The 60,948-nt window shown below is 41.4% G+C and overlaps 1 long non-coding RNA gene across 1 annotated transcript; it reads left to right on the plus strand.

Moving 5' to 3' along the window:
* The first annotated feature begins 35,786 nt into the window (after window positions 1-35,786).
* Window positions 35,787-59,622, plus strand: LOC140847593 (uncharacterized). Its single transcript, XR_012127637.1, has 4 exons — window positions 35,787-37,308; window positions 38,189-38,344; window positions 44,405-44,510; window positions 57,408-59,622. It is a non-coding gene; the product is annotated as an uncharacterized lncRNA (long non-coding RNA).
* The last annotated feature ends 1,326 nt before the right edge of the window (window positions 59,623-60,948 follow it).

The following is a 60,948-nucleotide window of genomic DNA, read 5'->3' on the forward strand; positions in this document are numbered from 1 at the left end:
TTCCTTTCCCCTTCTTTTATCCCTGGGAAGGCTGGGAATGGAAGGATAAGAGAAGGGGAAAGAAAGGGGGACATTTTTAGTGTGTATAATGTGGTGGGGGCGGGGGGGCACAGATTTCCCAGCCTTCCACCCCAGTCCCTTTCCATTTGTTTACTCTTAGTCCATTCTTGGGTACTGTGATCCTGCTGTGCCTATGCTCATTCAGTTTTTTCTTTGTTCTTGTAGTCCACAGGTGAGAGATATCATTTGATATATATATATATATATATGTGTGTGTGTCTATATGTATGTATATATACACATATATGTATATGTAGGCCACATCTACTAATGTTTGGTAAGGTGATACAGCTTGAACAGCTGTGCAGTGTCCGCCATCTGGGGCTGGACTTTACAAGAGCAGCACGGTTGCCTGGAGATACTGTGACATCACAGCAGTGGTGCCTCTCTCCTAGGGACAGAGTGTGTATGGTGATTGCAGCAGATTCCCACTTCGGAGCTTGGTGCCGTAGCCTTGGGTATGAGTTTGGTGAGGTGCGCGCTGACCACGTTGACAGAATCAGGAATATGGAAACCCTATCGAAGGTACTGTGTGTTTCTTTTAAGATGGTGTCAGTGCTAATCACTTACATCAAGAACATTATGGTTACTAGACACCCCCAGTATCAAGTCCCCACCACAGATCCCATGAGAGAGTCACTGTCTGTCAGCCCAGGAATATGCTGTAGAATCTCTACTGGTCTTTGTGTTTTTCTACCTTCCCCGTACTCCCCTGCCAGCCCACATTAGGGGCGCTACTCATCATGTCCAATTTTCCCCCTTTTCCTCCCTTCCCACCCATCCCCCACAGTCACTTTCCCTTTGGTGACGATCAGTCCATTCTTTGGTTTCGCAAGGGTGCTTCTGTCTTGTTCGTTCAGTTTTTTCTTTCTTCTAATACTTCACAGGAGAGGGAAATCATTTGATGCATTTCTCTCTCTGTCTGGGTAATCTCACTGAGCATAATATCCTCTAACTTCATCCATGTTGTTGTAAATGATAGCAGTTGTGTTCTTTTTTTTGGCTAAATAATGTTCCATTGCGTACATGTACTGCATCTTCTTTCTCCATTAGCTTAATTATGGGCACAATGGTTCTTTCCATTTCTTTTCTACTCTAAATAGTGCTGTGATAAACATAGGGGTGCATGTGTCTTTTTCTTACTTGTTTGTCGCCTTCTGTTTTTTTCTTATTCATTGATTGATTGATCGGTATATGAACGCACATACATATTTTTTCTTGGTGTCATTAATCTACTCTTACATGAGGAAATTTATGTTTACTAGACTCCCAGTCACCAAGCTTCCCCCAGTTACTCCATTGCAGTCATTGTCCATTAATGTTGTACCATGCTGTAGAATCACTACTTGTCTCCGTTGTGTTGTACAGCCCTCCCTGTCCCAAACCCACATTATACATTCTAATCATAATGCCTGCTTTCTCCATCTCCCTTTTCCCTGCATTTCAAACAGTCCACCCCAGTTCTTTTCAGTTTTGTAACTGCCAGCACATTCTTGTGTTCTGTGAGTCTGCTGACGTTTTTCTCCTTCAGGTTTTTCTCTCTTCTTATACTCCCCAGACAATTGAAATAATTTGATACTCATCTTTGTCTGTCTGGCTTATTTCACTGAGAATTATACCCTCTAGCCCCATGCATGTTGTTGAAAGCGGTAAAATTTTTCTTCTTCTTATGTCTGAGCAATGTTCTATTGTGTATATGTACCACATTTTGTTTAACTATTCATCTCCTGATGGACACGTAAGTTGGCTATTGCGAATAGTGCAGTGATAAACATAGGGGTGCATAGGTCTTTTCCAAACTAGGTTGCTGCATTCTTTTTTTTTTGTACTCCTTTATTCTTTATTATGGTATCATTAATTTTTTTCTATTTTTATTTTTTATGTATATTTTGTTATCATTAATCTACTATTCCACGGAGAACACCCCCCTTGACCACCCCCCTTGACCAACCTCCTCCCAGATACTCCATTGCACTCTCTGTCCATCAGCGTGTTAAGATACTGTGGAATGACCACTAGTCTTCTCTGTGCTATACAGCCTACCCTGTGCTCCCCCATATTACACATGCTAAACAATGTCCCCTTCCCTTATCCCTCCATTCCCACCCTTCCACCGCAGTCCCTTTTGCTTTGATTACTGTTAGTCCATTCTTGGATTCTGTGCGGCTGCAGCTCTTTTGCTCCTTCAGTTTTTCCTTTGTTGTTTCTGTCCCCAGGTGGGTGAAATCTTCCCTATATATATGTGTGTGTGTGTGTATATGTATATATATCTATACACACATATATATACCCATATATATATATATGTTGGCCAGAACCACTAATGTTTGCTTAGATGATGCAGCTTGCCATGGCTGGGCAGTCCCCACCATCTGTGAGTGGACTTTGCAATAGCCGCACTGTTGCCTGGAGATCCCATGACATCACAATGGTGCCTATTACCTAGGGACAGAGTATCAATGGTGATTGGAGCAGGTTCCCTCTTCAGAGCTTGGTGCCCTATCGTTGGGTATGATTTCAGTGAGGTGCGTGCCGGCCACCTTGACAGCATCAGGAATATGGAAACCATATCCAAGGTACTGTGTGTTTCTTTTAATTTTGGCATCAATACTAAACACTTACATGAGGAACATTATGGTTACTAGACTCTTCCCATTATCCAGTCCCCACCACATACCCTATGAGAGTCACTGTCTTTCATCCCAGTAATATGCTGTAGAATCACAACTGGTCTTTGTGTCATACTGCCTACTCCACACTCCCCTCCCCGCCCACATTTTGTGTGCTACTCCAATGCTCAGTTTTCCCTCCTACCCGTCCTTACCACCCATCCTCCACAGTCACTTTCCCTTTGGAAACTGTTACACCATTCTTAGGTTTGTCGAGACTGCTTCTGTCTTGTCCTTCAGTTTTTACTGTGTTTTAAGACCCCACAGGAGAGTGAAATCATTTCATGCATTTCTCTCTCTCTGTCTGCCTAATCTCACTGAGCATAATACGCTCTAGGTTCATCCGTGTTTTTGTAAATGGTAGCATTTGTTTTCTACTTGTGGCTTAGTAATATTCCATTGCATGGATGTACCACATCTTCTTTATCCATGAGTCTAATTCTGGACACATTGGTTCTTTCCATTTCTTTTCTACACTAAATAGTGCTGTGATAAATACAGGGGTGCGTATGTCTTTTTCAAACAGGGTTGCTGCATTGTTTATTTGTTTATTTAATTTGGTATCTTTGACCTACAAATGCTAGAGCAAATTATGTGTACTAGACTGCCCATCACCACGTTCACGCCACATACCCCATTGCCGTCAACGTTCATCAGCGTACTATGAAGCTGTTCTGTCAGTACTTGTCTTCTCTGTGTTGTACAACCATCACCATGCCGCCCAGCATTATACATGCTAATCATAATGCCCCCTGTCTTCCCTGCCCTTTGTCTCTCCATCCCCGCCATTACACCCCAGTCCCTTTCCCTTTTGTAACTATAAGTGCATTCTTGGGTTTTGTGAGTCTACTGCTGTTTTCCTTTTTCGGTTTATTCTCTGTTTTTATACTCCCCATATCAGTGAAATCATTTGGTACTCTTCTTCACTGCCTGGCTAATTTTACTGAGCATAATACTCTACCTCCTCCATCCATGTTGTTGGAAATGGTAGTGTTTACTTTGTCCTTATGGCTGAGTAATATTCTATTGTGTTTGTGTACCACATTTTATCTGTTCATCTCCTGATACGGGCACTTATGTTGGCTTTTGTGAATAGTGCTGTTAAAAACAAAGTGGTGCATAGGTCTCTTCCAAACTGGGTTGCTGCAGTTGTTTCTTTTTACTTATTTATTCTATATTTTGTTATCACTAATTTGTTTTCTATTTTCACTTGTTTATTCATTTTTTTTATTATTAATATATTCCACGAGGAACACCATGGTTACTACACTCTCCCCATCACCGTGTGTCCACCAGATTACTCTTTGCCCTCACAGTCCAACAGCGTGTTAAGATGCTGTGAATGACTACTAGTCTTCTCTGTGTTGAACAGCCTTCTCTGTGCCCCGCCGCCCACATTATACATGCTAAGCAATGCCCACAGTGTTTCACCTTCTCTAATCCCTCCATTCCCACCCGTCCACCCCAGTCCGTTACACTGTGGTTACTGTTAGTCCATTCTTGTGTTCTGTGAGGCTGCTGCTCTTTTGCTCCTTCAGTTTACTCTTTGTTGTTGTAGTCCCCAGATGAGAGAAATCTTTGATATGTGTATATCTATATGTATATGTATGTATATATGCACGTGTGTGTGTGTGTGTATATATATATATATATATATATATACACACACACATATGCATTCATATATGTAGGCTAGAACCACTACTGTTTGCTAAGATGATGCTTCTTGCCACGGCTGGGAAATGCCTACCATCTGGGGGTGGGCTTTGCAAGAGAAGCACTGTTGCCTGAAGATTCCATGACATCACGACATTCCATGCCATCACAGTGGTGCCTCTTTCCTAGGGACAGAGTGTCCATGGTGATTGGAGCAGGTTCCCTGTTCACAGCTTGGTGCCCTAGCCGGGGGTTTGATTTCAGTGAAGTCTGCGCCGACCGCCTTGACAGCATCAGGAACCTAGGAACGATATCCAAGATACTGTGTGTTTCCTTTAATTTTGGTGTCAGTACTAAACAGTTACATGAGGATCATTACGGTTACTAGACTCCCCCCATTATCAAGTCCCCACCACATACCCCATGAGAGTCACTGTCTTTCCTCCCAGTAATATGCTCTAGTGTCTCTAATGGTCTTTGTGTTTTACTGCCTTCCCTGTGCTCCCCTCCCAGCCCACATTATGTGTGCTACTTGTAATGCCCAGTTTTTCCGCCTTATCCCTCCCTTCCCAACCATCCTCCACAGTCACTTTCCCTTTAGTAACCGTTAGTCCATTCTTATTAGCTTTGGCAAGGCTGCTTCTGTCTTGTTCCTGCAGTTTTTTCTTTGTTGTGATACTCCACAGGAGAGTGAAATCATTTGGTGCATTTCTCTCACTGTCTGGCTAATGTCCCTGAGCATAATACCCCCTAGCTTCATCCATGTTGTTGTAAATTGCAGGATTTGTATTCTCCTGATGGCTTAATAATATTCCATTGTGTATATGTTCCACATCTTCTTTATCCCTGTGTCTAACTATGGACACATCGGTTCTTTCCATTTCTTTTCTTCTCTAAATAGTGCTGTGATAAACATAGGGGTGCATATGTCTTTTTCAACTGGGTTGCACTCTTTTTTTTCCTATTTATTCATTTATTATTTATTGGTATCTACATAGATACGTATATATATATATATATATATATATATATATATATATATATATATATATATATATATATATATACACATATATTTTTGGTATCTACTTTTCCACGATTAATATTATGGTTACTAAACTCCCCCCATAACCAAATTTTCCCCAGATACCCCATTGCCCTCACTGTCCATGAGCGTGGGAAGATGCTGTGTCATTACTACTAGTCTTCCTTGTGTTTTGCAGTCTTCCCGGTGCCGCATACACACTAAAAATTGCTCCCTTCCTTTCCCCTTCTTTTATCCCTGGGAAGGCTGGGAATGGAAGGATAAGAGAAGGGGAAAGAAAGGGGGACATTTTTAGTGTGTATAATGTGGTGGGGGCGGGGGGGGCACAGATTTCCCAGCCTTCCACCCCAGTCCCTTTCCATTTGTTTACTCTTAGTCCATTCTTGGGTACTGTGATCCTGCTGTGCCTATGCTCATTCAGTTTTTTCTTTGTTCTTGTAGTCCACAGGTGAGAGATATCATTTGATATATATATATATATATATGTGTGTGTGTGTCTATATGTATGTATATATACACATATATGTATATGTAGGCCACATCTACTAATGTTTGGTAAGGTGATACAGCTTGAACAGCTGTGCAGTGTCCGCCATCTGGGGCTGGACTTTACAAGAGCAGCACGGTTGCCTGGAGATACTGTGACATCACAGCAGTGGTGCCTCTCTCCTAGGGACAGAGTGTGTATGGTGATTGCAGCAGATTCCCACTTCGGAGCTTGGTGCCGTAGCCTTGGGTATGAGTTTGGTGAGGTGCGCGCTGACCACGTTGACAGAATCAGGAATATGGAAACCCTATCGAAGGTACTGTGTGTTTCTTTTAAGATGGTGTCAGTGCTAATCACTTACATCAAGAACATTATGGTTACTAGACACCCCCAGTATCAAGTCCCCACCACAGATCCCATGAGAGAGTCACTGTCTGTCAGCCCAGGAATATGCTGTAGAATCTCTACTGGTCTTTGTGTTTTTCTACCTTCCCCGTACTCCCCTGCCAGCCCACATTAGGGGCGCTACTCATCATGTCCAATTTTCCCCCTTTTCCTCCCTTCCCACCCATCCCCCACAGTCACTTTCCCTTTGGTGACGATCAGTCCATTCTTTGGTTTCGCAAGGGTGCTTCTGTCTTGTTCGTTCAGTTTTTTCTTTCTTCTAATACTTCACAGGAGAGGGAAATCATTTGATGCATTTCTCTCTCTGTCTGGGTAATCTCACTGAGCATAATATCCTCTAACTTCATCCATGTTGTTGTAAATGATAGCAGTTGTGTTCTTTTTTTTGGCTAAATAATGTTCCATTGCGTACATGTACTGCATCTTCTTTCTCCATTAGCTTAATTATGGGCACAATGGTTCTTTCCATTTCTTTTCTACTCTAAATAGTGCTGTGATAAACATAGGGGTGCATGTGTCTTTTTCTTACTTGTTTGTCGCCTTCTGTTTTTTTCTTATTCATTGATTGATTGATCGGTATATGAACACACATACATATTTTTTCTTGGTGTCATTAATCTACTCTTACATGAGGAAATTTATGTTTACTAGACTCCCAGTCACCAAGCTTCCCCCAGTTACTCCATTGCAGTCATTGTCCATTAATGTTGTACCATGCTGTAGAATCACTACTTGTCTCCGTTGTGTTGTACAGCCCTCCCTGTCCCAAACCCACATTATACATTCTAATCATAATGCCTGCTTTCTCCATCTCCCTTTTCCCTGCATTTCAAACAGTCCACCCCAGTTCTTTTCAGTTTTGTAACTGCCAGCACATTCTTGTGTTCTGTGAGTCTGCTGACGTTTTTCTCCTTCAGGTTTTTCTCTCTTCTTATACTCCCCAGACAATTGAAATAATTTGATACTCATCTTTGTCTGTCTGGCTTATTTCACTGAGAATTATACCCTCTAGCCCCATGCATGTTGTTGAAAGCGGTAAAATTTTTCTTCTTCTTATGTCTGAGCAATGTTCTATTGTGTATATGTACCACATTTTGTTTAACTATTCATCTCCTGATGGACACGTAAGTTGGCTATTGCGAATAGTGCAGTGATAAACATAGGGGTGCATAGGTCTTTTCCAAACTAGGTTGCTGCATTCTTTTTTTTTTGTACTCCTTTATTCTTTATTATGGTATCATTAATTTTTTTCTATTTTTATTTTTTATGTATATTTTGTTATCATTAATCTACTATTCCACGGAGAACATTATGGTTACTACACCCACCCCCCTTGACCAACCTCCTCCCAGATACTCCATTGCACTCTCTGTCCATCAGCGTGTTAAGATACTGTGGAATGACCACTAGTCTTCTCTGTGCTATACAGCCTACCCTGTGCTCCCCCATATTACACATGCTAAACAATGTCCCCTTCCCTTATCCCTCCATTCCCACCCTTCCACCGCAGTCCCTTTTGCTTTGATTACTGTTAGTCCATTCTTGGATTCTGTGCGGCTGCAGCTCTTTTGCTCCTTCAGTTTTTCCTTTGTTGTTTCTGTCCCCAGGTGGGTGAAATCTTCCCTATATATATGTGTGTGTGTGTGTATATGTATATATATCTATACACACATATATATACCCATATATATATATATGTTGGCCAGAACCACTAATGTTTGCTTAGATGATGCAGCTTGCCATGGCTGGGCAGTCCCCACCATCTGTGAGTGGACTTTGCAATAGCCGCACTGTTGCCTGGAGATCCCATGACATCACAATGGTGCCTATTACCTAGGGACAGAGTATCAATGGTGATTGGAGCAGGTTCCCTCTTCAGAGCTTGGTGCCCTATCGTTGGGTATGATTTCAGTGAGGTGCGTGCCGGCCACCTTGACAGCATCAGGAATATGGAAACCATATCCAAGGTACTGTGTGTTTCTTTTAATTTTGGCATCAATACTAAACACTTACATGAGGAACATTATGGTTACTAGACTCTTCCCATTATCCAGTCCCCACCACATACCCTATGAGAGTCACTGTCTTTCATCCCAGTAATATGCTGTAGAATCACAACTGGTCTTTGTGTCATACTGCCTACTCCACACTCCCCTCCCCGCCCACATTTTGTGTGCTACTCCAATGCTCAGTTTTCCCTCCTACCCGTCCTTACCACCCATCCTCCACAGTCACTTTCCCTTTGGAAACTGTTACACCATTCTTAGGTTTGTCGAGACTGCTTCTGTCTTGTCCTTCAGTTTTTACTGTGTTTTAAGACCCCACAGGAGAGTGAAATCATTTCATGCATTTCTCTCTCTCTGTCTGCCTAATCTCACTGAGCATAATACGCTCTAGGTTCATCCGTGTTTTTGTAAATGGTAGCATTTGTTTTCTACTTGTGGCTTAGTAATATTCCATTGCATGGATGTACCACATCTTCTTTATCCATGAGTCTAATTCTGGACACATTGGTTCTTTCCATTTCTTTTCTACACTAAATAGTGCTGTGATAAATACAGGGGTGCGTATGTCTTTTTCAAACAGGGTTGCTGCATTGTTTATTTGTTTATTTAATTTGGTATCTTTGAGCTACAAATGCAAGAGCAAATTATGTGTACTAGACTGCCCATCACCACGTTCACGCCACATACCCCATTGCCGTCAACGTTCATCAGCGTACTATGAAGCTGTTCTGTCAGTACTTGTCTTCTCTGTGTTGTACAACCATCACCATGCCGCCCAGCATTATACATGCTAATCATAATGCCCCCTGTCTTCCCTGCCCTTTGTCTCTCCATCCCCGCCATTACACCCCAGTCCCTTTCCCTTTTGTAACTATAAGTGCATTCTTGGGTTTTGTGAGTCTACTACTGTTTTCCTTTTTCGGTTTATTCTCTGTTTTTATACTCCCCATATCAGTGAAATCATTTGGTACTCTTCTTCACTGCCTGGCTAATTTTACTGAGCATAATACTCTACCTCCTCCATCCATGTTGTTGGAAATGGTAGTGTTTACTTTGTCCTTATGGCTGAGTAATATTCTATTGTGTTTGTGTACCACATTTTATCTGTTCATCTCCTGATACGGGCACTTATGTTGGCTTTTGTGAATAGTGCTGTTAAAAACAAAGTGGTGCATAGGTCTCTTCCAAACTGGGTTGCTGCAGTTGTTTCTTTTTACTTATTTATTCTATATTTTGTTATCACTAATTTGTTTTCTATTTTCACTTGTTTATTCATTTTTTTTATTATTAATATATTCCACGAGGAACACCATGGTTACTACACTCTCCCCATCACCGTGTGTCCACCAGATTACTCTTTGCCCTCACAGTCCAACAGCGTGTTAAGATGCTGTGAATGACTACTAGTCTTCTCTGTGTTGAACAGCCTTCTCTGTGCCCCGCCGCCCACATTATACATGCTAAGCAATGCCCACAGTGTTTCACCTTCTCTAATCCCTCCATTCCCACCCGTCCACCCCAGTCCGTTACACTGTGGTTACTGTTAGTCCATTCTTGTGTTCTGTGAGGCTGCTGCTCTTTTGCTCCTTCAGTTTACTCTTTGTTGTTGTAGTCCCCAGATGAGAGAAATCTTTGATATGTGTATATCTATATGTATATGTATGTATATATGCACGTGTGTGTGTGTGTGTGTATATATATATATATATATATATATATATATATACACACACACATATATGCATTCATATATGTAGGCTAGAACCACTACTGTTTGCTAAGATGATGCTTCTTGCCACGGCTGGGAAATGCCTACCATCTGGGGGTGGGCTTTGCAAGAGAAGCACTGTTGCCTGAAGATTCCATGACATCACGACATTCCATGCCATCACAGTGGTGCCTCTTTCCTAGGGACAGAGTGTCCATGGTGATTGGAGCAGGTTCCCTGTTCACAGCTTGGTGCCCTAGCCGGGGGTTTGATTTCAGTGAAGTCTGCGCCGACCGCCTTGACAGCATCAGGAACCTAGGAACGATATCCAAGATACTGTGTGTTTCCTTTAATTTTGGTGTCAGTACTAAACAGTTACATGAGGATCATTACGGTTACTAGACTCCCCCCATTATCAAGTCCCCACCACATACCCCATGAGAGTCACTGTCTTTCCTCCCAGTAATATGCTCTAGTGTCTCTAATGGTCTTTGTGTTTTACTGCCTTCCCTGTGCTCCCCTCCCAGCCCACATTATGTGTGCTACTTGTAATGCCCAGTTTTTCCGCCTTATCCCTCCCTTCCCAACCATCCTCCACAGTCACTTTCCCTTTAGTAACCGTTAGTCCATTCTTATTAGCTTTGGCAAGGCTGCTTCTGTCTTGTTCCTGCAGTTTTTTCTTTGTTGTGATACTCCACAGGAGAGTGAAATCATTTGGTGCATTTCTCTCACTGTCTGGCTAATGTCCCTGAGCATAATACCCCCTAGCTTCATCCATGTTGTTGTAAATTGCAGGATTTGTATTCTCCTGATGGCTTAATAATATTCCATTGTGTATATGTTCCACATCTTCTTTATCCCTGTGTCTAACTATGGACACATCGGTTCTTTCCATTTCTTTTCTTCTCTAAATAGTGCTGTGATAAACATAGGGGTGCATATGTCTTTTTCAACTGGGTTGCACTCTTTTTTTTCCTATTTATTCATTTATTATTTATTGGTATCTACATAGATATGTATATATATATATATATATATATATACACACATATATTTTTGGTATCTACTTTTCCACGATTAATATTATGGTTACTAAACTCCCCCCATAACCAAACTTCCCCCAGATACCCCATTGCCCTCACTGTCCATGAGCGTGGGAAGATGCTGTGTCATTACTACTAGTCTTCCTTGTGTTTTGCAGTCTTCCCGGTGCCGCATACACACTAAAAATTGCTCCCTTCCTTTCCCCTTCTTTTATCCCTGGGAAGGCTGGGAATGGAAGGATAAGAGAAGGGGAAAGAAAGGGGGACATTTTTAGTGTGTATAATGTGGTGGGGGCGGGGGGGCACAGATTTCCCAGCCTTCCACCCCAGTCCCTTTCCATTTGTTTACTCTTAGTCCATTCTTGGGTACTGTGATCCTGCTGTGCCTATGCTCATTCAGTTTTTTCTTTGTTCTTGTAGTCCACAGGTGAGAGATATCATTTGATATATATATATATATATATATGTGTGTGTGTGTCTATATGTATGTATATATACACATATATGTATATGTAGGCCACATCTACTAATGTTTGGTAAGGTGATACAGCTTGAACAGCTGTGCAGTGTCCGCCATCTGGGGCTGGACTTTACAAGAGCAGCACGGTTGCCTGGAGATACTGTGACATCACAGCAGTGGTGCCTCTCTCCTAGGGACAGAGTGTGTATGGTGATTGCAGCAGATTCCCACTTCGGAGCTTGGTGCCGTAGCCTTGGGTATGAGTTTGGTGAGGTGCGCGCTGACCACGTTGACAGAATCAGGAATATGGAAACCCTATCGAAGGTACTGTGTGTTTCTTTTAAGATGGTGTCAGTGCTAATCACTTACATCAAGAACATTATGGTTACTAGACACCCCCAGTATCAAGTCCCCACCACAGATCCCATGAGAGAGTCACTGTCTGTCAGCCCAGGAATATGCTGTAGAATCTCTACTGGTCTTTGTGTTTTTCTACCTTCCCCGTACTCCCCTGCCAGCCCACATTAGGGGCGCTACTCATCATGTCCAATTTTCCCCCTTTTCCTCCCTTCCCACCCATCCCCCACAGTCACTTTCCCTTTGGTGACGATCAGTCCATTCTTTGGTTTCGCAAGGGTGCTTCTGTCTTGTTCGTTCAGTTTTTTCTTTCTTCTAATACTTCACAGGAGAGGGAAATCATTTGATGCATTTCTCTCTCTGTCTGGGTAATCTCACTGAGCATAATATCCTCTAACTTCATCCATGTTGTTGTAAATGATAGCAGTTGTGTTCTTTTTTTTTGGCTAAATAATGTTCCATTGCGTACATGTACTGCATCTTCTTTCTCCATTAGCTTAATTATGGGCACAATGGTTCTTTCCATTTCTTTTCTACTCTAAATAGTGCTGTGATAAACATAGGGGTGCATGTGTCTTTTTCTTACTTGTTTGTCGCCTTCTGTTTTTTTCTTATTCATTGATTGATTGATCGGTATATGAACACACATACATATTTTTTCTTGGTGTCATTAATCTACTCTTACATGAGGAAATTTATGTTTACTAGACTCCCAGTCACCAAGCTTCCCCCAGTTACTCCATTGCAGTCATTGTCCATTAATGTTGTACGATGCTGTAGAATCACTACTTGTCTCCGTTGTGTTGTACAGCCCTCCCTGTCCCAAACCCACATTATACATTCTAATCATAATGCCTGCTTTCTCCATCTCCCTTTTCCCTGCATTTCAAACAGTCCACCCCAGTTCTTTTCAGTTTTGTAACTGCCAGCACATTCTTGTGTTCTGTGAGTCTGCTGACGTTTTTCTCCTTCAGGTTTTTCTCTCTTCTTATACTCCCCAGACAATTGAAATAATTTGATACTCATCTTTGTCTGTCTGGCTTATTTCACTGAGAATTATACCCTCTAGCCCCATGCATGTTGTTGAAAGCGGTAAAATTTTTCTTCTTCTTATGTCTGAGCAATGTTCTATTGTGTATATGTACCACATTTTGTTTAACTATTCATCTCCTGATGGACACGTAAGTTGGCTATTGCGAATAGTGCAGTGATAAACATAGGGGTGCATAGGTCTTTTCCAAACTAGGTTGCTGCATTCTTTTTTTTTTGTACTCCTTTATTCTTTATTATGGTATCATTAATTTTTTTCTATTTTTATTTTTTATGTATATTTTGTTATCATTAATCTACTATTCCACGGAGAACACCCCCCTTGACCACCCCCCTTGACCAACCTCCTCCCAGATACTCCATTGCACTCTCTGTCCATCAGCGTGTTAAGATACTGTGGAATGACCACTAGTCTTCTCTGTGCTATACAGCCTACCCTGTGCTCCCCCATATTACACATGCTAAACAATGTCCCCTTCCCTTATCCCTCCATTCCCACCCTTCCACCGCAGTCCCTTTTGCTTTGATTACTGTTAGTCCATTCTTGGATTCTGTGCGGCTGCAGCTCTTTTGCTCCTTCAGTTTTTCCTTTGTTGTTTCTGTCCCCAGGTGGGTGAAATCTTCCCTATATATATGTGTGTGTGTGTGTATATGTATATATATCTATACACACATATATATACCCATATATATATATATGTTGGCCAGAACCACTAATGTTTGCTTAGATGATGCAGCTTGCCATGGCTGGGCAGTCCCCACCATCTGTGAGTGGACTTTGCAATAGCCGCACTGTTGCCTGGAGATCCCATGACATCACAATGGTGCCTATTACCTAGGGACAGAGTATCAATGGTGATTGGAGCAGGTTCCCTCTTCAGAGCTTGGTGCCCTATCGTTGGGTATGATTTCAGTGAGGTGCGTGCCGGCCACCTTGACAGCATCAGGAATATGGAAACCATATCCAAGGTACTGTGTGTTTCTTTTAATTTTGGCATCAATACTAAACACTTACATGAGGAACATTATGGTTACTAGACTCTTCCCATTATCCAGTCCCCACCACATACCCTATGAGAGTCACTGTCTTTCATCCCAGTAATATGCTGTAGAATCACAACTGGTCTTTGTGTCATACTGCCTACTCCACACTCCCCTCCCCGCCCACATTTTGTGTGCTACTCCAATGCTCAGTTTTCCCTCCTACCCGTCCTTACCACCCATCCTCCACAGTCACTTTCCCTTTGGAAACTGTTACACCATTCTTAGGTTTGTCGAGACTGCTTCTGTCTTGTCCTTCAGTTTTTACTGTGTTTTAAGACCCCACAGGAGAGTGAAATCATTTCATGCATTTCTCTCTCTCTGTCTGCCTAATCTCACTGAGCATAATACGCTCTAGGTTCATCCGTGTTTTTGTAAATGGTAGCATTTGTTTTCTACTTGTGGCTTAGTAATATTCCATTGCATGGATGTACCACATCTTCTTTATCCATGAGTCTAATTCTGGACACATTGGTTCTTTCCATTTCTTTTCTACACTAAATAGTGCTGTGATAAATACAGGGGTGCGTATGTCTTTTTCAAACAGGGTTGCTGCATTGTTTATTTGTTTATTTAATTTGGTATCTTTGACCTACAAATGCTAGAGCAAATTATGTGTACTAGACTGCCCATCACCACGTTCACGCCACATACCCCATTGCCGTCAACGTTCATCAGCGTACTATGAAGCTGTTCTGTCAGTACTTGTCTTCTGTGTGTTGTACAACCATCACCATGCCGCCCAGCATTATACATGCTAATCATAATGCCCCCTGTCTTCCCTGCCCTTTGTCTCTCCATCCCCGCCATTACACCCCAGTCCCTTTCCCTTTTGTAACTATAAGTGCATTCTTGGGTTTTGTGAGTCTACTACTGTTTTCCTTTTTCGGTTTATTCTCTGTTTTTATACTCCCCATATCAGTGAAATCATTTGGTACTCTTCTTCACTGCCTGGCTAATTTTACTGAGCATAATACTCTACCTCCTCCATCCATGTTGTTGGAAATGGTAGTGTTTACTTTGTCCTTATGGCTGAGTAATATTCTATTGTGTTTGTGTACCACATTTTATCTGTTCATCTCCTGATACGGGCACTTATGTTGGCTTTTGTGAATAGTGCTGTTAAAAACAAAGTGGTGCATAGGTCTCTTCCAAACTGGGTTGCTGCAGTTGTTTCTTTTTACTTATTTATTCTATATTTTGTTATCACTAATTTGTTTTCTATTTTCACTTGTTTATTCATTTTTTTTATTATTAATATATTCCACGAGGAACACCATGGTTACTACACTCTCCCCATCACCGTGTGTCCACCAGATTACTCTTTGCCCTCACAGTCCAACAGCGTGTTAAGATGCTGTGAATGACTACTAGTCTTCTCTGTGTTGAACAGCCTTCTCTGTGCCCTGCCGCCCACATTATACATGCTAAGCAATGCCCACAGTGTTTCACCTTCTCTAATCCCTCCATTCCCACCCGTCCACCCCAGTCCGTTACACTGTGGTTACTGTTAGTCCATTCTTGTGTTCTGTGAGGCTGCTGCTCTTTTGCTCCTTCAGTTTACTCTTTGTTGTTGTAGTCCCCAGATGAGAGAAATCTTTGATATGTGTATATCTATATGTATATGTATGTATATATGCACGTGTGTGTGTGTGTGTATATATATATATATATATATATACACACACACATATGCATTCATATATGTAGGCTAGAACCACTACTGTTTGCTAAGATGATGCTTCTTGCCACGGCTGGGAAATGCCTACCATCTGGGGGTGGGCTTTGCAAGAGAAGCACTGTTGCCTGAAGATTCCATGACATCACGACATTCCATGCCATCACAGTGGTGCCTCTTTCCTAGGGACAGAGTGTCCATGGTGATTGGAGCAGGTTCCCTGTTCACAGCTTGGTGCCCTAGCCGGGGGTTTGATTTCAGTGAAGTCTGCGCCGACCGCCTTGACAGCATCAGGAACCTAGGAACGATATCCAAGATACTGTGTGTTTCCTTTAATTTTGGTGTCAGTACTAAACAGTTACATGAGGATCATTACGGTTACTAGACTCCCCCCATTATCAAGTCCCCACCACATACCCCATGAGAGTCACTGTCTTTCCTCCCAGTAATATGCTCTAGTGTCTCTAATGGTCTTTGTGTTTTACTGCCTTCCCTGTGCTCCCCTCCCAGCCCACATTATGTGTGCTACTTGTAATGCCCAGTTTTTCCGCCTTATCCCTCCCTTCCCAACCATCCTCCACAGTCACTTTCCCTTTAGTAACCGTTAGTCCATTCTTATTAGCTTTGGCAAGGCTGCTTCTGTCTTGTTCCTGCAGTTTTTTCTTTGTTGTGATACTCCACAGGAGAGTGAAATCATTTGGTGCATTTCTCTCACTGTCTGGCTAATGTCCCTGAGCATAATACCCCCGAGCTTCATCCATGTTGTTGTAAATTGCAGGATTTGTATTCTCCTGATGGCTTAATAATATTCCATTGTGTATATGTTCCACATCTTCTTTATCCCTGTGTCTAACTATGGACACATCGGTTCTTTCCATTTCTTTTCTTCTCTAAATAGTGCTGTGATAAACATAGGGGTGCATATGTCTTTTTCAACTGGGTTGCACTCTTTTTTTTCCTATTTATTCATTTATTATTTATTGGTATCTACATAGATATGTATATATATATATATATATATATACACACATATATTTTTGGTATCTACTTTTCCACGATTAATATTATGGTTACTAAACTCCCCCCATAACCAAATTTCCCCCAGATACCCCATTGCCCTCACTGTCCATGAGCGTGGGAAGATGCTGTGTCATTACTACTAGTCTTCCTTGTGTTTTGCAGTCTTCCCGGTGCCGCATACACACTAAAAATTGCTCCCTTCCTTTCCCCTTCTTTTATCCCTGGGAAGGCTGGGAATGGAAGGATAAGAGAAGGGGAAAGAAAGGGGGACATTTTTAGTATGTATAATGTGGTGGGGGCGGGGGGGCACAGATTTCCCAGCCTTCCACCCCAGTCCCTTTCCATTTGTTTACTCTTAGTCCATTCTTGGGTACTGTGATCCTGCTGTGCCTATGCTCATTCAGTTTTTTCTTTGTTCTTGTAGTCCACAGGTGAGAGATATCATTTGATATATATATATATATATATATATGTGTGTGTGTCTATATGTATGTATATATACACATATATGTATATGTAGGCCACATCTACTAATGTTTGGTAAGGTGATACAGCTTGAACAGCTGTGCAGTGTCCGCCATCTGGGGCTGGACTTTACAAGAGCAGCACGGTTGCCTGGAGATACTGTGACATCACAGCAGTGGTGCCTCTCTCCTAGGGACAGAGTGTGTATGGTGATTGCAGCAGATTCCCACTTCGGAGCTTGGTGCCGTAGCCTTGGGTATGAGTTTGGTGAGGTGCGCGCTGACCACGTTGACAGAATCAGGAATATGGAAACCCTATCGAAGGTACTGTGTGTTTCTTTTAAGATGGTGTCAGTGCTAATCACTTACATCAAGAACATTATGGTTACTAGACACCCCCAGTATCAAGTCCCCACCACAGATCCCATGAGAGAGTCACTGTCTGTCAGCCCAGGAATATGCTGTAGAATCTCTACTGGTCTTTGTGTTTTTCTACCTTCCCCGTACTCCCCTGCCAGCCCACATTAGGGGCGCTACTCATCATGTCCAATTTTCCCCCTTTTCCTCCCTTCCCACCCATCCCCCACAGTCACTTTCCCTTTGGTGACGATCAGTCCATTCTTTGGTTTCGCAAGGGTGCTTCTGTCTTGTTCGTTCAGTTTTTTCTTTCTTCTAATACTTCACAGGAGAGGGAAATCATTTGATGCATTTCTCTCTCTGTCTGGGTAATCTCACTGAGCATAATATCCTCTAACTTCATCCATGTTGTTGTAAATGATAGCAGTTGTGTTCTTTTTTTTGGCTAAATAATGTTCCATTGCGTACATGTACTGCATCTTCTTTCTCCATTAGCTTAATTATGGGCACAATGGTTCTTTCCATTTCTTTTCTACTCTAAATAGTGCTGTGATAAACATAGGGGTGCATGTGTCTTTTTCTTACTTGTTTGTCGCCTTCTGTTTTTTTCTTATTCATTGATTGATTGATCGGTATATGAACACACATACATATTTTTTCTTGGTGTCATTAATCTACTCTTACATGAGGAAATTTATGTTTACTAGACTCCCAGTCACCAAGCTTCCCCCAGTTACTCCATTGCAGTCATTGTCCATTAATGTTGTACGATGCTGTAGAATCACTACTTGTCTCCGTTGTGTTGTACAGCCCTCCCTGTCCCAAACCCACATTATACATTCTAATCATAATGCCTGCTTTCTCCATCTCCCTTTTCCCTGCATTTCAAACAGTCCACCCCAGTTCTTTTCAGTTTTGTAACTGCCAGCACATTCTTGTGTTCTGTGAGTCTGCTGACGTTTTTCTCCTTCAGGTTTTTCTCTCTTCTTATACTCCCCAGACAATTGAAATAATTTGATACTCATCTTTGTCTGTCTGGCTTATTTCACTGAGAATTATACCCTCTAGCCCCATGCATGTTGTTGAAAGCGGTAAAATTTTTCTTCTTCTTATGTCTGAGCAATGTTCTATTGTGTATATGTACCACATTTTGTTTAACTATTCATCTCCTGATGGACACGTAAGTTGGCTATTGCGAATAGTGCAGTGATAAACATAGGGGTGCATAGGTCTTTTCCAAACTAGGTTGCTGCATTCTTTTTTTTTTGTACTCCTTTATTCTTTATTATGGTATCATTAATTTTTTTCTATTTTTATTTTTTATGTATATTTTGTTATTATTAATCTACTATTCCACGGAGAACATTATGGTTACTACACCCACCCCCCTTGACCAACCTCCTCCCAGATACTCCATTGCACTCACTGTCCATCAGCGTGTTAAGATACTGTGGAATGACCACTAGTCTTCTCTGTGCTATACAGCCTACCCTGTGCTCCCCCATATTACACATGCTAAACAATGTCCCCTTCCCTTATCCCTCCATTCCCACCCTTCCACCGCAGTCCCTTTTGCTTTGATTACTGTTAGTCCATTCTTGGATTCTGTGCGGCTGCAGCTCTTTTGCTCCTTCAGTTTTTCCTTTGTTGTTTCTGTCCCCAGGTGGGTGAAATCTTCCCTATATATATGTGTGTGTGTGTGTATATGTATATATATCTATACACACATATATATACCCATATATATATATATGTTGGCCAGAACCACTAATGTTTGCTTAGATGATGCAGCTTGCCATGGCTGGGCAGTCCCCACCATCTGTGAGTGGACTTTGCAATAGCCGCACTGTTGCCTGGAGATCCCATGACATCACAATGGTGCCTCTTTCCTAGGGACAGAGTATCAATGGTGATTGGAGCAGGTTCCCTCTTCAGAGCTTGGTGCCCTATCGTTGGGTATGATTTCAGTGAGGTGCGTGCCGGCCACCTTGACAGCATCAGGAATATGGAAACCATATCCAAGGTACTGTGTGTTTCTTTTAATTTTGGCATCAATACTAAACACTTACATGAGGAACATTATGGTTACTAGACTCTTCCCATTATCCAGTCCCCACCACATACCCTATGAGAGTCACTGTCTTTCATCCCAGTAATATGCTGTAGAATCACAACTGGTCTTTGTGTCATACTGCCTACTCCACACTCCCCTCCCCGCCCACATTTTGTGTGCTACTCCAATGCTCAGTTTTCCCTCCTACCCGTCCTTACCACCCATCCTCCACAGTCACTTTCCCTTTGGAAACTGTTACACCATTCTTAGGTTTGTCGAGACTGCTTCTGTCTTGTCCTTCAGTTTTTACTGTGTTTTGAGACCCCACAGGAGAGTGAAATCATTTCATGCATTTCTCTCTCTCTGTCTGCCTAATCTCACTGAGCATAATACGCTCTAGGTTCATCCGTGTTTTTGTAAATGGTAGCATTTGTTTTCTACTTGTGGCTTAGTAATATTCCATTGCATGGATGTACCACATCTTCTTTATCCATGAGTCTAATTCTGGACACATTGGTTCTTTCCATTTCTTTTCTACACTAAATAGTGCTGTGATAAATACAGGGGTGCGTATGTCTTTTTCAAACAGGGTTGCTGCATTGTTTATTTGTTTATTTAATTTGGTATCTTTGACCTACAAATGCTAGAGCAAATTATGTGTACTAGACTGCCCATCACCACGTTCACGCCACATACCCCATTGCCGTCAACGTTCATCAGCGTACTATGAAGCTGTTCTGTCAGTACTTGTCTTCTCTGTGTTGTACAACCATCACCATGCCGCCCAGCATTATACATGCTAATCATAATGCCCCCTGTCTTCCCTGCCCTTTGTCTCTCCATCCCCGCCATTACACCCCAGTCCCTTTCCCTTTTGTAACTATAAGTGCATTCTTGGGTTTTGTGAGTCTACTACTGTTTTCCTTTTTCGGTTTATTCTCTGTTTTTATACTCCCCATATCAGTGAAATCATTTGGTACTCTTCTTCACTGCCTGGCTAATTTTACTGAGCATAATACTCTACCTCCTCCATCCATGTTGTTGGAAATGGTAGTGTTTACTTTGTCCTTATGGCTGAGTAATATTCTATTGTGTTTGTGTACCACATTTTATCTGTTCATCTCCTGATACGGGCACTTATGTTGGCTTTTGTGAATAGTGCTGTTAAAAACAAAGTGGTGCATAGGTCTCTTCCAAACTGGGTTGCTGCAGTTGTTTCTTTTTACTTATTTATTCTATATTTTGTTATCACTAATTTGTTTTCTATTTTCACTTGTTTATTCATTTTTTTTTATTATTAATATATTCCACGAGGAACACCATGGTTACTACACTCTCCCCATCACCGTGTGTCCACCAGATTACTCTTTGCCCTCACAGTCCAACAGCGTGTTAAGATGCTGTGAATGACTACTAGTCTTCTCTGTGTTGAACAGCCTTCTCTGTGCCCCTCCGCCCACATTATACATGCTAATCAAAGCCCACAGTGTTTCACCTTCTCTAATCCCTCCATTCCCACCCGTCCACCCCAGTCCGTTACACTGTGGTTACTGTTAGTCCATTCTTGTGTTCTGTGAGGCTGCTGCTCTTTTGCTCCTTCAGTTTACTCTTTGTTGTTGTAGTCCCCAGATGAGAGAAATCTTTGATATGTGTATATCTATATGTATATGTATGTATATATGCACGTGTGTGTGTGTGTGTATTATATATATATATATATATATATATATATATATACACACACATATATGCATTCATATATGTAGGCTAGAACCACTACTGTTTGCTAAGATGATGCTTCTTGCCACGGCTGGGAAATGCCTACCATCTGGGGGTGGGCTTTGCAAGAGAAGCACTGTTGCCTGAAGATTCCATGACATCACGACATTCCATGCCATCACAGTGGTGCCTCTTTCCTAGGGACAGAGTGTCCATGGTGATTGGAGCAGGTTCCCTGTTCACAGCTTGGTGCCCTAGCCGGGGGTTTGATTTCAGTGAAGTCTGCGCCGACCGCCTTGACAGCATCAGGAACCTAGGAACGATATCCAAGATACTGTGTGTTTCCTTTAATTTTGGTGTCAGTACTAAACAGTTACATGAGGATCATTACGGTTACTAGACTCCCCCCATTATCAAGTCCCCACCACATACCCCATGAGAGTCACTGTCTTTCCTCCCAGTAATATGCTCTAGTGTCTCTAATGGTCTTTGTGTTTTACTGCCTTCCCTGTGCTCCCCTCCCAGCCCACATTATGTGTGCTACTTGTAATGCCCAGTTTTTCCGCCTTATCCCTCCCTTCCCAACCATCCTCCACAGTCACTTTCCCTTTAGTAACCGTTAGTCCATTCTTATTAGCTTTGGCAAGGCTGCTTCTGTCTTGTTCCTGCAGTTTTTTCTTTGTTGTGATACTCCACAGGAGAGTGAAATCATTTGGTGCATTTCTCTCACTGTCTGGCTAATGTCCCTGAGCATAATACCCCCTAGCTTCATCCATGTTGTTGTAAATTGCAGGATTTGTATTCTCCTGATGGCTTAATAATATTCCATTGTGTATATGTTCCACATCTTCTTTATCCCTGTGTCTAACTATGGACACATCGGTTCTTTCCATTTCTTTTCTTCTCTAAATAGTGCTGTGATAAACATAGGGGTGCATATGTCTTTTTCAACTGGGTTGCACTCTTTTTTTTTCTATTTATTCATTTATTATTTATTGGTATCTACATAGATACGTATATATATATATATATATATATATATATACACATATATTTTTGGTATCTACTTTTCCACGATTAATATTATGGTTACTAAACTCCCCCCATAACCAAATTTCCCCCAGATACCCCATTGCCCTCACTGTCCATGAGCGTGGGAAGATGCTGTGTCATTACTACTAGTCTTCCTTGTGTTTTGCAGTCTTCCCGGTGCCGCATACACACTAAAAATTGCTCCCTTCCTTTCCCCTTCTTTTATCCCTGGGAAGGCTGGGAATGGAAGGATAAGAGAAGGGGAAAGAAAGGGGGACATTTTTAGTGTGTATAATGTGGTGGGGGCGGGGGGGGGCACAGATTTCCCAGCCTTCCACCCCAGTCCCTTTCCATTTGTTTACTCTTAGTCCATTCTTGGGTACTGTGATCCTGCTGTGCCTATGCTCATTCAGTTTTTTCTTTGTTCTTGTAGTCCACAGGTGAGAGATATCATTTGATATATATATATATATATATGTGTGTGTGTCTATATGTATGTATATATACACATATATGTATATGTAGGCCACATCTACTAATGTTTGGTAAGGTGATACAGCTTGAACAGCTGTGCAGTGTCCGCCATCTGGGGCTGGACTTTACAAGAGCAGCACGGTTGCCTGGAGATACTGTGACATCACAGCAGTGGTGCCTCTCTCCTAGGGACAGAGTGTGTATGGTGATTGCAGCAGATTCCCACTTCGGAGCTTGGTGCCGTAGCCTTGGGTATGAGTTTGGTGAGGTGCGCGCTGACCACGTTGACAGAATCAGGAATATGGAAACCCTATCGAAGGTACTGTGTGTTTCTTTTAAGATGGTGTCAGTGCTAATCACTTACATCAAGAACATTATGGTTACTAGACACCCCCAGTATCAAGTCCCCACCACAGATCCCATGAGAGAGTCACTGTCTGTCAGCCCAGGAATATGCTGTAGAATCTCTACTGGTCTTTGTGTTTTTCTACCTTCCCCGTACTCCCCTGCCAGCCCACATTAGGGGCGCTACTCATCATGTCCAATTTTCCCCCTTTTCCTCCCTTCCCACCCATCCCCCACAGTCACTTTCCCTTTGGTGACGATCAGTCCATTCTTTGGTTTCGCAAGGGTGCTTCTGTCTTGTTCGTTCAGTTTTTTCTTTCTTCTAATACTTCACAGGAGAGGGAAATCATTTGATGCATTTCTCTCTCTGTCTGGGTAATCTCACTGAGCATAATATCCTCTAACTTCATCCATGTTGTTGTAAATGATAGCAGTTGTGTTCTTTTTTTTGGCTAAATAATGTTCCATTGCGTACATGTACTGCATCTTCTTTCTCCATTAGCTTAATTATGGGCACAATGGTTCTTTCCATTTCTTTTCTACTCTAAATAGTGCTGTGATAAACATAGGGGTGCATGTGTCTTTTTCTTACTTGTTTGTCGCCTTCTGTTTTTTTCTTATTCATTGATTGATTGATCGGTATATGAACACACATACATATTTTTTCTTGGTGTCATTAATCTACTCTTACATGAGGAAATTTATGTTTACTAGACTCCCAGTCACCAAGCTTCCCCCAGTTACTCCATTGCAGTCATTGTCCATTAATGTTGTACGATGCTGTAGAATCACTACTTGTCTCCGTTGTGTTGTACAGCCCTCCCTGTCCCAAACCCACATTATACATTCTAATCATAATGCCTGCTTTCTCCATCTCCCTTTTCCCTGCATTTCAAACAGTCCACCCCAGTTCTTTTCAGTTTTGTAACTGCCAGCACATTCTTGTGTTCTGTGAGTCTGCTGACGTTTTTCTCCTTCAGGTTTTTCTCTCTTCTTATACTCCCCAGACAATTGAAATAATTTGATACTCATCTTTGTCTGTCTGGCTTATTTCACTGAGAATTATACCCTCTAGCCCCATGCATGTTGTTGAAAGCGGTAAAATTTTTCTTCTTCTTATGTCTGAGCAATGTTCTATTGTGTATATGTACCACATTTTGTTTAACTATTCATCTCCTGATGGACACGTAAGTTGGCTATTGCGAATAGTGCAGTGATAAACATAGGGGTGCATAGGTCTTTTCCAAACTAGGTTGCTGCATTCTTTTTTTTTTGTACTCCTTTATTCTTTATTATGGTATCATTAATTTTTTTCTATTTTTATTTTTTATGTATATTTTGTTATCATTAATCTACTATTCCACGGAGAACACCCCCCTTGACCACCCCCCTTGACCAACCTCCTCCCAGATACTCCATTGCACTCTCTGTCCATCAGCGTGTTAAGATACTGTGGAATGACCACTAGTCTTCTCTGTGCTATACAGCCTACCCTGTGCTCCCCCATATTACACATGCTAAACAATGTCCCCTTCCCTTATCCCTCCATTCCCACCCTTCCACCGCAGTCCCTTTTGCTTTGATTACTGTTAGTCCATTCTTGGATTCTGTGCGGCTGCAGCTCTTTTGCTCCTTCAGTTTTTCCTTTGTTGTTTCTGTCCCCAGGTGGGTGAAATCTTCCCTATATATATGTGTGTGTGTGTGTATATGTATATATATCTATACACACATATATATACCCATATATATATATATATGTTGGCCAGAACCACTAATGTTTGCTTAGATGATGCAGCTTGCCATGGCTGGGCAGTCCCCACCATCTGTGAGTGGACTTTGCAATAGCCGCACTGTTGCCTGGAGATCCCATGACATCACAATGGTGCCTATTACCTAGGGACAGAGTATCAATGGTGATTGGAGCAGGTTTCCCTCTTCAGAGCTTGGTGCCCTATCGTTGGGTATGATTTCAGTGAGGTGCGTGCCGGCCACCTTGACAGCATCAGGAATATGGAAACCATATCCAAGGTACTGTGTGTTTCTTTTAATTTTGGCATCAATACTAAACACTTACATGAGGAACATTATGGTTACTAGACTCTTCCCATTATCCAGTCCCCACCACATACCCTATGAGAGTCACTGTCTTTCATCCCAGTAATATGCTGTAGAATCACAACTGGTCTTTGTGTCATACTGCCTACTCCACACTCCCCTCCCCGCCCACATTTTGTGTGCTACTCCAATGCTCAGTTTTCCCTCCTACCCGTCCTTACCACCCATCCTCCACAGTCACTTTCCCTTTGGAAACTGTTACACCATTCTTAGGTTTGTCGAGACTGCTTCTGTCTTGTCCTTCAGTTTTTACTGTGTTTTAAGACCCCACAGGAGAGTGAAATCATTTCATGCATTTCTCTCTCTCTGTCTGCCTAATCTCACTGAGCATAATACGCTCTAGGTTCATCCGTGTTTTTGTAAATGGTAGCATTTGTTTTCTACTTGTGGCTTAGTAATATTCCATTGCATGGATGTACCACATCTTCTTTATCCATGAGTCTAATTCTGGACACATTGGTTCTTTCCATTTCTTTTCTACACTAAATAGTGCTGTGATAAATACAGGGGTGCGTATGTCTTTTTCAAACAGGGTTGCTGCATTGTTTATTTGTTTATTTAATTTGGTATCTTTGACCTACAAATGCTAGAGCAAATTATGTGTACTAGACTGCCCATCACCACGTTCACGCCACATACCCCATTGCCGTCAACGTTCATCAGCGTACTATGAAGCTGTTCTGTCAGTACTTGTCTTCTCTGTGTTGTACAACCATCACCATGCCGCCCAGCATTATACATGCTAATCATAATGCCCCCTGTCTTCCCTGCCCTTTGTCTCTCCATCCCCGCCATTACACCCCAGTCCCTTTCCCTTTTGTAACTATAAGTGCATTCTTGGGTTTTGTGAGTCTACTACTGTTTTCCTTTTTCGGTTTATTCTCTGTTTTTATACTCCCCATATCAGTGAAATCATTTGGTACTCTTCTTCACTGCCTGGCTAATTTTACTGAGCATAATACTCTACCTCCTCCATCCATGTTGTTGGAAATGGTAGTGTTTACTTTGTCCTTATGGCTGAGTAATATTCTATTGTGTTTGTGTACCACATTTTATCTGTTCATCTCCTGATACGGGCACTTATGTTGGCTTTTGTGAATAGTGCTGTTAAAAACAAAGTGGTGCATAGGTCTCTTCCAAACTGGGTTGCTGCAGTTGTTTCTTTTTACTTATTTATTCTATATTTTGTTATCACTAATTTGTTTTCTATTTTCACTTGTTTATTCATTTTTTTTATTATTAATATATTCCACGAGGAACACCATGGTTACTACACTCTCCCCATCACCGTGTGTCCACCAGATTACTCTTTGCCCTCACAGTCCAACAGCGTGTTAAGATGCTGTGAATGACTACTAGTCTTCTCTGTGTTGAACAGCCTTCTCTGTGCCCCGCCGCCCACATTATACATGCTAAGCAATGCCCACAGTGTTTCACCTTCTCTAATCCCTCCATTCCCACCCGTCCACCCCAGTCCGTTACACTGTGGTTACTGTTAGTCCATTCTTGTGTTCTGTGAGGCTGCTGCTCTTTTGCTCCTTCAGTTTACTCTTTGTTGTTGTAGTCCCCAGATGAGAGAAATCTTTGATATGTGTATATCTATATGTATATGTATGTATATATGCACGTGTGTGTGTGTGTATATATATATATATATATATATATATATATATATACACACACACACATATGCATTCATATATGTAGGCTAGAACCACTACTGTTTGCTAAGATGATGCTTCTTGCCACGGCTGGGAAATGCCTACCATCTGGGGGTGGGCTTTGCAAGAGAAGCACTGTTGCCTGAAGATTCCATGACATCACGACATTCCATGCCATCACAGTGGTGCCTCTTTCCTAGGGACAGAGTGTCCATGGTGATTGGAGCAGGTTCCCTGTTCACAGCTTGGTGCCCTAGCCGGGGGTTTGATTTCAGTGAAGTCTGCGCCGACCGCCTTGACAGCATCAGGAACCTAGGAACGATATCCAAGATACTGTGTGTTTCCTTTAATTTTGGTGTCAGTACTAAACAGTTACATGAGGATCATTACGGTTACTAGACTCCCCCCATTATCAAGTCCCCACCACATACCCCATGAGAGTCACTGTCTTTCCTCCCAGTAATATGCTCTAGTGTCTCTAATGGTCTTTGTGTTTTACTGCCTTCCCTGTGCTCCCCTCCCAGCCCACATTATGTGTGCTACTTGTAATGCCCAGTTTTTCCGCCTTATCCCTCCCTTCCCAACCATCCTCCACAGTCACTTTCCCTTTAGTAACCGTTAGTCCATTCTTATTAGCTTTGGCAAGGCTGCTTCTGTCTTGTTCCTGCAGTTTTTTCTTTGTTGTGATACTCCACAGGAGAGTGAAATCATTTGGTGCATTTCTCTCACTGTCTGGCTAATGTCCCTGAGCATAATACCCCCTAGCTTCATCCATGTTGTTGTAAATTGCAGGATTTGTATTCTCCTGATGGCTTAATAATATTCCATTGTGTATATGTTCCACATCTTCTTTATCCCTGTGTCTAACTATGGACACATCGGTTCTTTCCATTTCTTTTCTTCTCTAAATAGTGCTGTGATAAACATAGGGGTGCATATGTCTTTTTCAACTGGGTTGCACTCTTTTTTTTCCTATTTATTCATTTATTATTTATTGGTATCTACATAGTATATATATATATATATATATATATATATATACACATATATTTTTGGTATCTACTTTTCCACGATTAATATTATGGTTACTAAACTCCCCCCATAACCAAATTTCCCCCAGATACCCCATTGCCCTCACTGTCCATGAGCGTGGGAAGATGCTGTGTCATTACTACTAGTCTTCCTTGTGTTTTGCAGTCTTCCCGGTGCCGCATACACACTAAAAATTGCTCCCTTCCTTTCCCCTTCTTTTATCCCTGGGAAGGCTGGGAATGGAAGGATAAGAGAAGGGGAAAGAAAGGGGGACATTTTTAGTGTGTATAATGTGGTGGGGGCGGGGGGGCACAGATTTCCCAGCCTTCCACCCCAGTCCCTTTCCATTTGTTTACTCTTAGTCCATTCTTGGGTACTGTGATCCTGCTGTGCCTATGCTCATTCAGTTTTTTCTTTGTTCTTGTAGTCCACAGGTGAGAGATATCATTTGATATATATATATATATATATATGTGTGTGTGTCTATATGTATGTATATATACACATATATGTATATGTAGGCCACATCTACTAATGTTTGGTAAGGTGATACAGCTTGAACAGCTGTGCAGTGTCCGCCATCTGGGGCTGGACTTTACAAGAGCAGCACGGTTGCCTGGAGATACTGTGACATCACAGCAGTGGTGCCTCTCTCCTAGGGACAGAGTGTGTATGGTGATTGCAGCAGATTCCCACTTCGGAGCTTGGTGCCGTAGCCTTGGGTATGAGTTTGGTGAGGTGCGCGCTGACCACGTTGACAGAATCAGGAATATGGAAACCCTATCGAAGGTACTGTGTGTTTCTTTTAAGATGGTGTCAGTGCTAATCACTTACATCAAGAACATTATGGTTACTAGACACCCCCAGTATCAAGTCCCCACCACAGATCCCATGAGAGAGTCACTGTCTGTCAGCCCAGGAATATGCTGTAGAATCTCTACTGGTCTTTGTGTTTTTCTACCTTCCCCGTACTCCCCTGCCAGCCCACATTAGGGGCGCTACTCATCATGTCCAATTTTCCCCCTTTTCCTCCCTTCCCACCCATCCCCCACAGTCACTTTCCCTTTGGTGACGATCAGTCCATTCTTTGGTTTCGCAAGGGTGCTTCTGTCTTGTTCGTTCAGTTTTTTCTTTCTTCTAATACTTCACAGGAGAGGGAAATCATTTGATGCATTTCTCTCTCTGTCTGGGTAATCTCACTGAGCATAATATCCTCTAACTTCATCCATGTTGTTGTAAATGATAGCAGTTGTGTTCTTTTTTTTGGCTAAATAATGTTCCATTGCGTACATGTACTGCATCTTCTTTCTCCATTAGCTTAATTATGGGCACAATGGTTCTTTCCATTTCTTTTCTACTCTAAATAGTGCTGTGATAAACATAGGGGTGCATGTGTCTTTTTCTTACTTGTTTGTCGCCTTCTGTTTTTTTCTTATTCATTGATTGATTGATCGGTATATGAACACACATACATATTTTTTCTTGGTGTCATTAATCTACTCTTACATGAGGAAATTTATGTTTACTAGACTCCCAGTCACCAAGCTTCCCCCAGTTACTCCATTGCAGTCATTGTCCATTAATGTTGTACGATGCTGTAGAATCACTACTTGTCTCCGTTGTGTTGTACAGCCCTCCCTGTCCCAAACCCACATTATACATTCTAATCATAATGCCTGCTTTCTCCATCTCCCTTTTCCCTGCATTTCAAACAGTCCACCCCAGTTCTTTTCAGTTTTGTAACTACCAGCACATTCTTGTGTTCTGTGAGTCTGCTGACGTTTTTCTCCTTCAGGTTTTTCTCTCTTCTTATACTCCCCAGACAATTGAAATAATTTGATACTCATCTTTGTCTGTCTGGCTTATTTCACTGAGAATTATACCCTCTAGCCCCATGCATGTTGTTGAAAGCGGTAAAATTTTTCTTCTTCTTATGTCTGAGCAATGTTCTATTGTGTATATGTACCACATTTTGTTTAACTATTCATCTCCTGATGGACACGTAAGTTGGCTATTGCGAATAGTGCAGTGATAAACATAGGGGTGCATAGGTCTTTTCCAAACTAGGTTGCTGCATTCTTTTTTTTTTGTACTCCTTTATTCTTTATTATGGTATCATTAATTTTTTTCTATTTTTATTTTTTATGTATATTTTGTTATCATTAATCTACTATTCCACGGAGAACATTATGGTTACTACACCCACCCCCCTTGACCAACCTCCTCCCAGATACTCCATTGCACTCACTGTCCATCAGCGTGTTAAGATACTGTGGAATGACCACTAGTCTTCTCTGTGCTATACAGCCTACCCTGTGCTCCCCCATATTACACATGCTAAACAATGTCCCCTTCCCTTATCCCTCCATTCCCACCCTTCCACCGCAGTCCCTTTTGCTTTGATTACTGTTAGTCCATTCTTGGATTCTGTGCGGCTGCAGCTCTTTTGCTCCTTCAGTTTTTCCTTTGTTGTTTCTGTCCCCAGGTGGGTGAAATCTTCCATATATAACTGTGTGTGTGTGTGTGTGTATATGTATATATATCTATACACACATATATATACCCATATATATATGTTGGCCAGAACCACTAATGTTTGCTTAGATGATGCAGCTTGCCATGGCTGGGCAGTCCCCACCATCTGTGAGTGGACTTTGCAATAGCCGCACTGTTGCCTGGAGATCCCATGACATCACAATGGTGCCTATTACCTAGGGACAGAGTATCAATGGTGATTGGAGCAGGTTCCCTCTTCAGAGCTTGGTGCCCTATCGTTGGGTATGATTTCAGTGAGGTGCGTGCCGGCCACCTTGACAGCATCAGGAATATGGAAACCATATCCAAGGTACTGTGTGTTTCTTTTAATTTTGGCATCAATACTAAACACTTACATGAGGAACATTATGGTTACTAGACTCTTCCCATTATCCAGTCCCCACCACATACCCTATGAGAGTCACTGTCTTTCATCCCAGTAATATGCTGTAGAATCACAACTGGTCTTTGTGTCATACTGCCTACTCCACACTCCCCTCCCCGCCCACATTTTGTGTGCTACTCCAATGCTCAGTTTTCCCTCCTACCCGTCCTTACCACCCATCCTCCACAGTCACTTTCCCTTTGGAAACTGTTACACCATTCTTAGGTTTGTCGAGACTGCTTCTGTCTTGTCCTTCAGTTTTTACTGTGTTTTAAGACCCCACAGGAGAGTGAAATCATTTCATGCATTTCTCTCTCTCTGTCTTCCTAATCTCACTGAGCATAATACGCTCTAGGTTCATCCGTGTTTTTGTAAATGGTAGCATTTGTTTTCTACTTGTGGCTTAGTAATATTCCATTGCATGGATGTACCACATCTTCTTTATCCATGAGTCTAATTCTGGACACATTGGTTCTTTCCATTTCTTTTCTACACTAAATAGTGCTGTGATAAATATAGGGGTGCGTATGTCTTTTTCAAACAGGGTTGCTGCATTGTTTATTTGTTTATTTAATTTGGTATCTTTGAGCTACAAATGCAAGAGCAAATTATGTGTACTAGACTGCCCATCACCACGTTCACGCCACATACCCCATTGCCGTCAACGTTCATCAGCGTACTATGAAGCTGTTCTGTCAGTACTTGTCTTTGTGTTGTACAACCATCACCATGCCGCACAACATTATTCATGCTCATCATAATGCCCCCTTTCTTCCCTGCCCTTTGTCTCTCCATTCCCGCCATTACACCCCAGTCCCTTTCCCTTTTGTAACTATAAGTCCATTCTTGGGTTTTGTGAGTCTACTACTGTTTTCCTTTTTCGGTTTATTCTCTGTTTTTATACTCCCCATATGAGTGAAATCATTTGGTACTCTTCTTCATTGCTTGCCTAATTTTACTGAGCATAATATTCTGCCTCCTCCATCCATGTTGTTGGAAATGGTAGTATTTACTTTGTCCTTATGGCTGAATAATATTTCTATTGTGTATGTGTACCACATTTTATCTATTCATCTCCTGATACGGATAGTTAACTTGGCTTTTCTGAATACTGCTGTTGTAAACAAACTGGTGCATAGGTCTCTTCTAAACTGGGTTGGTGCATTTGTTTGTTTTTACTTATTAATTCTATATTTTGGTATCACTAATTTGTTTTTCTATTTTCACTTGTTTATTTATTTGTTTTATTATTATATATTCCACGAGGAAGACCATGGTTACTAGACTGTCCCCATCACCATGTGTCCACCAGATAACCCTTTGCCCTCACAGTCCAACAGCGTGTTAAGATGCTGTGAATGACTACTAGTCTTCTCTGTGTTGAACAGCCTTCCCTGTGCCCCGTCCCACACATTATACATGCTAAGTAATGCCCCCATTCTTTCACCTTCTCTTATCCCTCCATTTGCACCCGTCCACCCCAGTCCCTTACACTTTGGTTACTGTTAGTCCATTCTTGTGTTCTGTGAGGCTGCTGCTCTTTTGCTCCTTCAGTTTATTCTTTGCTGTTGTAGTCCCCAGATGAGAGAAATCTTTGATATCTATACATATACATATCTATATGTATATGTATATGTATTTATATATGCGCGTGTGTGTATATATATATATATATATATATATATATACACACATATATGCATTAATATATGTAGACTGGAACCACTACTGTTTGCTAAGATGATGCATCTTGCCACGGCTGGGAAGTGCCTGCCATCTGGGGGTGGGCTTTGCAAGAGAAGCACTGTTGCCTGGAGATTCCATGACATCACGACATTCCATGCCATCACAGTGGTGCCTCTTTTGTAGGGACAGATTGTCTATGGTGATTGTAGCAGTTTCCCTGTTCACAGCTTGGTGCCCTAGCCGGGATTTGATTTCAGTGATGTCTGCGCCGACCGCCTTGACAGCATCAGGAACGTAAGAACCATATCCAAGATACTGTGTGTTTCCTTTAATTTTGGTGTCAGTACTAAACAGTTACATGAGAAACATTACGGTTACTAGACTCCCCCCATTATCAAGTCCCCACCACATACCCCGTGATAGTTACTGTCTTTCCTCCTAGTAATATGCTCTAGTGTCTCTAATGGTCTTTGTGTTTTACTGCCTTCCCTGTGCTCCCCTCCCTCCCCACATCATTTGTGCTAGTTGCAATGCCCAATTTTCCGCCTTATCCCTCCCTTTCCAACCTTCCTCCACAGTCACTTTCCTGTTAGTAACCGTTAGTCCATTTGTAGTTTTTGCAAGGCTGCTTTTCTATTGTTCCTTCAGCTTTTTTGTTTGTTTTGATACTCAACGGGAGAGTGAATTCATTTGATGCGTTTTTCTCTCTGTGTGCCTAATCTCACTGAGCATAGTACCCTCTAGCTTCATCCATGTTGTTGTAAATGTTAGCGTTTGTTTTCTTCTTATGGCAGACTAATATTCCATTGCGTATAAGTACCCCATCTTGTTTATCCATTAGTCTAATTGTGAACACATCGGATCTTTCCATTTCTACTCTGAATAGTGTTGTGATAAACATAGGTGTGCATATGTGTTTTTCAAACTGGTTAGCTGTCTTCCATTTTAGTTATTTATTGATGTATACATACATGCATATTATATATATATAAATGAATATATATATATATATATATACATATTTAGTTTTCTTGGTTTCATTAACCTACTTTTACATAAGGAAATTTATGTTTACTAGACTCTCCATCACCAAGTTTCCCCCACTTATTCCATTGCCGTCATTGTCCATCAATGCAGTATAAGATGCTCTAAAATGACTACTTTTCTCCACTGTGTTGTACAGCCCTCCCTGTGCCAAACCCACATTATACATGCTAATCATAATGCCTGCTTTCGCTCCCACCCTTATCCCTAAATTCCAACTCATCCACCCCAGTCTGTTTCCATTTTGTAACTATTAGTCCATTCTTGGGTTCTGTGAGTCTGCGAATGTTTTTCTCCTTCAGGTTTTTCTCTGTTCTGTACTCCCAATTGAGTGAAATGATTTCTTACTCATCATTCTCTGTCTGGCTCATTTCACTGAGCATAATACCCTCTAGCTCCATCCATCTTGTTGGAAATAGTAGTATGTATTTTCCTCTTATGGCTGAATAATATTATATTGTGTATATGTACCACATTTTGTTTAACTATTCATCTCCTCACGTACACTTAACTTGGCTATTGTGAATTGTGCTGTGATAAACATAGGGGTACCTAGATATTTTAAAAAGTGGCTTTCAGCATTTTTTTGTATTTATTTATTTTATGTTTTGGTATCATTTTTTTCTATTTTTGCTTGTTTATTTATATTTTGGTTTCATTAATGTACTTCTCCATGAGGAACATGGTTACTAGTCTCCTGCTATCACCAAGTTACCCCAAAATACCCCATGGAACTCACTGTCCATCAGGGGGGTTAGATGATGTCCAATGACTACTAGTCTTCTCTGTGTTGTACAGCCTTCCCTGTTCCCCGCCACACATTATACATCCTAAAGAATGCCTCCTTTCTTTCCCCTTCCCTTATCCCTGCATTCCCACCCATCCACTCCTGTTCCATACTGTTTGGTTACTGTTAGTCCATTCTTGGGTACTGTGAGGCTGCTGCCCTTTTACTCCTTCAGTTATTTCTTTGTTGTTGTAGTCCCCAGATGAGAGAAATCTTTGATATACATATATGTGTGTGTGTGTGTGTGTGTTTACATATATATACACATATATGTATCTGAGGCTGTACTTTGCAAGAGAAGCACTGTTGCGTGGAGTTTCAGTAACATCACAGCAGTGCCTCTTTCGTAGGAACAGAGTGTGTATGGCAATTGGAGCACATTCCCACTTCATAGCTTGGTGCCCTGGCTGGGGGTATGATTTCGGTGAGGTGCGTGCTGAGCACCTTGACAGCATCAGGGATATGGAAACCATATCCAAGGTACTGTGTGTTTCTTTTAATTTTGTTGTCAGTACTTAAGATTTACATGAGCCACATTATTTTTACTAGACTCCCCCCATTATCAAGTCCGCACCACATACCCCATGAGAGTCACTGTCTTTCAGCCCAGTAATATGCTGTAGAATCACTACTGGTCTTTGTGTTATACTGCCATCTCCGTGCTTCTCTCCCCGTCCGCGCTATGTGTGCTACTCGTAGTGCCCGATTTTCTCCCTTATCCCTTCCTTCCCACCCATCCTACACCGTCATTTTCCATTTGGTAACCAGTCAAGAACAAATGAAGCAAACTTGCCTCTACCCATCAGAAAGCTTTCCCAGCTGAACATATGAGATTATTCTAAATCACTGGCCTGGGTAGGGAGTTTATAAAATGAGTAAACAAATGAGAATATAACAGGAGCCCTTATTTAATTTTCATTAATACATGCATTTATAAGTATTTGTTCTATAAGTCTCTGTGTCACTTTAGGCTTTTCATTCATTCATTCATCTTGAGTATTTATTGAGACTCTCTTAAATGTCAGCCACTGTAGAGGTTTCCAGATACGGAATGGGGGCCAAAGTGGTAGCCTGACCTTCAGGGCACTTTACTCTAAAGGAGAAGACTATCACTTAATATTCATTTTAATATGTATTACAGAATTATTTTAGGTGCTAAGAAGGGAATTACAAAGGACTGTGAGGGAAAATAGTCTGGATTTGAGTTCAAAGAAGGACTCTTTGAAGAAGTATGAATAGCTTGGTGAAAATAAGTCATTTTAATTATAGCCATTCTAGTGGATGTGTAGAGGTATCTCCTGTGGTTTTAAACTAATTTCTTTGATGAATAATAATCTTGAACATTTTTCATGGTGCTTTTGGGCATTTATCTTATTTTATGAAATGTCTGTTCCCATTCTTTGCCTATTTTTGTTGAGATGTTTTGTCTTTTTATTGAGTTATACTAGTTCTTAAATATTCTGGAAGTAGTTCTTTCTTTTTCAGATACATGTTTTGCAAAAATAATTTCTCTATTTGCTATGGTCTAAATGTTTGTGTCCCCTAGAATTCCTGTGTTAAAGTCCTGCTCCCCAAGATGCTGGTATTAGGAAGTAGAGCCTTTGGGAGGTGCTTACTTCATGAGGGTGCAGCCTTCATCAGTGAGATTAGTGTCTTGTAAGAGAGGCTCCAGAAAGATTCCCCAGAGCCTTTTACCATATGAGGATACAGTGTGAAGCTGCTAGGTATGAACCGGTAAGAGATCTCTCAACAAAACATTACCGTGGTGGCACCTCGATCTTGTTCTTTCCAGCATCTAGAACTGTGAGTGATAAATTTCTGTTCCTTAAAAGATACATAGTCTGTGATATAGTTATAGCAACTCAAACAGACTAAGACACCATCTGTGGTGTATTTTCATTTTCTAAATGATAGCTTTGAAGAACATAAGTCTTAGTTTTAAAGTCAAATTATCATGTTTTCTTTTATGACCAGAGCTTTTTGCATTCTAATAAATCTTTGCCAATCCCAGGGCTGAAAAGAGTTCTTCTGGTGTTATCCTCCAAAAGTTTATAGTTTTAGCTCTTAATTTAGGTCTATGATCCATTTTAAGATGATTTTTCTATATGATGTGAAGGAGATTCATTTGTTTATCATATGTACATCCAGTTTTCCCAGCACCATTTGTTAAAAGCACAACACTTTCCCCACTAAAATATCTTAGCAACTTTATTGAAAATCAATTGATAATATATGTGTGGGTCTATTTTTGAGCTAATTAATCTGTTCCATTGATCTATATGTCTGTCCTTACATAAATACCACATTGTCTTGCTACTTTAGTTGCAGGGTGAGCCTTGAAATCAGGTAGTCTAAGTCCTCTACCTTTATTATTCCTTTTCAAAATTACCTTTATTATTCCTTTTCAAAATTATTTTAGCTGTGCATTCCCATATAATTTTCAGGATCAGCTTGTCAGTCCTTATAAAACACCTGCAGGTGTTTTGCTTGGAACTGCATTGAATCTAAACCAAACTGGATAGCATTGGTGCTTTAAAAGAAACGAAATATTTGAATTCACAAACCTTCTCATGTACTTAGATATTCTTAAATCTGGGGTGTACTGGTCTTACACATATTTTGATGCATTTACCTCCAAATGTTTATCTTATTATGTTACTGTAAAGGCAAATTTTAATTTCACTTCAGATCTTCCAGTGTTGGTATATAGAATTGTAATTGATTTTTGTAGTTTGATCTTTTACTCTGTAACACTGCTAAATTTATTATTTCTATAAATAAGGATACTTATTCAATTCCAAACTGTATGCTTTTATTTTTTTTTCTTGTCTCATGGCACTAGTTAGAACCTAAAAAAAGATACTGAACAGAAGTGAAAGCAGACATCCTTGCTTTCTGATGTCATGGGGGAAATGCTCAATCTTTTACCATCAGGTATGTCAGCTGTAGATTTATTACAAATGTATTTCACAGGTAGAGGAAATACTCTTCTACCCATACTTTGATGAAATTATTTTGTGCTTAATATCATTAATAGGTATTAGATCTTGTCAAATAGTTTTTCTGCATCTACTGAGAAAACCTTACCAGTTTTCCCCTTTTATTCTGTTAATATGGTGAACTACACTGATTGATTTTCAAATGACAAACCAAAGTTGCATCCTGGTGTAACCCCTCCTTTTTCACAATGGGTTAACCATTTTATATATTGCCCAGTTTGACTTGCTAATATTTCATTAGGGGATTTTTGTCCATAATGCGTAAATTTTTTTCTGATTCTTATAATGGCGCAATGCTAGGCTTATAAAAGAAAAGTGCTTCTCTGAGAATGTATTTGTAAATGACGCATCTGACAAGGGGTTAACATCCAGAATATATAAAGAACTCATATGCCTCAACATCCAAAAAGTAAATAATCTGATTAAAACATGGGTGGAGGATATGAAGAGACAATTCTCCAAAGAAGAAATTCAGATGGCCAACAGACACATGAAAAGATGCTCCACATCACTAATGATCAGGGAAATGCAAATTAAAACCACAATGATATATCACCTCACATCAGTAAAGATGGCCAGCATCGATAAGACTAAGAACAATAAATGCTGGTGAGGATGTGGAGAAAGGGGAACCCTCCTTCACTGCTGGTGGGAATGTAAATTAGTTCAACCATTGTGGAAAGCAGTATGGAGGTTCCTCAAAAAACAAAAAATAGAAATACCATATGACCCGGGAATCCCACTCCGTGCAGTTTACCCAAAGAGTACAAGTTCTCAGATTCAAAAAGACACATGCACCCCTATGTTTATTGCAGCACTATTTACAATAGCCAAGAAATGGAAGCAACCTAAGTGTCCATCAGTAGATGAATGGATAAAGAAGATGTGGTACATACAGACAATGGAATATTATTCAGCCATAAGAAAGAAAGAAATCCTACCATTTGCAAGAACATGGATGGAGCTAGAAGGTATTGTGCTCAGTGAAATCAGCCAGGTGGAGAAAGACAAGTACAAAATGATTCCCCTCATTTGTGGAGTATAACAATGAAGCAAAACTGAAGGAACAAAACACCAGCAGACTCACAGTCTCTATGAAGGGACTAGAGGTTATCAAAGGGGAGGTGTGTGGGAGGGTAGGTAGGGAGGGAGGAAGAAGGGGATTGAGGGGTTTTATGTTTGGTACACATGGTGTGGGGGTTCACGGGGAAGACAGTGTAGCACAGAGAAGTCAAATAGTGAATCTGTGGCATCTTACTACACTGATGCACAGTGACTGCAATGGGATATGGGTGGGGACTTGATGATATGGGTAAATGTAGTAACCCCATTGTTTTTTCATGTGACACCTTCATAAGAGTGTATATCAATAATACATTAATAAAAAATAAATAATAAAAAAATAAAAGTGCCCTTTCCTCCTCTATTCCCTGAAACAGTTTGTGTAGGATGGGTAGTATTTCTTCCTTAAATATAGAGAATCCAACAATGAAACCTTCTCGTCCTGGAATTTCTTTAATGAGGTTTAAATTTATATTAGTTAATAAATACAGATATATTCATATTTTATATTCATTTTTGAGCCTTTTAGCTAATTTGTATTGTTCAAGTAATTTTTTCCATTAAAAATTTTATAATTTACTGATAAAATGTTTTGCAATATTTCCTTAATATAATTTGATGTCAGGAGGTTCTACAGTGATATCTCTTCTTTTAGTCTTCATACTGATAATTTGTGTCTTTTCTTTCTCTCTTTTGATCAGTCTAACTAGAGTTTTACTAATTTTACTGTTTTTTCAACAACAAATGGTATTTGGCATTATGGATATTTTATATTATTTCTCTGTTTTCTGTTTAATTGATTTCTGGTTTTATATGTATTATTTCCTTTATTCTTTGTGCTTTTTGTTCAATCCACTCCTTTTTTAGCTTCTTGAAAGGGAAATTTAGATAATTGATTTTTAATACTTCCTTTCTTCTAAAGCTATACATTTCCCATTAACTCTATTTTACCTGGATTCCAAAATATTTATATGTTGTATTAATTATTCAATGCAAAATATTTTCCAACTCTGCTTTAAAATTCCTGTTTGACTCATTGGTTACTTATAATTATTTTAATCATTTAATTTTCAAGTACATGGAGGTTTTTCAATTATCCTTTTATTATTGACTTGTAATTTAATTTTACTGAATCAAGGGTGAATATGTTATATAATTTTGAGCCTTACAAATGTATTAAGACTCACTCAATGGACCGATATATGATTGGACTTGGTAAATATTTTATGTATACTTTAAAAGAATATATATTCTGCCATATGCATTTCTTTTTCATTTCTGTCATGTTTTTCTTCATGAATTTTGAAGCTCTGTCCTTTGACATTTTTAGCTGAAGTCTTCCAAAAAGCAAATATTGACACAGGAATAGAAATAAAAGGCATTTATTGGTGAAAATGCCTATGAAGGATAAAGGGGAGAAGGCATGAAAAGGCAGAGAGAGACTTCAAACCATGGGGCAGATCTGACAACTATCATAGAGAGAGGGGAGGAAGGGGATGGGGTAGAAAAATCTTAGACAGCTGAGTAGTACCAAGAAGAGTTCAACCAGACAGATAAGCAAATCTTCAATATCTCCCATTGGGGGAATGGGCTTACCTTAAATCCTCTGCCATGTTCAGTCATTGGCTTAGAGAAGCCCTAAGAAACACAGTCTCAGTGCAAGCAGAGAGGTGGGTCCAGAGGGCAGCAGCTGGGGCTTTGGGTCAATATTATGGGGTATTTTTTTCTGGCCTTCTCTCTTGTCTCCTAAGTCCAGCATCTCTGTCATTTCTAAACTTGTTTCTGTTGATTAATTTTTTTCTTGTGTTTATAGGTTACACTGATTCTTTGCACTTCTAGTAATTTCTGATTAGATACAAGTATTGTGAAAATCACATTGGTGAATGCCTGGATTTTGTTATTATCCTTTAAAGAGTACTAATATTGGTTTTGACATTTCTTGTAGATCAGTTTGATCTTTTCATGGTTGGTTTTGTTGGTGAACATCTAGAATGGCCTTTACCCTAGGACTGCTTTGACTCTTCTGGGGGCTCTACAGAATGAGTATTCAATAAAGACTCATTACTCTGACTCATTCAGTCATCTCCCAGGAATTCAAAAGTCTCAGGAATTCAAAGTTCAGTTTAGAGTTTATTGATAGTTGCTCTTAGCCCAATTTCATGACATACATAAATCACTATTCACCAAAGACTCAGGAAAGCCCCATGCAATCTTGAGCTCTTTCTTTGTGTAACTTCCTCTTCTATGGTTCTCTTCTCTGAAAATTTCAGTTGTTTAATTCTCTTTGAAATTCAATCAACTCAGTATGACCACATTGATTCTGCTTGGATTTCCCCTCTCTGCACAATTCAGAAAATTACTCCAGGCAAAAAGGAATATAGGTCTCACCTCATTTTTCTCTTTTCTATCTCAAGTCATAATCTTACACTATTTACCAATGCCTGTAAACAGTTTTTTGATCCATTTTCCACAGCCCTAATTGTTTGTCATAGGACAGTGAGTTTGGTGCCCAAACTCTGTCATGACCTAAGAAAGAAATCCCACTGAAGGACTTTTATTGAGAGTGACATGACATATGTAATTGTTCTTTCCCCTCAAGAATTTACACACAAGTGGCAGTAACAGATATTGACACAGTTAATACAAGTAAGATTAGAATAAATGCACAGTAGATGCACAAACAATACATTTTGGAAGCTGTTAAACCATGCATGTACTATCTTGTTCCTTAATTGCCTCTGTGTGAAAGGCTTATCAGTCTAGCCAGACTGTAGGCTTCTCAGTCCTCCTCCCCTTCAGTCTTTAAAATCAGTGCCACATACATCCCGAGGAACTCAATAAGGACATGCAATTAGATGGACTGTGCTCGGCTCAAGGGGCCAGCAGTACAATCCAGCACTGTGAAAGGATTCTAATTTCTCCTTGACACTTAAATGGATTGTCACCACCTTGGAACAGCAGCAGCATTAGAAACAAGAGAATGGAGATTATAACAGAAGCCCTTCAAGGCCCTGATGAGAAAGTCTCCACGTGAGTCACCTTCTGTTAAGTGGACAGTGAGTGCAACCATCACAGAGTGAACAATTAAGTTCTCATCTGTCACATTCTGAATTAGAATACTGTGAAGTAGCTTTTTTATTACCTTTTAATTATGCATATAACCACACACGTCCTACTTTAATATACAGCACTAAAATGTGCTGATGGAAATGAAAACATTTCACTTGAAAGCGTTCCATCAGGCATGGCAAAACACTACCCTCTGTCACCTGGCAAAATACTACCCTCTGTCACCTGAAAAAACAACTATCCTCTTTCAGTCTCAATAATTCCTTATATCTTGAAGAGATTTATTCAAAGTCCCATTCCATCCATTGTCCCATTTCTTTTGTTATCATCTCTGTAAGCTAGCTGGCCAGAAATGGTTACATACGCCTGATTTCATTTGAGGAACCCCAAATATGGTTATGGGAATATGTATAGATAAAGAAATAGATAGTTGTACATTTTAGATATATAGCTATCTCTCACATCTCATATAAGTAATTTCATAGGTTATATTCACAAGCAGAATTTATATTTGTTTATAACAGCTGCAAAAAAAAGTACCCTGGTTAAAGATGGAACTACTGCAAAGCATTGGGTAAAACAATGGCGTACCTGGTGAATTGAGAATTATCCACAAAATGCTTTCTTCCAGTTTCCTGAGTATGTCCTGTGGACATTCACTCATTCAGTAGAGGCTTCAGAAGCACATACCATGTGCTCACCCATGAGTGTGGCACCACACAGAGTCTGTTCTGAATTCTGCTGAGTCCAAAATCTGTGCCTTTACCAAAAGCAGAGGGGAGGTCAGGGATGCTGAGCTACCCAGGCTTCTGAACATTCTTGAGAACGTTAAGGCAGGAGACAAGGAGGAAGCTCCCCTTCCGTCATATGTTGCTAATCAGTTTGCACTTCTTTAGTTGAGTCATCTCAGCAAATCTAGAAGTCTGTAAAATAAATATAAAGTATTATAAAACCAGAAGCCACTAGTATTAAAGTATTAAAAAGCAATAAGCCAGCAAGCAGAGGCTTTAGATCACAAAAGGGACTTAAATTACCTTGATACCTTACCTAACAAGGAAGCTAGCAGAAAGTGCTTAAAATACTTTTCTGAAAAGTTAGGCTTTCCCTGCTCTGCTGAGTAGCTAAAACTCACAGTAGTGGCTCCAGTTCCAGAATAGATTGAGGCAGTTTGAGAGGGAGTGTGCTTCCCTGCAAGTCCATTAACAGTAACGAGTGTTACCATTGCCAAGTGATGGGGCAGTTTTCCCTCAAGACCCAGGATCTGATGAACATCATAATCCTGAGGCAAGGAATAAATATTAATCATTTCTTCTAGTTAAAAACATGAAGGGTCTCTGTAATAACTAATACAGTATTTAATGCTTTTTTGCTTACAAGCTAGAGGCTCTTTCTAGTTGGGAAAACAACTAGTGAAGTACTTAATTCAAAAGAATTTAAGAATATCCCTTGAGTCAAAATTTCTCTAAAAAGCCACATTGGCTCCTCCATCTCTGACAGTTTAGTTTCTAAGGGAAGCATCCCTACCACAACCATCCTAAAGAGATCAATGTTACCTTTGAGCCATTCAAAACAAGAATGTAAGAATCATAGCTTTTAATCAGTCTTAGCAAAGAGAATCTTGAAAGACAGAACTACAGAACTTACCTGACTAGCCATCACCGAAACTTCCCACCCCAAGCCAAGAGCACATTCTGTGATTCACTCAATACAAATGTGGGGCTTTTGAAGGAAATGGACATTCTGGATGTAGCACAGTGGATTGGAAAATGACCATAATGACCCTTGTGAGTCAGTCCACCTGAGTATAAGGCATTAGGCATGGCACAGAATTGGATTTCTACATGCCAGACTTTAGAAACATTATCTGATTTAATATTCTCAGCAATCCTATGAGGTGGTTCTAAATTTATCCCTATTTTAATATAATGAGAAATTGAAACTCAGAGTGTTAATGGGCTTGTCCAAGGCCACACAGTAAGGAATAAGCCAAGCTAGTATTCACATATTATTTCATGACAGCAGAGTCCTGACCATTTGCTGAACTGCTTTGTCCATGTCGCCTGATGTCTAGCTTTTTAGCTCAGACCCTATTCACACTGGTCTATACATACATTTCTCTTCCACATGCATGGAGATCTTGCTACCTCTGTTTGAACAAACACTTCCCGTTACCCTGTTTTATTACATCTGTACCATGAAAACACTTCTAGTCTTCTGCCTGCTATTGGTTCCCACAGTAATTGGTATGTTCCTCCTTATGATCAAGCAAAGCATGATATCAATGTTGAGTATACAGAGTTTTGATATCCAGTTTACCTTAATAGATCATCAAGTCTTCAGGCCAGGATCTACATTTGATTTTATTATGATCTCCTCAATATAGTGTCTTGTACAACTACCCAGGAAATGCTCAAGAAATGTCTTTTGAATAGAAAGAAAATATGTATGTTTTAGCCCCACACGTATTTACCTTGAACCTCATCTGACTTACTCACTGTGGTGTTGTCAGAGCCCAGCACAGTTCTTTGTATATAATGGATGCTTGTCAAATGTTTGTGGGATGAATGAATGAGTGAGTCTAATTATCCTGAAAGAATATGAACAAGGTTCAGCATCCCTGATCTCGGTCCAACCTTGGCCCTGACTCTTACTATTTTTGAGACACTTAACCTCTCAAAGTCTCTCATTCTCTGTCTGTTAAATGATGATAATAGTGTTATCAAATGGACAAGACAGTGGTGCTCACAAAGTAGTGCATATGCTCCCCTCGTTTGCAGTTTGTGTGGGTCATGGGATTGTTTCTAGTCGATAGTTTGTGAGGGGAATTAAAACATGCCAATTCTGGTCTGATACTGACAAGAGGACATATGTGTTCTTCATACTTGTTTCCATCTACACAGGTAGATGACCAAAGAACTTAAGGGATGGAGAATGGCAGGAGGAAACTACTCAGATCACTTTACCACTGTTGGAGTATAATGGCCAAGGAAATCACAACAGATACAAGTAAGGAATAAATCTTAACCTTTGTTAACCACTGATTTTAGAGTTAATTTATTATTGCTGTTTCACCTGCTTATTCTGACTAATATAATCAATCTTCTGGAGTTACGAGGATTGAGGTAGATAATAAATATCAACACTTTAGTTCATTATCTGTACAAGCAAGTACTCAATGCATTATAGTTTTATTACTCATTGTTATTAATATGACTACTATTATTATTAATATTAACATTTTTATTACTACCAATTACTGTGGGAACCACTATTACCTGGATATCTGTCTCTCTCTGTCTTTCTCATCATACATCCACTTACATACACATGAGGATAAACAAGGTTTTAGGGTATTGATGCCATTTCTGATGCATGAGGCTACACTTTTGTCAGAGTAAACTCACAAAAGTCAGGGACTAGAACACAGCTGGGTTCTGTGCAGGAAACCTCTAAACAACATCTCTCTGGAGCCAGTCGGGACCACTGCTCACAGTACTTCTGGTTGCTTCTTCACAAAATCACAGAGTCAGTTTCCTGGTAGATATAGTGGACTTTGAAGAGTTTTATGCTCTAGCTGTGTTCACCAAAGCCTCAGAAAAATAAACAAATTAAAAAAAAACATAAAAGAACAAGCAAGAGGAAATAGTTTAGCAAGAGGAAGAAAAACAGTAAGCTATTGCTTCATTAGAGAGCCATGTGTAGCCTCCTCAAAGGCAGTAGCTTTTAGAAATGATTTCTTGGAAGAGCTATTTTTGCCTTTGAAGTGTTTCCTCTAAAAGAAGCAAAGTATTTATCTTGTTAGCTCAGGAGAGGTGATAGCAAAAAGGCCAGGTCACTCACAAGAGGTTTTCTGAGCTTCTATTTATATGGCTCATGCTTGGAAATCCAGCTTTGGAAGCTACTTCAGTGATAAATAATCTGCACACATGCTCCCATCTCCAAACACTGCATTTTTCATTACATCAGGGAGTTAATAAGTATCACATTTTATTAATGAAGGGCCGCACTTTCAAGTCTGAGAATTTTTTTATGGAAATAAACAGTTAAAAAAAGCTTTGCTTTGGCATATTTCTGAGATACTAGGTCTTTTGTGGAAAATACTTGGATACATAAACCATGGCCTAGGAAGATATTAGAATGCAATCCATGAATAAATGGTTTCCTTTGTTTTTGCTTTCTGGCCCTTTGGCCTGGATCTCTATGGAATTGTGACTACGGATGATGTCAGTCTGGACAGGATAAAGGGCCAGCTGAAAGGGGTGGTGTGAGAAAACATGATGGCAGTGATCATTAAGAAATCTGGTTAGATGGAGTATAAGTTTGGGTTTTTCCAGCTAGAAATGAGCCTGACCTTCTTGGGTTGTGAACTCCTTCTTGAAGACATCTTTGTATACCCTATATCTAGCACACAGTTGACCTAGAACAGGGTTGGTGCTGACCACTAGAATCAATGGGTATTCCTGAAAAGTTGTCCATAAATCAGACTGTCATGAAGGTAATCATATTCCCCACAGGAAAAATGCCATTTTTGGAAGAGCATCCCGATTAAGGGCTCAACATCCAATAAATCAGAGCTATGACCAAACTATCCTAAACACAAATCTGCAATAGCTGGAAGCTGCTCTGGTCACCTGAAACAATACTCTTGTGTCCAAGTTCCATAAAATGGGCATTAGCTCTGTTGCATATCTTGATTCTGCAAAAGGACCTGTGTTTGATAGCATACACGTACAGTTATGCTGTACCATGAATGCAGCTGACACACCAGCCCCAGTGTGAACCCATGTTGTTGCCCTCTGGTAGAGCAGAAAGTTCTGTGGGGAAAATTTAGATGGCTGACCTATCCTAGAATTCTTTGCAAGGAAGGGTGTTTAAAATTTATACCTATTCACACCACCTGAATCCCAGCCCTCATCATTCCTTGCTGAACAATTGTACTATTTCCCTGACAGTTCTTGTACTTCACATCAGCTTCCCTTCAAACCACTTCCATGTGGCAGTTGCAGTGATCTTCAAAGAATGCTAATCTAATCTTACTCATGGCCAGCTTAAAATGCTTCTTGTCTCTGTTAACAGACTTTCTGAACTCCTCACCCTCGTCTTTGAGGTCCATAGTACTATGAGGCCTGCCTATCTCCTTCCTCATCTGGCAGCACTGTCTTCCTCACGGTCCAGGCTTTAAACAAATGTGTTTTTCTGTTATTCCATTCTTCACACACACATCTGCCACTCTTTCCTCACTCTCTTATTTCTGCCTAAAACTGTCCTCCTTTTTTCCCTGCCAATTCCTATTCACCTATTTCTAGCCAAATAAGAGGGCTTTCCTGATCCCCAGAACAAGTCAGTTTGCTTTATCACTTACACACTCAGCACCCTTCAGAGCCAATGGCATTGCTGGGATCAAATAATAAATTTTAAATTTACTTGTTTAATCCTATCTTTATTTAGTTACCATAAGTCTCATGACTGTCTTTCTGCTTCAACACCATATGCTCAGAAACCAGAACAGAGCCTGTCCCAAAACAGGTACTAACAAATACATGTGCAATAAACTCACTGAAATTTGATGAAAAAGAAAGTCTTCACTCAAAGCAAGCTGGATCTGCATTGGGAAAACTTTTTACCTGCAAGTCCTTAAGGAGTAAATAATTGCCACTCCTATTGCCAGACTGAGTCGGGATGGCTCCTAAGCCAATTGCAGTGGTTCATAAAAGGCCTATTCCAAAATTCTCAAAGCCCATGCTCAAATTAAGCCCTCTCTACTATCAGACCCTTAAATTAAAGGGAAAGTTGTATGTATTTGATGCATGGAATTAAAGAAAAAAAAAGGAATTTGCACCCTTCACCCAATCCTTGCCTTCCACCACCACTGCCTTGGCTCCAGGGTTGAAGACTTCTACTTGGGGCTTGTTTTACCTTGGGATATATGTGGCCTACAGTGGATGAAACAGTAATGATGACTTAGGACTATGGCTTTGATCCTCAGGTCCACATAATGTGTCTCCCATGAAAAGCCAGAGGATAAATCTTGAGTCTGTCTTGGGATGTGTTTCCAAGTGGGAGAGAATTTAAGTGTCATGAGTGAGGGACTGTTTGTCTTAATCACCAATGTGTCTTCAGAACTTAGAATAGTGCCTTTAAGGTGCTACAAACTAAAAAATATGATTGACTAAATGAAAGAAAATAACACTAACTTCAGTAGCTCAAGACTGTGTTCAGAACTCACCATTTTTAGTAACTTCTCCTGCCTACATGTACACATATACACTCCTGTCTTAGTCTTAGTGTATCCCTGACTGGATTTCTTCTAATGTTGATTAGCAGAAAGGGTGTTGAGCCCATTGACTCAACCACTTTATCATTCTTAAGAAGATAAGATTAAGAATACAACCAATACTATTGTAATATCTTGGTTTGGTAACAGAGGGTAACTACACTTATGGTGGTCAGCATCCAGTAATACATATAATTATAGAATCACTTTGTTGTACATCTGAAAGAAATATGACTGTATGTCAACTTTATTTCAATAAAAAAAGGAATGAAAGCATTCTTTGGGTTGGGCTGCACTGAACTTAGCCAAGTTATCTTTGACTTATGACTCATTTTGAACCCCAAAATCCTTACTATCTGAATGCCAATGTCAGTGTTATTTACATCTTTATTTCCAACGGGAGTATAATATCTGCAAAGGACACTCCTCATCTTCTTCTCAATCCTTGGATTTAAATAATCACAAACATAATTTTTAAGAAATGTCCCTTACAGTGATAAAGAACAGCATCAGGAGCTTGTATTACTGATTCATAACCTAACCAGGTCCTTTTCTTGGCAATTAAAGATAAAGATAAATTTTAAATGATGTTGTGGGTAAAATTTTAATATTTCCAGAATATCTCACCTGGCTTTAGTTCATCTGCATATCAACAGGTGTTCAAGGGTGGAGAGAAGTATGGCTTTTGTGGGATTAATGGGTTTAAGACATAAATCAAGTGATATAGGGATCATATGTACAAATACGTATGACCTGATTGTTTCTCCTACAACTCCTGATGCATGATCAGTAACAGAATGAGTAAAGACAAAACAGTTCCTACAACTCATGACCACCCTCACATGGTTTTGGTGTCTTTGAGGAGCATCACGCCCTAGGGCTGGACTCAAGGTCAGATAATGATTGTGTGTTGGTCATGTGTTGAAACCCCTACTCAGAATTCTTTGGATGTTTGGGTTCATTTGCTCAATAAATATGAGGAGTGCCTTTTCGGCATTACTCTTGCACTGTTATGCCTTGAGTCCTCTGGCTGGCCCTTTCAGATCTTTGATATCTCATCATGTCCCCTCCCTTATCTGCAGGACAGAGGCAGGGAGGGCACCAACAGCTTCAGTGCATTTGCATCATTCCCCAGGGGTGGAGAGAAGTTAATCTACATATTAGTGGGTAATTACCTGGGCAACAGAGGGCTTATTGTACCTGAGAGGTGAAGGGGGCGTCGGCAGTTTTGTTTCTGCTGCAGCAGGAAAGAGAGAAGGGCCTGGACTACAGTTTGTAAGCAATAAATGGGTTTTAAACTTTATTTCTCCCTTTGACTGATTTCAGTTTTTAGAGGCATTTTGCCCTTGTATGTCCTCTCCCTGGACTTAACATTTGGTGCAGTTAGCAGGATTCCTCTGAACCCAATATCTGTTACAATGGGTAGGACCTTTGGAAGGGCTGCCCCTAGAAATGATGGGAAGAAGTGGCGCTCGCACCAAGGGAAGTGTGTCTACACTCGTGTGGTCATGGAAGCGCCGACCCCAGCCCATTGCCCGAGCCTAAGGCTACTGCTGCTGCTTCTGCTGCCGACTGGAGCCTGGTCACAACTGTGGAAAGGAGCAGAGGTCCAGTACATCTTGCTAGAGAAGCAACTGGCTGCTATGTACCCCAGAGCCCATTGCCAGAAAAGCTCCGACCAAGATAATAAACACCTATCCCATCAAGGGATAACTGAGAGACTGGACCCAAAGGCCATGGAGTGGTGTGGCACAGACATCTACTGTATATCATGTGACTGGCCATTTGCTTTTGGCATCCCCAGGGAATGATGAAGCAGATGCATTGCCCCAGGTGTGCTGGCTAGAAGGAAAGCCTGCCACTGATGTGGGCCAATAGCTACATCAGCGTTTGCTGCACACAGGGACAAAGACAATATGGGCTTGTTGCCCATTGGTGGGGCTTGCCATTGACCTTTGAAGAAGTCAGCTGAGCCTGGAAGAAGTGCCCTGCACATTGTGCAGATCAGCAAACCACCAAGAAGGACCTAAAGCATCTCTTTGCAGCCTATGGCCCGTCGCCAGTGATTGAGAGCGAGTAAGGTACCTACTTTATTAGATGTGCATTGCAAGGATGGGTGCAGCAATTAGGAATCAAGTGGACATGGCCCTGGCATTTCGACGCATGGACCAGCAATGGCTGGCTCTTCTGGCACTTTGGGGAAAAGGCCTGGAAGCTGTCCTCATGTGTCCTGGAGAAACAGCAAAGTGGCCCCCCACAATTTACTTCTACAGTCCTTGTGTCCTGGATGTGTACCCTGACTGCAGCTGCCACGTGATGGCTGGAATGGACAAACTTTGGACTTAATCTGCATGGGACTTTGAACCTTGCTGAATCCTCTGTCTGGAGAATTATCATGATCGTATTGCTGTTGTCAAGAAAAAAAATCTTAAAGAGAGGATTGACTTTGACTAATGTTTGGTAAAAGTTTTGTGAGCAATCTAGCATGGCTGTTAGCAATGAGTAAACAAGTGGAGAAACATATTTTGTGCTTGGTAAAGGATTGTGCTGTAAAGTACATTTACTTAATCTGTATAGGATGAGTCCTCTGGCTTGAGGATTATCATGATTTTATTGTATGTCATTAGTTTGGTTGGAAGAGGGGGAATGAGTAAATTGTAAGGTGAGATTTCTGGAAGGGTGGCCTGTGGGTAAAATTGTAATATTTCCAGAATATCTCACCTGGCTTTAGTACATTTGCATATCAACAGGCACTCAAGAGTGGAGAGAAGTATGGCTTTAGTTCATTTGCATCATTCCTCAGGGGTTGAGAGAAGTTCATCTCCATATCAATGGGTAAATACCTGGTGACTCCTTTGCTCTCCCCGCCTTAGGCCTTCATGGCTGCAGCCGACCCTCAGGCCCCTCCTCCAACAGTCATAAACGAGGTGACTCCTTTGCTCTCCCCGCCTTAGGCCTTCACTGCTGTGTCGGACCCTCAGGCCCCTCCTCCAGCAGCCATAAACGAGGTGACTTCTTTGCGGATAGGAATGCTCCATTCCGCCCCCCTCCTCCTTCCGTTCCTTCCGCCAAAAATTCCTAGTACTAGGTACCTCGTGACTCCAGCACTCTGCCTTCTTAGAGAAGTCTGGGTGACACCCACACTTCCTAAGAAATTCCGACTCGTATACAAGTTTCCGCAGACCACCAGGGATCATCGGAGACGCCCTTTGTCTCCTTGCGGTCTGCTCCCCGTCCAAGGATCTCTGTTCATCTTCCCCTGTTTGTCTCCTTCTCTGTCCTTTAGCCATGGGAGCCTCCTCCTCCCTCCCTAAAGATTCACCTCTTGAATGCCTGCTCAAGTATCTAGCTACCCTCTCCCTGACACCTGATATAAAACCAAAATTTCTCCGTAAATACTGCTCCCAAGATTGGCCAACATACCCCCTAGACAATAACAACCAATGGCCCGCAGGGGGAACTCTTGATCCTAACATCACTCGCAATCTCTTTAACTACTGCCAGCACCTGAAATAATGGAAGGAGATTCCCTATATCGAAGCTTTCCGCCTCCTCCTTCCCCCGCCTCCCCCCAAGTTCTCCTAGCCTGCCAGCCATCTCCCCGCAGAAGCCTCCCGTTCACTCCCCCCTCTTCCTCCCACCCCCCTTGCCACCACTGCCTCCGCCTCCCCCCAAGTTCTCCTAGCCTGCAAGCCGTCTCCCCCGCAGAAGCCTCCCATTCACTCCCTTCCCCCACCTCCTCCTCCCACCCCCTTCGCAGCTGTGGCCTCCTCCTCCCCCCACCTCCCCCCAAGTTCTCCTAGCCTGCAAGCCATCTCTCCCGCAGAAGCCTCTCGCCCACCCCCTTCCCCCTCCTCTCCTACAACAGCCCCTTCCCCCTCCTCCACCACCACAGCACTCACCGCCGCCTCCCCCCCCCCCGAAGCCCCCCATCCACTCCCCCTTCTCCTACAACAGCCCTTCTCCCTTCCTCCCCCACCATATCCTCCCCCATCTCACCTCCTCTGCCTTCGTGACCCCTCTCATTATATCTGTCAGGCCCAATACCCCCTAACAACTTCAGCATTCATAAGCCTCCAACCCATCATTCAAGATCTCTTAAACAAAACTTACCTCAGACCCACTCACTCCCCATTTAATACCCCCATATTAGCTGTTAAAAAAAAAACCAATGGATCTTTCCGCCTTGTCCAAGACCTTTGCCTCATCAACATGGCCGTTGTCCCTGTCCATCCCTTAGTTCCAAATCCATACACCCTTTTATCGCAGATCCCTGCCTCAGCATCCCACTTCTCAGTTCTAGATCTCAAGGATGCATTTTTTCTATCCCTCTGGACCCCTCCTCCCATGATTTTTTCGCCTTCACCTGGACGGACGCATACACAAGACATTCTGAACATCTCACTTGGACAGTTTTGCCACAAGTCTTCTGAGATACTCCCCATATTTTTGGAAAGGTCCTAGCTCAGGACCTCAAACAGTTTCATCATGATCACTCCGAGTCCACCTTATTACAATACGTGGACGATCTTCTACTCTGCAGTCCCTCGTGGGAACAGTCTCAACTTGACACTGCCTCCCTACTTAACCTTCTAGCTTCCAGTAGTTACCGGGTATCCCCCGTCAAAGCTCAAATCTCTTCCCCTTCTGTCACTTACTTCAGATTCCTCCTATCTCAACAAAGAAAGTACATTACCTTAGACAAAAAATGGCTCCTCTCTGACCTGCCCGTTCCCAAAACCAAGACAGAAATCCTTTCCTTTCTAGGCCTGGCTGGGTATTTTAGCGCATGGATCCCTAACTTCTCCCTGTTGGCAAGACCCCTATACGACCTCAGCAAGGGCCCCCCTGAAGAACCATTATCATCCTCACCCCGACACTCCTTCATTAAGCTCCGTCAAGCCCTTGTGGAAGCCCCAGCTCTCCATCTTCCTGATTTGTTGAAGCCCTTCTCATTATACATTCATGAGAGGTCCAGTCAAGCTCTAGGAGTCCTAGGCCAGTATTATCGTCCATCCTTTGCCCCAGTAGCTTATCTCTCCAAGCAATTAGACCCCACAGTTCGGGGATGGGCCCCCTGCCTATGGGCATTAGCCACTGAACAGCTCTCGCAGAAGGAAGCTCATAAACTGACATTCACGGAGCCCCTTACCATTCTGTCCCCACATCACCTAAAAGATTTCTTCACCTACAAAAGTTTACAGACTCTCCCTCCCTCCAGACTCCTGACCTTACTGTCCTCTTTCCTCCAAAATCCCATTCACCCCCTTTGCCATCCATACCCGAATCATGACTATTTCCTCCTTTACTGCTCTCTCGCTTTTTTCCTCATTCCTATTGTCTTCCCCGCCAACCCAGCCTCCTTTGTATGGCAATTCAAAGTCAGACAGACTTACACACAGCATCAAACAAAAATTACCGCCCTCATTGCCACATCAGACTGCCCTCTGAAACGCTGCTCCGAGCCTTTATACCTCCACTCTCCTCCCTCCACCGAAGTGTTCACTAGCAGCTGCCTTTATTCTCCCTACCTCTGCTTCCTCTATGACCAAAAACAAGCCTGTTGCAGGCGATGGCCAGACACCTACGGGGGATGTCCCTACTGGTCTTGCGCCATTCACTATATGGGTAACTCCCAGTACCCACAGTATTACACCTCCAACCATTTCATAAAATATCCCAACAGCTCATTCTCCTTATCAATTCCAGATCCCTGGGACTCTTGATGGGCCGCCGGAGTCACAGCCTCAGTTTACTATGAGGGGTCCTCGAACCTGCACGGTAACCTTCATATCTCTTGAAAGTATGTTCCCTCTCATTCCCAGATCTCTCAAGTTGCATCAGATATCGGACATTCCAAAAAAGTCATTATCCAAACTCTTGACAGCAACTCTTCATCTTCTTATCCCCGCCCCTCTTCCAGTTCTCCTACTCTTGGTTACAGCTCATTCAAGACACCACCATCTTTCTCAACCACGCCCTCAACACCACCAATTGTTTCTTATGCACATCACTACAGCGCCCACTGCTGGCCGCCGTGCCCCTTCATATTTCCAACTACGCCTTCCATGCAGAAAGACAACCCCGTTGCTCCCTATCAGACATACCCAACGGTAGGGCACCAAGCTCTGAAGAGGGAACCTACTCCAATCACCATAGATACTCTGTCACTAGGTAATAGGCACCATTGTGATATCATGGGATCACCAGGCAACAGTGCGGCTCTTGCAAAGTCCACTCACAGAAGGTGGGGACTGCCCAGCCATGGCAAGCTGCATCATCTAAACAAACATTAGTGGTTCTGGCCAACATATATATATGGGTATATGTATGTGTGTGTGTGCATATATATATATATATATATATACACACACACACAGACACACACATATATATGAAAGATTTCACCCATCTGGGGACTAAAACAACAAAGGAAAAACTGAAGGAGCAAAAGGGCTGCAGCCGCACAGAATCCAAGAATGGACTAACAGTAATCAAAGGAAAAGGGACTGGGATGGAAGGGTGGGAATGGAGGGATAAGGGAAGGGGAAAGAAAGGGGACATTGTTTAGCATGTGTAATATGGGGGAGGACAGGGTAGGCTGTATAGCACAGAGAAGACTAGTAGTCATTCCACAGTATCTTAACACGCTGATGGACAGTGAGTGCAATGGAGTATCCGGGACGAGATTGGTCAAGGGGGGTGGGTGTAGTAACCATAATGTTCTCCGTGGAATAGTAGATTAATGATAACAAAATATACATAAAAATAAAAATAGAAAAAAACTAATGATACCATAATAAAGAATAAATGAGTACAAAAAAAAAAAGAATGCAGCAACCCAGTTTGGAAAAGACCTATGCACCCCTATGTTTATCACTGCACTATTCGCAATAGCCAACTTATGTGTCCATCAGGAGATGAATAGTTAAACAAAATGGGGTACATATACACAATAGAACATTATTCAGACAGAAGAAGAAGAAAAATTGTACCGCTTTCAACAACATGCATGGGGCTAAAAGGTATAATGCTCAGTGAAATAAGCCAGCCAGACAAACATGAGTATCAAATTATTTCAATTGTCTGGGGAGTATAAGAAGAGAGAAAAACCTGAAGGAGAAAAACTTCAGCAGACTCACAGAACACAAGAATGTACTGGTAGTTACAAAACTGAAAAGAACTGGGGTGGACTGTTTGAAATGCAGGGAAAAGGGTGATGGAGAAAGCAGGCATTATGATTAGAATGTATAATGTGGGTTTGGGACAGGGAGGGCTGTACAACACAACGGAGACAAGTAGTGATTCTACAGCATCATACAACATTAATGGACAATGACTGCAATGGAGTAACTGGGCGAAGCTTGGTGACTGGGAGTCTAGTAAACATAAATTTTCTCATGTAAGAGTAGATTAATGACACCAAGAAAAAATATGTATGTGTGTTCATATACCGATCAATCAATCAATGAATAAGAAAAAAACAGAAGGCGACAAACAAGTAAGAAAAAGACACATGCACCCCTATGTTTATCACAGCACTATTTAGAGTAGAAAAGAAATGGAGAGAACCATTGTGCCCATAATTAGGCTAATGGATAAAGAAGATGCCATACATGTACGCAATGGAACATTACTTACCCAAAAAAAGAACACAAATGCTATCATTTACAACAACATGGATGAAGTTAGAGGTTATTATGCTCAGTGAGATTACCCAGAGAGAGAAATGCATCAAAATGATTTCCCTCTCCTGTGAAGTATTAGAAGAAAGAAAAAACTGAATGAACAAGACAGAAGCACCCTTGCGAAACCAAAGAATGGACTGATCGTCACAAAAGGGAAAGTGACAGTGGGGGATGGGTGGGAAGGAAGGAAAAGGGGGAAAATTGGACATGATGAGTAGCGCCCCTAATGTGGGCTGGCAGGGGAGTACAGGGAAGGTAGAAAAACACAAAGACCTGTAGAGATTCTACAGTATATTCCTGGGCTGAAAGACAGCGACTCTCTCATGGGATCTGTGGTGGGGACTTGATACTGGGGGTGTCTAGTAACCATAATGTTCTTGATGTAAGTGATTAGCACTGACACCATCTTAAAAGAAACACACAGTACCTTCGATAGGGTTTCCATATTCCTGATTCTGTCAACGTGGTCAGCGCGCACCTCACCAAACTCATACCCAAGGCTACGGCACCAAGCTCCGAAGTGGGAATCTGCTGCAATCACCATACACACTCTGTCCCTAGGAGAGAGGCACCACTGCTGTGATGTCACAGTATCTCCAGGCAACCGTGCTGCTCCTGTAAAGTCCAGCCCCAGATGGCGGGCACTGCACAGCTGTTCAAGCTGTATCACCTTACCAAACATTAGTGGATCTGGCCTACATATACATATATGTGTATATATACATACATATACACGTATATATATATATATATATCAAATGATATCTCTCATCTGTGGACCACAAGAAGAAAGAAAAAACTGAATGAGCATAGGCACAGCAGGATAACAGTACCCAAGAATGGACTAACAGTAAACAAACGGAAAGGGACTGGGGTGGAAGGCTGGGAAATCTGTGCCCCCCCGCCCGCACCACATTATACACACTAAAAATGTCCCCCTTTCTTTCCCCTTCTCTTATCCTTCCATTCCCAGCCTTCCCAGGGATAAAAGAAGGGGAAAGGAAGGGAGCAATTTTTAGTGTGTATAACGTTGGGGGTGCGGCACCGGGAAGACTGCAAAACACAAGTAAGACTAGTAGTAATGACACAGCATCTTCCCACACTCATGGACACTGAGGGCAATGGGGTATCTGGGGGAAATTTGGTTATGGGGGGAGTTTAGTAACCATAATATTAATCGTGGAAAAGTAGATAAATAATACCAAAAATATATGTATATATATATATATATATATATATATATAGACATACCTATGTAGAAACCAATAAATAATAAATGAATAAATAGGAAAAAAAAGGGTGCAACCCAGTTGAAAAAGACATATGCACCACTATGTTTATCACAGCACTATTTAGAGAAGAAAAGAAATGGAAAGAACCGATGTGTCCATAATTAGACACAGGGATAAAGAAGATGTGGAACATATACACCATGTGATATTATTAAGCCATCAGGAGAATACAAATCCTGCAATTTACAACAACATGGATGAAGCTAGGGGGTATTATGCTCAGGGACATTAGCCAGTGAGAGAAATGCACCAAATGATTTCACTCTCCTGTGGAGTATCACATCAAAGAAAAAACTGAAGGAACAAGACAGAAGCAGCCTTGCCAAAGCTAAGAATAGACTAACGGTTACTAAAGGGAAAGTGACTGTGGAGGATGGTTGGGAAGGGATGGATAAGGCGGAAAAACTGGGCATTACAAGTAGCACACATAATGTGGGCTGGGAGGGGAGCACAGGGAAGGCAGTAAAACACAAAGACCATTAGAGACACTAGAGCATATGACTGGGAGGAAAGACAGTGACTCTCATGGGGTATGTGGTGGGGAGTTGATAATGCGGGGAGTCTAGTAACCGCAATGTTTCTCATGTAACTGTTTAGTACTGACACCAAAATTAAAGGAAACACACAGTATCTTGGATATCGTTCCTAGGTTCCTGATGCTGTCAAGGCGGTCGGCGCAGACTTCACTGAAATCAAACCCCCGGCTAGGGCACCAAGCTGTGAACAGGGAACCTGCTCCAATCACCATGGACACTCTGTCCCTAGGAAAGAGGCACCACTGTGATGGCATGGAATGTCGTGATGTCATGGAATCTTCAGGCAACAGTGCTTCTCTTGCAAAGCCCACCCCCCGATGGTAGGCACTTCCCAGCCGTGGCAAGATGCATCATCTTAGCAAATAGTAGTGGTTCTAGCCTACATATATGAATGCATATATGTATATATATATACACACACGTGCATATATACATACATATACATATAGATATACACATATCAAAGATTTCTCTCATCTGAGGACTACAACAACAAAGAATAAACTGAAGGAGCAAAAGAGCAGCAGCCTCACAGAACACAAGAATGGACTAACAGTAACCAAAGTGTTAGGGACTGGGGTGGACGGGTGGGAATGGAGGGATAAGAGAAGGTGAAACAATGTGGCCATTGCTTAGCATGTATAATGTGTGGGGCAGGGCACAGAGAAGGCTGTTCAACACAGAGAAGACTAGTAGTCATTCACAGCATCTTAACACGCTGTTGGACTGTGAGGGCAAAGGGTTATCTGGTGGACACACGGTGATGGGGAGAGTCTAGTAACCATGGTGTTCCTCGTGGAATATATTAATAATAAAAAAAATAAATAAACAAGTGAAAAAAGAAAACAAATTAGTGATACCAAAATATAGAATAAATAAGTAAAAAGAAACAACTGCAGCAACCCAGTTTGGAAGAGACCTATGCACCACATTGTTTTTAACAGCACTATTCACAAATGCCAAGTTAAGTGTCCGTATCAGGAGATGAATAGATAAAATGTGGTACACATACACAATAGAATATTACTCAGCCATAAGGACAAAGTAAACACTACCATTTCCAACAACATGGATGGAGGAGGTAGAGTATTATGCTCAGTAAAATTAGCCAGGCAGTGAAGAAGAGTACCAAATGATTTCACTGATATGGGGAGTATAAAAACAGAGAATAAACCGAAAAAGGAAAACAGTAGTAGACTCACAAAACCCAAGAATGCACTTATAGTTACAAAAGGGAAAGGGACTGGGGTGTAATGGCGGGGATGGAGAGACAAAGGGCAGGGAAGACAGGGGGCATTATGATTAGCATGTATAATACTGGGCGGCATGGTGATGGTTGTACAACACAGAGAAGACAAGTACTGACAGAACAGCTTCATAGTACACTGATGAACGTTGACGGCAATGGGGTATGTGGCGTGAACGTGGTGATGGGCAGTCTAGTAAACATAATTTGCTTTTGCATTTGTAGCTCAAAGATACCAAAATAAATAAACAAATAAAGAATGCAGCAACCCTGTTTGAAAAAGACATACGCACCCCTATATTTATCACAGCACTATTTAGTGTAGAAAAGAAATGGAAAGAACCAATGTGTCCAGAATTAGACTCATGGATAAAGAAGATGTGGTACATCCATGCAACGGAATATTATTAAGCCACAAGTAGAAAACAAATGCTACCATTTACAAAAACACGGATGAACCTAGAGCGTATTATGCTCAGTGAGATTAGCAGACAGAGAGAGAGAAATGTATGAAATGATTTCACTCTCCTGTGGGGTCTTAAAACACAGTAAAAACTGAAGGACAAGACAGAAGCAGTCTCGACAAACCTAAGAATGGTGTAACAGTTACCAAAGGGAAAGTGACTGTGGAGGATGGGTGGTAAGGACGGGTAGGAGGGAAAACTGAGCATTGGAGTAGCACACAAAATGTGGGTAGGGAGGGGAGTGTGCAGTAGGCAGTATGACACAAAGACCAGTTGTGATTCTACAGCATATTACTGGGATGAAAGACAGTGACTCTCATAGGGTATGTGGTGGGGACTGGATAATGGGAAGAGTCTAGTAACCATAATGTTCCTCATGTAAGTGTTTAGTATTGATGCCAAAATTAAAAGAAACACACAGTACCTGGGATATGGTTTCCATATTCCTGATGCTGTCAAGGTGGCCGGCACGCACCTCACTGAAATCATACCCAACGATAGGGCACCAAGCTCTGAAGAGGGAACCTGCTCCAATCACCATAGATACTCTGTCCTTAGGTAATAGGCACCATTGTGATGTCATGAGGTCTCCAGGCAACAGTGCGGCTCTTGCAAAGTCCACTCACAGATGGTGGGGAGTGCCCAGCTATGGCAAGCTGCGTCATCTAAGCAAACATTACTGGTTCTGGCCAACATATATATATGGGTATATGTATGTGTGTATATATATATATATACAAACACACATATACATGAAAGGGAGGGATAAGGGTGAAAACTGGGCACCACGATTAGCACACATAATGTGGGTGGGGAGAGGAGCACGAGGATGGCAGTATAACACAAAGAGCAGCTGAGATTCTACAGCATATTACTTGGCTGAAAGACAGTGACACTCATGGGGTATGTGGTGGTGCCTTGCCAATGGCGGGAGTCTAGTAACCATAATGTACCTCATGTAACTGTTTAGTACTGACACCAAAATTAAAAGAAACACACAGCACCTGGGATATGCTTTCCATATTCCTCATGCTGTCAAGGTGGTCAGCGACCACCTCACCGAAATCATAACCCCAGCCAGGGGACCAGGCTCTGAAGTGGAAACCTGCTCCAATCACTATAAAGAAATCTGTCCCTAGGAAAGAGGCACCACTGTGATGTCATGGAATCTCCAGGCAACAGTGCTCTTCTTGCAAAGTTCACCCCCTGAAGGTGGGCACTGACGAGCTTTTGCAAGCTGCATCATCTGAGCAAATATTAGTGGTTCTGTCTTACATATACATATATGTGTATATATACATATATATATACACACACACATATATACATATATATCAAATGATACCTCTCATTTGTGGACTACAAGAACAAAGAAAAAAACTGAAGGAGCAAAAGGGCAGCAGCCTTACAAAACCCAAGAATGGACTAACAGTAACCAAAGGAAAAGGGACTGGGTTGGAAGGGTGGGAATGGAGGGATAAGGGAAGGGAAAGAAAGGATGCATTGTTTAGCAGGTATAATGTGCGTAGGGGGAGGGGCACAGGGAAGGCTGTACAGCACAGACAAGACTAGTAGTCATTCCACGGCATCTTGCACGCTGGACAGTGAGTGCAATGGGGTATCTGGGGGGAACTTGGTCATGGAGGAAACATGGTCATGGGGGGAGTCTAGAAACCACTGTGTTCTTCATGGAATAGTAGATTGACGATACCAAAATATACATAAAGTAAAAACAGAAAATAAATCAATGATAACAATATGTAAATAAATACATAATTTCAAAAAAGGACTGCAGCAACCCAGTTTGGATAAGACCTATGCCCCCGTATGTTTATCAGAGCACTATTCACAATAGCCAAGCTAAGTGTTCATAAGGAGCTGAATAGACAAAGAAGATGTTCAACATATACACAGTGGAGTATTATTGAGCCATGACGAGAAAAC

This window comes from Manis javanica, unplaced genomic scaffold (genome assembly GCF_040802235.1).
Source record: "Manis javanica isolate MJ-LG unplaced genomic scaffold, MJ_LKY HiC_scaffold_23, whole genome shotgun sequence".
In the NCBI taxonomy this organism is placed as follows: Eukaryota; Metazoa; Chordata; class Mammalia; order Pholidota; family Manidae; genus Manis; species Manis javanica.